This window comes from Ptychodera flava, chromosome 9 (assembly GCF_041260155.1).
Source record: "Ptychodera flava strain L36383 chromosome 9, AS_Pfla_20210202, whole genome shotgun sequence".
Taxonomy (NCBI): Eukaryota; Metazoa; Hemichordata; class Enteropneusta; family Ptychoderidae; genus Ptychodera; species Ptychodera flava.
The window spans coordinates 37,044,866-37,115,380 of NC_091936.1; the positions used below are offsets into that span (position 1 = coordinate 37,044,866).

Below are 70,515 nucleotides of genomic sequence, written 5' to 3' on the forward strand. Positions count from 1 at the left end.
TCCAAATAGAGGAAAAGCAGACATCGCAATTGAATTCTCAGTGCCAACAATTATTACCAAGGAACTGTTAGCCGATGTTTATTTCATGCTTCGATAGTATTTATACGTTTTCATATTTTTGCATTCTCTGCTTGTATTGTCGACAAAGCTGCTGGACAGCTTTAGGGAATTTACTCCATGATAGTGGCTGAAATATGACGACACAAAGGAAAGGACGTTGGATGACTCGGGATGAATTGTCGCTTGCCAGGTGGGAATGGGGCCAATTTTGTTTGTCGATGACTCTTGCACTGCCTAAGTACTCATGAAGTAAGGAATCTGCAGCAAAATATTCGGTTCAAAATGTAAGACTGACCATTGGACGGAAGATGAACAAACCGGCCATCTAGCATTCCATCCAACTTTTGACGCGTCTCAATTCTTTTCGTGAATTGAAGACTGTTACTAAATTCCATTGCCTCAACCGCACACCAATACTCGCAGTAAGGGAAACTTCTGAAATTAAGGAGATTTCGTAAGTCTGTGATGCATAAATTGGCACGAAGGTAGCGCCGCAGCCATCCAACAAACATACAAACAAACAAAACAACTACCAAAACCAGCCGCTCTCCGCAAACAAATTGTCTTGTTTGGAAGTGATGCATAAAACTGGCACGAAGGTAGCGCTGCAGCCGTCCAAAAAAACAAACAAACAAACAAACAAAACAACTAACAAATAAAACCAGCCGCTCTCCTCAAACAAACCGTCTTGTTTGGAAGTGATGCATAAAACTGGCACGAAGGTAGCGCTGTCGCCGCCCAACAAACAAACAAACAAAAACAACCAACAAAGCCAGCCGCTCTCAACAAACAAACAGTCTTGTTTGGAAGTTGTGAACTTCACAGGTTCTACATGTCTTGCGTAAACACACATATTAACCTGTGATATGTCATCACTTCAGTTAGTAACTTGAATAAAAAAGTCGAAATATTGTTAAACATATGTTTTTGAAACCAGTTCAGTCTCTCGATTTTCCACAAAATTCTTCCGATAACCAGTATAACTGTATCAGGGTTATAAATAGCTCTTACACCTCCTGTCATTGTATCTATTTTAATAAACATTAATGATATAAAAGGGTGGACCATTTGATATCCTGATTGGGGATCAACTTAAATAGTCCTTAATCTCTTGTTCGTGCATTAGTACTGGCTATATAAACTACTGTATTCGCGACGAACCATGTCCAAATTGTTCAGTTGGTTCAAAAGGGAAACAATCTTCATCTTATCGGAATCTTTATCTTATAAAGGCGCATTACATTGAAAATAATCTCAATGCGCTGTACACTAAAAAATGAACAATATAAGGATGCAACAAAAATTGTATTAGAAATAAAAGTAAAAACGAAAAGAAACAAAAGGAAAAGCTACATTTTAAAACTCATCATAGAAACTACGAAAATTACCAATAAAATGGCGTAGAAAGATAAATTTTTAGTTTACTTTTGAAACCATCCAATTTTTGAACCGCTTAAATGCGCTATAAGCGAGGTCCACATATTGAAAAAGCCCTATCAACGTAATAAGCTCTATTTCCAATTGGCTGATATAAATTAACAACACTGCCATGAGAGTGCACCGAACGTCACGGACTGTGAGCAGTTCACCTGAATACTTTGAAGCGAGAACATTGAGAATTTAAAATGATGATAAGAATTTCAAATTCAATCCTTTGCTTAACTGGAAACCAATATAATTTATAGAGACAAGGTGTTTCTCCTTCTAGTTTCTAAGCGAGCTGCAGAATTCTGAATTCTTTGAATTCGATGGGAAATTTCAGAACAGTAATGAAAGGTCGGAGGAGTAGAAAGAATGTGTCATGATCGGGGATAGTTAAAGCGGTTTGAACGATCTCTGCGATAAATCATATGACAATCACATGATTATCAATTATATGAGAGGGATGTGTTCTACTCTTGAATTGTTGATCACGTGACAGTTTGTGCAGTGGGACATGATGGTTGTTTGACATCTGTGACGTCCTATTCCGGGATACTAACCGGTCCTATTTGGGGATACTAACCGGACTGAACTGGTTCCGACTGGATTGAACCGACTACACCCGTACCACTAGTAAGATATACCGACAGTGCTCCTTAAGGGTCACATGGCCTCACCAACGCGATACCCTGTGACGTGTCAAGAAAATTACAAACTACATACTTAATGCCCAACATCGCCATGCAGTGTTCTGACAGGGTTTCGACCAAAACTCTGTAAGGGGATTATGCGTGAAAACTATTTTTACCCGTTGTAAATATGGCAAGCAATGTGAACTTTGGGTGAGTTTGAACCTAGAGGTCCGTGAAACTGAGATTTTAGAATTAATCAGGACACAAAGACTGGCTGGAACAATATTAAGGTTCATGATGGAAACATGCTGAAAATTTTAATGAATCGAGCTGCTGCATGAGCATGCGCCTGCTACCCTGAGTGAGCTAGAAGACGTAGACCTCAGCCGGCATATGTGCAACTGTGGCTAGCAATGATGCCACTCCTATTTGTTTCAGTTGGAAACCAAGGGCAGCAACAATTTCTACCCTATAATATTCCCGTTATCTACCAGAGGTGCTAGGTGGACTTGTCCAACCAACGGATGCAGTTTGAGTGCAAAAATAATGTACAAAATGTTTTCGGCTTAAACCTCTTTCAAGTACCACATACCAGATTACCATTAATCATATTTCCGCCACCTCATGCTTGAAAAATGCCATTCACAGACTAACACCGGACCCTAGATGCAATGATTGTAGCCTTGGTTGGCCGTGGGGCTTGGGCTTCTGTCGTACGGCTCGCGCCTTGCACAACCAAGGTGCGACCAGCACGACAGAAGCCCAAGCCCACGGCCAACCAAGGCTACAATTATTGCAGCTACACCGGACCCCAATATACAAGGTGACAGGTTGTCATGCTATCTGATTAAGGTATACAGTCACCGGTAATCTAAATATGCCCATATATGGTCAAAGGGGCGTTCCTTGGTATTCAAAATGTCCATGTGAGGGCGCTGTTTTTAAAAAGCGGCCACCCGCTTAAAATCTGTGATTGGTTAGATTTTCTCTTTCCATGGTAACTGTGGCAAAATTGGAATAGGTGACAGTATACCTTTAAGGTAAAGTGCGACGAATTCGGACGCGCACGCGCTTTAGAACGTTTCTGCGCAGATTTAACTCCAGCCTGCCGCAAATGGTTTATTTTGTAGCGCATGTATTTAACATCACCTGTCATAGTTGAAATTGCGCTTTTACCTAATTTTTTGACCCAGTCTCTTAGAAATACATGTGACCTATAACCTTGTCATATTTTGACCCCCTAGGAAGCTGGTTTTTATTTAATATGAGCGAAAAAATAACATTTCTCTCCATTTACATGGCGCATATTACCCATTCACCTGGAGATATTGTATAAAGTAGCGTGGTGACACCACTTTATTAAAAGTGTAAACTAAATTGTATTATGTCAGGATTTTATTCGCCAAGTTTGGTCAAAATGATACCATTCAAAGCGACAGGAAGAAAGTTCGAAAATTATGTAGTGATATAATTTCGATATCGTCATTTTGTAATCGATATTTGTGTTAAAATTTCTTTACAAACATCATGAAAACTATACATTCGATAGATATGGATCTTAAGTCTTGGTATTTATTAAAATTAACTCATTTGCTAAGCGTTTTATAATTGCTTTCTTTAGTTTAAGCGAATTATATCATTTTATTTATTTCTAACGACGCTATTTTAACGTCCCTTTCCATGGAAACGAGCGTGGTGACCCCCATTTTTTATTTCATTTTTGCACTTGCACAACTTCCAAGAATATTTGTGCAAAGTTTCAAGAAAATGACACCACAACCTAATTTTTACGTAATTCGTAGTACTTCACCTTAACTGACTCCATGTTGATAAAGAGCAGGTAGACAAAACAGACATTCAAGGGACAATTTTCCAGAAAAGACATATTAATCATACTGATTGTACGACTTTTATTTGATCCAACTCAATAATAACTAAACTTGCAAACAACACACAATGGCGATTAAGACAGTGCGAAAATAGAAATGTTAGTACCATGTTGCTATTATCTGAAAAACTTCACTGGATACAAATAGGTGATTTTAATAACATTTCAACTTCATTTTCACTCATGTGATACTTTTGGAGTGTTGTCGAAAATCTCCGAGAGTAAACCATTGTACAAATGCCACAATTTTTGCTCACGTGTTTACACAGTGAGCATATGTCGCAGGGATGTCTGTCTGTCTGTCTGTCTGTCTGTCTGTCTGTCTGTCTGTCTGTCTGTCCGTCTGTGTGTCTGTCTGTCTGTCTGTTGTCCGATATCTCAAAAACGGCTCATCAGATCAGAATCAAATCTGGTACATGTATTCAGTTAGCAAATGGCAAGAACTGATTAGTTTTTGAGGGGTGTGGCGTGCATATTTTTGCTCATTTGCATAATTAATGATTTTAGAAAAAAAAGGATATACATTAAAAACGACTACACACAATTTGATTTGCTACAAGTGTTGATCACACCAAGATATATCAGCAGTGGGAACCATTAAGGGGTGACATGAAAGATAAATGCTACTTTATTTTAATGAACTTTCCTAACTAGGGATATATGTCTGATTTTACTCGATCAAAATTAACCAAACTTGGTATGTATATTATAGATACTATGATTTAACATTATTGAAAGTTATTAAGCGTTTTAACTTCAGTCAATTCCTAATTTGCATATTTCATGAACTTTGTTAATTAGGGATATATATTTGAAATGACTGGACCAAAGTTGATGAAACTTGCTATATGTATTGAAGCCACTATGATACAACATTTTTGAAAATCATTAAGCATTTTTACTGCAGCCAATTCCGAATTTGCATATTAATGAACTTACCCAATTAGGGATATATATCTAAATTAACTTGAGTGTAGTTGTTGAAACTTGCTATATACATCAAAGATACTGTGATATAACATTATTGCATTATCGAAAGTCAAAAGACATTTTTACTTCATCCAAAACATAATTTGAATATAAATGAATTTTCATAATTAGGGATATTTATCTGAATTGACTTGATCAAACACTGGGCAAAATGCTTGATATACAACAATATATACACATATACTGATTCTGTACATGTGTCAAATACATTCAGTATACAGTACGTATGCTAATAAAATGCAAAACTACAGTGTACACTTAGTTTGCAAACATCTGCATTACGTATACTCATGATCTGCATAGAAATACGCTACGCATATCAACGTATTGGAATGATCAATATGCAAAGATATACGCTGCATATGCAATAAGTATTCAGTTCCATATACATCAATATACGTAAATATGCTAAGCGCATATCAAGCATTTTGTCTAGTGAAAATTGACGAAACTTGCTATGTACATTTAAGACACTATAATACAATATTATTGAAAGTCATTAAGCATTTCTCTTCAGCCAATTCCTAATTTGCATATTTAATGATCTTTCCTTATTACAGATATATATCTGAATTGACCCAACCAAAGTTCACAAAATTTGCTACACATATTGCAGATACCATGGTACAAAATTATTGACAATCATTAAGCATTTTTACTTGAGTCAATTCCTAATTTACATATTTAATGAACTTTGCTTATTAGGGATATATACCGGGATTTACTTGATCAAAGTTGGCAAAACATGCTACGTACATTGATGATTATACCAGGTACTAGGTTAAAAACAATATCGAAAGTCATTTACATTTTCATGTCAGCTAATTTATAATTTGCATATCTAATGAGCTTTCACAGCTCGGCATATATGGCTTGAAAGATTTAACCAACGGTAATTACACTTGCTATATAAAGTGGTGATACAATAAGAGCAGTCAAATAACTTTAATATTTTTATTTCAGCTAATTACATATCTGTATACTTCATAAACTTTGAGAATTAATCGGTGGTGGTTATTGTTCATTATGTTGATCATAATAATTTCAATGTAAGTTGCAAACATGTGGCAAAGGTTCAAATTTACACATAACTTCAACATATGATAGAACACGTGAGCATTTTCTGTTCATATCTGGTTCAATGTAATATTGTGTATTTGGGTAAGCTTATGTATGAACGATGATTAAACTATATTGCTACCGTTATTGGAAAGGGGTCTTCTTCGTAACAGCTGCCTGTCACTGCCATGAAATATGACATGGCTCGATGTCGTTTTCAATACATTTATTACTGGCTCTACAAAAGCTAAATACACAACTCAATTGACTGTCGACTAAATAGCAACGTGTCTCGTGTAGTCTTAGGTAAGTTATCTGTTACTATGAGGTTATCCCTGATATCACCTCTTGGTGGGGTCGTATTGCTGCGAGTGCGGTTGTGGGCCGCATCACACGAGTCGAAGACGAGTGTGATGCGGCCAACAACCGCACGAGCAGCAATACGACCCTACCAAGAGGTGATATCGAGGGATAACCTCTTTATCATATACCTTTGCCCACGTTATTGAATGAATAAATCTCGTATATTAAAATATGATACGTTTCAATGTGGTTTTTCTGGATGGACTACATTTGTTTGCATCATCTTGCTAAGGCGGATTGATATACTAGCGTCTGACGTAATCTATCAGCTGGCTCATTGCCAATTATTATACGGTTGAACAGATAAATGCTTGAACTCTGTCGTCAAACATGTAGGATATCTACCGAATCGGTACGGTACATGCAATGTTGTGTTTGGTGTTATTTTCCAGAACGCATTTACCATGAATACACGATATTTTTCAAAGTTGTGCTTTTGAATTTGCCGGTCCTCCGACATGTCCGATTTGCTTGTCGTCTGCGCGTCTGTGCTTATGCACAGACGGAACAGCTGGTCTCAGTGCACAGGCGCTCCTTAGTTGGGTAGTCTGCTAAGTAGATCGATTTTCGGATCGATCTATTGATCCTGTAGTCGATATGCCCGCCACTTAGGTTGCAGTGGCGGGCATATCGACTACGGGATCAATAGATCGATCCGAAAATCGATCTACTTAGCAGACTACCCAACTAAGGAGCGCCTGTGTCTGAGTGTCATCGATCTGTCAGTGCCCGTACGGTGTGATGCATCCTCTGCTCTTTAATTTGTTCAAATTGGTAGCACTAATAGCAGGTTAATCCGATATCGACACATGTGTTTTATTTAGTTTCCCTGCATTTCCCTATGCTCCAAAACCCTGCCACTTTTGGAGATCGGACATGATATTGTAGTTAAAGTCAAAATCATAGACGGGCACCATAGTTTGTTTTGATTAGGGCGCCAACATGTAAGTAGTCCGGTATGCAAATCAACAGGCCGTATCAGGCTTTGTTATGTAAATCAACAGGTCGTATCACTTTTTCATATGCAAATATTCAATTGAATGAAAGAAAGACGTGCTGATCATTCCTTTCATATGCAAATCAACAAGGCGTATCACTTTATTGACATGCAAATCAACATGATAAATCATGTCACTGAACTCAGTACAGACACAATACAGGGCATAGGTATATGATAATGATTAGCATTGTATTCATAGCAACTCTTATTAAGTCAAGACTTCTTTCGAGTTCTATTTGAACAGTGTTTGTCATCCAATTATTGTGGCCAGTATGTTGTTCTGTCTAGTTGTCAATAATTTTCTAATGTCGATTGTCGTCCTATTTGCACAAAATTCCTATTCAACTAAATAGGTTCGCCTAACAAGACTTAGGGGTGGACTATTCTAAGTCGAACAGTTGTCTGGAGATTATTCTGCCCTGCACAAGGCAATCCGGTTGCTACATTTATCTACCTAACAGTATTCATTATGGTATTTCACATGCTTCTTAACTGCTCTTCCACTCCAGGTTCTAATTACATCTCTTTGTTTTCCTGAGCTTCAGGCAACGGAGTATGATATTTTCAATTGTTTGTTGTTGTTCCACTGTGGGCGTTGACTTCTCCACTGTGGTTGGTTGTACTGGATCTGCTGACTCATAGTTGTCAAGCATAGATAGATCCCGGGTTTTCAACTCTGTTTTGTCTGGTAAGATATTTTCAACCGTTGGTTATTGTTGTTCCACTGAGGGCGTTGACGTCTCCACTGTGGTTGCTTTACTGGATCTGCTGACTCATAGCTGTCAAGCATAGATAGATCCCGGGTTTTCAACTCTGTTTTGTCTGGTAAGATATTTTCGACCGTTGGTTGTTGTTGTTCCACTGAGGGCGTTGAGTCTTCCATTGTGGTTGGTTTAACTGGATCTGCTGACTAATTGTTGTCAAGCATAGATAGATCCGGGGTCTTCAACACAAATAATAGGTGTCTTCGGTTTTTCTCAAAGTACCACTTTGCGTTTGTACAATGTGTAAGCGTGGTGCTGTATCAGCTTGCACTACTCTTGCTGGACTTTTTCCATCAATTTTCTCCATCCAATTTTACTTGGACATTGTCTCCAGGTAACAGCTTTAGTAGGCTTTTGGCTCCATGCCTCAGGTGCCGCCAACTGGTAGATTTCATCAGTTTCGCAAAATCATCATAAAACATGTTTTGAAGTCTGATATACCGATTTTACTTTTTTTGACCTTGACCTAAAATTTGACATTGAAATTAGAGCTGTTCGTAACTGCCCTTCCACTAGCATACACGGGAAAAATGCCCTCCCACTGAATTTTGACGCCCACTGCCCTCCAGTATCTATTGTCTGCCCGCTCCCCACTCCCCACAACAATTCAAGCTCCCCACTGCCCTCTCCCCACTACTGACATTCCCCATTGCCCACTTAATGTCCTGTAGGCAATCAAAGACAGCGCAAAACCTTGAAAGCAGCTAGTACTATACCTTAGAACATTGCGCCCCTCTAAGTTAGGCGCTTATATATCCCCACAGGTTTTATCAAGCACGACTTTCCCCTCCCTCTCCGTATTTTCGCTACCCACTGTCAAAAACTTTCTCCCCGCCCACTGAAAAAATGAGATTTCTTCCCCGCCCACACTAAATACTGACTTTTTTTCTCCCCGTCCGCTGATTAGTTTTGAAATTTGCCCGCCCGCTGAAAAATTGCGCACGAACACCTTTTTGCACGAACAGCTTAGCTGGCGGCACCTGATGCCTTTTGTTGAATTCTTGCTCGTATGCACCTTTTACCTTTTATCTGCAGCACTGACTAATTCTAAGTCGGGTTGTCTTGGCTTTAGTTTTGCTGCTATTGTGGGCAGTGTGGTACGAATTTGGAGTTCAATCATCAGTTGACAGAGACTCATGCCCGTTGCTGCTGTTAGAGTTGTTCGGTAGCTCATTAATACAAGAAATACGTCATCTTGCATTAGGATTTTCTTAGCGATGTACACCACTTTCCACCTCCCCATTGAATTGCAGGTTATGTGGAATAGGTGTGGTGAATCGAAATCCATACCCTCTGCCGAACTCTTCGAAATCTGCTGATGTAAACTGTGGACCATTGTTGGACATATTTCTTCTTGGATTCCCCACCTGGCAAACAGATTTTGCAGCTTTCCAATAACTTGTTCGCTGGTTGTACTTGTCATATGTATGATTTCTAAGTATCTGCTTTAATGTTCCATGACGACAATGTATTTCTTATTTTTGAGATCGCATAGATCGACAGCTATTTTTTGCCATGGTCTCTCTGGCAATGGTGTTGCCATCATGAATTGGCTCTTTTCGTTGTGTTGATTTTGTTTTCCATGTGGAATTTGCAATTAGCTATCTTCCTTTTGATATCGCTGGTGATGCCTGGCCACCATAATGCATGTATTGCTCGTTCATGGTATATTATCACACCTTGATGTCCCTCGTGGATTTTCTCCAGGACTTCCTCTCTCATTGTGGCTGGTATGACAATTCTGTCTTGATAAATGAGTTTGCCATCGTTCAATGACACCTGGTTTCTTACTAAGTAGTATTGTTGAATTTCGTCTGGCACTTCTCTTGCTCGTTTTGGCCATCCTAGACTGGTATATTCTAGTCCTAACCTCAGTTGTTCATCATTCATCGTTGCATTTCTGACTCCTTTCATCTAGTCTGGTGTTCCTGATTTGATTGCTTCCAGATAATCGACATGTTCTTGTATGTCTCCTTTCGTATAAGGATTTTCTATACACTGAATATGATTTCTTGACAGTGTGTCAACCACTACTAATTCTTTTCCAGGTACGTATACTGACTTCGAGTCGAATATCATCAAGCTTAGTAGTTAGCATTGGCATCTCAGTGGTGCCTTGTCGATGTTTTTGCTGTTGATCACTCGTACTGGTGGTTTGTGGTCAGTCTGTAGTGTGAATGGCTCTAGACCGGTGATGTATCGGGAGAATTTCTCACAGGCCCGAACAACCGCTAAACCTTTTCGATTTGTGCGTACCGCTGCTCTGCTTTCAATAAGTGTACGTAAAGCCTGCAACAGGCCTTTTGACACCAAAATGTTGTTGCAGCAAGACTGAACCTTGTCCGTTGCTGCTGGCATCTGCACTCACTATTGTTGGCTTGCCTGGGTCATGGAATGCAAGTATTGGCGAAGTAGATGCCAGTTGCTACATTTTCTGGAATACTTCAGCTTACTTTACGCTCCAGACCCATGCTAAATTTGTCTTCAGTAAGTCACTTATTGGCTGTATCACTGTTGACAAATTTGGTAGGAATTTTCCCAGATACTGAGTTTACAATACCGAGTAGTTGTTTTAGCACGTTTCTTATGTTGGCGGTTTCAACTATTGAATTGCCTTTCTTTTTCTGGATCCGCGCTGACCAAATCTGCGTTGATTATTCATCCAAAGAACTTGCTTTTCTTATCCTGCATTTACTCTGGTTTAATTTCAGTCCGGACTCTTCAATGACTTTTAGCGTACTATCAAAGTGGATGCCATGGTCCTGTCGTGCCATGTATATAAGAGAATTTGCCTGTATCTTACAAAGCGCTGCTTCCATTTTTGCCACTCTGGGCAAAGCTGAAGTTTTGAAGAGACTTGATGTTCGTTTGTGCTGTTATCTTGGTCTTTCTTTGCTCTGGGTGTTCAGTAGTTCACCGCTGCCACCATGTCATGAAATACGACGAGGCTCGATGTCGTGTTCAATACATGTGTCGCTGTCTCATTTAGTCTGATGTAAAGTAATCTGATACTGATAAAGATACTGATTAGCATTGTAGTCATAGCAACTCTTAGTATCTCAAGGCAGTCACCATTAATGTCGATCACATTTGTTCCAACTTCTGCCAAAGCGAGGCTGTGTTGTTTGGTCGTCCAGTACAGGAACAGCCATCGGAAGCTCGCCCTCGTCGTATGCCCAAACGCGTCCTAGTAAGCAACTGGGGACACTGGATCCTCGAACAGTGAATGTTGATGTTGTAAGTGTGATAAAGTAACTCCTCAATACTGTGTAGGCAATATAAATGCTAGTCATGAATGAATATATTGAACTTTATTTAAGGTAGTATGCGCCTCGAAAGTGAAAGACTTATAAATTTTGCTCAAACTTTCCTGAATGAAACTTTCAAACATTCTCCTACCAAATCAACAATAAAAATCGGGGGTCACCGTGCAAAGTTTGGAACTAGCGAAACAAATTACCCAACATTTTGCGATATTTGAAATTCAAAATGGCCGCCATCCCTGTGTTAACTCTATGGGGAAAATTAAATTTTGGATTTTCGAAAAACTAGGATGGTGAAAGTTTTTCCTTTCCCAAGATCTTTAAAATTACCCCGACAAGAGGTAGATCAGAAAAGACTTGTAGAATTTGAGTCTAACTATCTGTCCAAGAGGCGCGCTGATTACACTACCTGTTGAATCATTAACAGATTATTTCTGGGAAACAAAGGAACAACATATCATCACAGTCTGCTCGATCGGATGTGTCTATAAACGGTCCTGGCGGTGTTTTCTCCCGATTTTTGTACCTTGCAAGATGCCAATCAATAAAGCTGAGCTCTACAATGATACCAAATTGACAAAAAATAGTAGAAAAAATAAAAAAAACTCCGACATAAATATTTTCTGTAAACTTTACAAGCAACAACACTGGCGTTTTCAGATTTTTTTTTATTTTTTTATTTATTTATTTACCTTTTGAACAGTTTAAACAGCAAAAGCAAAGGCTGCAGAAAAAGCAGTGTCATTAAGTACAAAACACAAGCACACAAGAAAAACGCTAACGGAAAGAGTGTCCATCGTTAAACATAAATAAATTGTAAGTCTTTAAGAGCAGTGTTTCCCATATTCCAGAGAGCTTTTATGTATGTCTTGGTCCATTTTGAGACATTTTCTCCCAAGTTGTTGTCCATCTCCCACAACGTCTTGCTAAATCGTGAAAATGGGCTTCAAGTTTCCTGTCCTCGAGCCACGTGCAAATGTATGTTCAAGCGTCACCTATTATTTCTCTTAGAAGGAAAATGAATCTTTAACAATTTGTACATATTGCAGAATTAAAATCTATTACGATGTAAATTTATTACATTTTGAAACAGTGCTTAGGAGGGTCTATTAAATCGTACAAGACTATCAACCAAACATGAGATTGCACCCATTGTTTTCCTTTTATTCAACTTGGTATGACGAGCACAAAATTGATCCAATTAATATGATAAAAACAATTACATATTTAGCATTTTGATATAGCACTCGTGACCAGTGCCTATCTTGTATCTAGTCTGTCTTTTTATCATTTCAGCGCAATGCAACTTATCACAGAAAGACTTGCTTTTACTTTATGAACTGTTAACGAGTTGTTTATTCTGGGCGATATGATCATCAACGAAGCAGTCTATAGTAAACACCTATTACCTGGTCATGAGGGCTTTAGTGCCCGTCTATTACCCCGAGGAGCCGTGTGTTACCAGAAACACATTGCTATTCCCCGAGGCCGTAGGCCGAGGGGTATAGCGATGTGTTTCTGGTAACACACGGCCACGAGGGGTAATGAACGGGCGCTATAGCCCGATTTAAGACCAGGTTGTAGGTGTTTTTATAACACACCACACGCTCATGTTGTATCACGTTATAGTTTTTAATGTGTTTTGATATTTGCACCGCCACAATCCATTGTGACAAGTTTACTTGGTGATATTTCCACAGCGCTTACAGTTGTACGTGATACCACTTTCTTTCAAAAAATATCCTAAGCATACCTAGCAACAATCCTTGGTTGCACTTGAATCTTTTTCGTCGATGAGCTGTTCAAGTCCTACGCTGTTGGAATGTTGGAAAATGTTGGAAAATCTGTTTTAGAGAGAGGCTCGTCGCTCATCCCGGACGCACATAACGTTCTACACACCTGCCATTGTTGCAAAGTTGCAGACGACACTACGGTCACGTGACCGGGCACTTTTCCAAATTTGGTCTGAACTATTTCCCTAGGGAAATAGCTTTTCAAAAAATACCCTCTGACGTCACTTTTGTGGATTCAATGGGACTAGACGAATCTATTTTCATGTGACGTATTCTGGCGAATCGCGACACGGAATGACCTTGTTGTGTGTTATAACAATTCCTAATGCAGGAGATTAGGCATTACACTCGAGAAAAATGGGACCTTTTTCTTCGAGTGCTGAAAGGGAGAGTTGCGAGATAGAGGGATAAAGCAGTACAGCAATTTGATTTTGATTGTATCAAAAGGTTTAATGTTCGATATTTAGTTATCATACTTGATTAATCGAATAACTTTTCCTTTCCATTTCCCAGTATACGTACATGTAATATTTAGTTTAATAAATGATTGTCCATTAAACTTCTATCATTTTACACTATATCCGAGCGCGTTTTTCGTCGACAGATCCATACAGTACCATATAGTATCCTCCGATAACCTCTTCTAAACCTTCGAATAACAATGACACCCAACACAATAACTACAATCACCACTGCAACAAGTACGCCACCTGTAAAAGCTGGAAGATTTGAATCTTTAGCACGAAGAAGGAAGAATGAAATTTTACATGCTCACTGTAATCCATGTAACAAAGCTACAGAGTCATCTTATGGTTTATTTTCAAATTAAGCATTGACTACAACTGTGAAGAGGATCATACGTTTAATAGAAATACATAAAATGATACCCTTGTACGTAGCCTGCAAGAGAACGTGTCTTGAATTCTTAGTTATACTATTATGTTTACTACTAAAGGCCCACTAGCTGTAATTCTTGAAATTTGCTGACCTCAAAATACCTTCCTATTCTCTCCTGCTTTTCTCTGAATTCCACCCTCTGAAGGGATATTGGCTTTGACTGCATAAGGACACCATTCCTTTGTGAAACATTTGACAACTTCATTCAAATTTTACCGGGCATTTTTCGCTGCCATTTTCAAACATTTGATACTCTGTGCAGTTGTGTGAAGATTTCAGTGTAGATACACAAAGCAAATATCCACGGTTTTGCTTTTTCGCATGGCTTGCGACTTGATGTTTAGGCAAACATTTAATTGTGGTGTAATCTCTATCTTGTTCAAAATTGCATATGCAGTCCCAGCAGGTAGATAATAACATGTGTATACACACACTTAAATTAGCACATTCTCAGAAACATATTTTAGCTGGAAAGCAAAATTATAAAAACACTGCTAAAGATACATCTAGTGGGGCTTTAACAGATGTTTCTAAACTGTACGTGAAGAATTGCAGTTGCAATCCCTCAAATTACGAAACGAATCACGAGTTTGAATAGAAAAGCGTATCCAAGTCAGAAGAGGAAAGATTAGTAAACATAAAAACGCTGCTGGAGAAATGATACAACAGTCAACGATATGGTTTTCCCTTGTGTTAACGAGAAATTTCATCGCAAACATGTAATGAGCAATTTCATAGCAAACATTTGATGGTTACAACCAGATACAAAGGACTCGTGTTCTGAAATTTTCTGATCGCATTTGTGTCAAACGAAATCGTTCTTGTTCCGAAACTTACCATGATTGGAAGTATGCCGTAGATTAGATGCTTCAGGCGTGTGATGTGCCGGCAACTGCTTTACAGACGTTCCATCTCCAGCTATTCTGATTCCATCAATGAGAGAGAGAGAGAGAGAGAGAGAGAGAGAGAGAGAGAGACAGAGAGAGAGAGAGAGAGAGAGAGAGAGAGAGAGAGAGGGGGGGGAGAGCGGGAGGAGAGAGAGCAAAATCATTAATAATATTGTAGTGGGCATATTTATTTCCTCTCATTCAGAATATAGCATGATTCAACTTACCATCCAAGATGCCTGAATGCGTCGGCATTTGACATTTTTTCATTCTTTTAACGGCTTTCTCCTCTCGATGTCTTTCAATTTGATCTAGCGGCAAACCTGTCCTAAATCGAGATAAGGCTAATGCTATGTAAAGCTAAAGGTTAATCTGTTGTCAAGGAACCGATAATATATTCACAATTTATTCTTACTGATGTCAGATCAAGCATAACATTATGACCGTGGAGAAGAGATATAAAATACTAGTCTGTGTGACGACAAAGCCATGCTCCTTATCGGAAACGATGTGAATTTCCAGGCACATACAGCTATAGATTTTTGATCAATCACCCTATCTTGTGATAAATTCGTTCATAACGGTCATGACAGTGAAATCTTAAAAGCTGCTACGAAAGTTGCGATGTTTTTCAGCATGAAAGTCCTAACCTTGAGAATCGATGTCATCGTAGGTATATCCGAAGTGTTCCGATCTCTGGAAGAATTCGTCGTTGGTGTACACGGGGAAGAAGGGAACCATGTAGGAATAGCGGCTGTGTCCTGTCGGAGTGGACTTGCCAGGGAATTCGTCACGTGACACTCTATGCCTAATGATGATGTTGAATAAAAAATATTCCTTGGCACAAATTTTAGCTTAATACGTTATTATTTATTCCATTTGTAAGCTGTCCACAGCTGGTACTAATTAAGAAAATGGTACCAGTTCCAAATTATTCATTTAAACTGGTTATTTTGCATTACGAAGAAACATTTTTAAGGAAGAACAGTTGCGGACATTTGTATTTTGCCTTCAACACCAGGCAAATATCATTTATTTCAGATATAACCGAATGGAAATGATTTTTTCCGTCCTACGCTTAGTCTATAGTGTAGGCTGTACATGATAGAATAAGACTAACATTTGCAAAATTAGGTAATGTGTACTGAGAAATTTTTTAGGAACTGCAGTAACCTCACGGGATCTCATGACGCTGAGAAATGTCTTCACACAAAACACACGCTGTATGAGGTTACAAGATAATTGGGGCATATATCGTTAGCCATATTCATTAGCCACGTTAACATCTAAACTGTGTTGTGAACTTCAATGAAGGCTCACGATAGGCTAAAACACAACATCGCAATTGACGATAGCATGCTCAAGCTCACCCAACCTGAACACCGTGTGGTCTGTCTGATTATGTTGTTCTCCTGAATGAGTCGATTCCTCCTACCTTCGCAACCACTTGTCGAAGATTCTGTCGACGTTCGAATGATGGAGAAAAAATAACGGGTCGCTGGATGCAGTGGGCACACTACCTATCGTGCCATTCATATAGTCATGGACCAAGTTATGAAGCTGCGAAAAGCCATCGATGAACAAACCTGTGCCATTTTCTGAATCCGAAAAACCTTAGGAATAGCATATACAAAATAGGAGATAGTATATGCATTCCGATATTCAAGCTTAGAATCGTGATTTATGACATCAAAGTGAGTCAGTGAATCGACGGGTAGAGGCTTGTCAAAGCCAATGGTCTCTTCGATTCCCGAGAGAAAGTGCGAGAATTCATGGCATGCTTATCCTACATAAAAACGCCAATAAAAGTGCATGCACCTTTCTTATTTTTCCACAAAACACAGGTATGTTCTCTCATCTTCAAGAATGTTTCGAATGCTGCAATGGGATTCACTCAAAGTATTCTTGAGATATCGGTACCCTATCGGAACGTCGTTAGATTTTCTGACACTGTGGGCGTAATACATTGCTTCTCTCGTCGGTAATTTTTTCCTCTACATTGGCATCCCCCTCCAGGGCTACGTTCAACAAACGGTAATGTGGAGGCATCTCGGTCATTGCTGCAAAGTTCTCCCTCTTTGGTCAGCTCTTCGAAATCATGGCACAACAATCGCCAGTTGCTGAATGAACCCGTAAGCGTATGGCCGTTCTTATCGCTTTCTCCAACATAGTTATCATTACACACTGTGCAGTCAGGCTCCCCGGCCCAATCCCAGTAGGATATTAAGAAGTCTTCATCACCTGATATCTGAAGATGGCAGACATGCAGAGATAACGTGCACTACTGCCTTTAACAATACGTATTCAGATACATATATTTTCACCGTTTTTCAACCAAATACCCGTGGATAGACCCATTTGCCTTTGGCCAAGCTGTTGAGCCTGGAAAGGGTTAAGGTAATACTCGCCTGGAAACTGACAATTTCGAACACTCCCTCAAACTTTACTCTAGAAATCTGAAACTTTTCTTTTTCATGTATTTAAAAATGAAAGCTATGACTTAGAGTGCAAACTTTTGGATTAGAGGAACAGATAAGTTATATTTTACCGATACTTTGACATCCATGCCGGCTGCAATACTTCCTATCATGTTAGCTATGCCGGGAAAATTTAATTTTCAATGTTCACAAAAGGAATGCTGTTAAAACTTCATTTATTTTACGAGGTTCAAAACGAATTTATATCAGCAGTAGACACCTGGCAAGTGATGTCAAATTTTTTGTGTACCAAAATCTTTTTCCGAGGAGTGCCAGAAGCAGTAATTTTTTTCCAACATTTTAGTTTTTAAAGTCAGCTTAAGTTGCTTGTTCTACTACCTAAAGCATGTTGAGATTCACATCATCGGCTTGGCATTCCAGCCTATACACGTGTAAGCTGCATTCTTTATTGTTTAAATGTGAATTCTGGTCCGGACTAGAATTCAAATGTAATCATTTTCACTTAAAGATGCTGTAATAACAAGTTGAGTAGTAGGTGTTTCAACGTACTTCGAGGAATTGAACAAGAGCTTGCAATCGACAAACACAGCAGATATCTGCGGTGAAAAAAAATCATCAAAAGTTACAGCTATTTGTCATTTAAGCAAAAATCATTTCCGATCCATGAGGAAAATTTTATCAGAAATAACACATTAAAATTGATATGTCTTCTTGTTAGTCTGTCAGGGAATGTCTTGTAACCACAAACATTTCGGTGTGCTATACAAATCGTTCGACTCTTTTCTGAACTACATGACGTAAGGTCGCACATTCACAGATTGCCACAGCACACAATATCAAACGATATAAAGCTCAATATGTGGCCTCGAGCTGTGAAGATTTAATATCAGGGAAGGACACCGAGTGCAACGGTCACGAAATCAGCCGTTCTCAAATATAGTGTGATAAGATTCGGGCTATCATAACGGAAACTATTCAAAAATCCGGATCCCGTGGAAATGGTTATGAGGCAAAGAACTTCACGTTTATAGAAATGCAACTTTCAGTGTGACACGTTTTTCATTTCCCCGAAATTTAATCATAAAATTATGTTTGGAAAAGAAAGTAGATGATTAAAACATGGCATATGCCCGATTCAAACTTACTGCTCCTACGTGAACCGCCCCCCCCCCCTCCGAGTCCCCAAGACCAAAGTTTGAGGTGGCGAAAATTTGAAAGCGTCATGTTTTCCGCTTTCTTAAAGCCCAAACTCATTATTTTCACACCCTCTCATGTACTTTTTGGTTTCGCTCATTTAGATTTTGCTGAGTCATCTTAGTCCAAATTCGATTATTACAGGAGAAGAATAAAAATATTTGAAGCAGAGGTACACCTACCGATTATTCAAGCAAATACACGGATTATTTCTCATGCGACAAAGTGCTGTTGTACAACTATCGAAAGTGCAGCTGAAAGAAAAGTGAATTGTCTTACTGGTACTGTAACAGCGCTGGTCTGGTGATCTATGGCACTTATTGGGTGGTAATGGGTGAAACGTGCGATTTATGGCGTAACGTTGGATTTATGTCGTAATGTATGATTTATGTTGTCATGCAGGAATTATGTGTCGTGTACGATTTATGTCTATTGTCGCTTTCGAGCCGATGCTTAAAGGCCAATCAGCTCAGTCGTAGACCTAATTTTGACAAAGGCATTGTTTGACTCAATGCCAGCTCATCATCGACCGAAGGCCAGTTCGGTTTGTGGGAAGCATCGCTTGTATTCAAAGAAAGTTATGCTAACCAACTGTCGGAGGTACAGAGCTACAGAGTTGATCGTCAGTAGAAATGTACCATCGAAAATGACATTCTGTTCGCATGATAAGAAATAGACCGATACATTTATTAGGGAAATAGGTCGTCCTTTGCCAGGTTTATTGTGCAATAGTTTATTGGCTCGAACGATCGAGTAACTCATTTGCATAGCAAACGTGTGATAAAATGCCTTTCTTAAGGACTGATATCAACGCTGAAATGTTGCTGCCATGTCCGAAATATTTGTATGTGTGGATTTCACATATCGCGACGATTTACGCTAGTTAACGCACAAATACTTCAAAATCAATGAACATTTAGTTCATAAGGACTCCAAAGATTAGTAGCGACATTATTTTGACAAGGAAGCCAAATCAGTCAAATTTATCAGTATGGAAATTATTTGAAAAATGGCGATATTTTATAAACTATTATTGCAGAGAAAAGTGATGCAAGATTCCTGAACCTGCCACTGATAGCCAAAAGATGCGAATGTACACGTCAAATGAATTATGAAATGGTATTGCGCCGGTTAGTTCGGTCAAGGATATGTATATGAGGGACAAGATCTTCGGAAACATGCTTTACAGGACGTGAAAATGTGTGATTTATTTTTTGCTGTTTTTTTCTATAGACCAACGTTTCTCGAGGAGCATGTTAAATATGTTATGTCACCAATGTGCAATCAGGCTAGAAATTTAGGTTGTAACTCATACCTTTATTTTAAAGAAACTGCTGCGATACTATAACTAAACAGTTCCAATATTTTATATACAGAATGATTTATATTTCATATAAATATGAAAAAGCAATGATTTCAGTACAATTGAATCCCTTCTTTAAAATGTCCATGAAAATTATTCACTTGATATTCAACGCGCGTTACGATTATCATGCATGAATATAATAAATATCGAAATTGGAAATTCATTCGCACAGCAAGAGTGCAATAAATAGACCCTGAACTTACAGAAGCTTAAACAAAACTTTATCCAAGATAATATACTGATTTCTGTGACTGAATGAGCCAGTTGCAATTAGGAGTGCCTCAAACTGAGAATCGAAAACTCTTAAAGACCCCCTTGGAAGACTCGCCATGTTTCCCGTTATCATGAAACCTCGTTAATCGACTCAGTATATCGTATATCACTAACAACACATTTTGTGTGTACTTTAGAAGAAAATGTGTGTCATGAATATGAGAGTGAGTATAAATACTGATCCTAAATTCCCTGTATGTATATATATTCTTACACGCACTACACATACGTCTCAGTGCGATTTACATATTTTAAAAAAAGAAACAAACAAATACTAAAAACCAGCAACAGCAATAGGAGAAAACGAAAGCAAACAATGTCAAAATCTGTCAACACCTGTACCATTCTCGTACAATAAACAAAAGACGGTGATAAAAAATTTAAAAAAAATTAATTGATAAAAATAAAATAAAACAAAAGACGGTGATAAAAAAAACATTATGAAAGCAGCAGAATAAATTAAAAGTCCCAGTTAAAAAAAAATCCCAGTTAAAAAGTCCCAGTTAAAAACCATACAGAAGATGATCCTAAAAACTCAATCACAAATAGCACTGATTAAAAAGATGAGTTTTTAAAAGACGTTTAAAACAGTCAACAGATCTGGCGTTGCGAATCACTGGCGGCAGCGAATTCCACAGAGCAGGTGCACAAACAGAGAATGCTCTCTGCCCATATGCCTTATTAAAGGTCCCATGAGGTGGCACCGACTGCAAAGAGTCAGCTGATCTGAGATCTCTCACTGGGGTGTAAATTTCAAGCAAATCAATTAAATAAAGTGGTGCGAAGCGATGAATGGTTTTATAGGTAGTTAACAAAATTTTGAATTTGGTGCGAGCACCAACAGGCAGCCAGTGCAGATCAATAAGAACAGGTGTGTGGTGTGATCGAATTTCCGAGTCCGTGAGACGAGACGAGCCGCAGCATTTTGAAGTGATTGTAGGCGATCCAGCTGAGTCTTATTAACACCATACAGGAGACTATTACAATAATCAAGCTGAGACGTAATGAATGCATGAACCATCTTTTCCGTTGTAGGTTTGTCCAATAATGGGCGGATCTTGCCAATTCTAGATAGTGCGTAGAAACCTTTCCTGCAGACATGGCTAATATGATCAGAAGCAGAACCGTCGTTGTTGAGTTTAACACCAAGATTGCGAACTGAAGTGGACGGGGCAATATCAAACTCGCCTATCCTAAGGCTGGAAATTTTCACCGCATCTGATCTCAGGCGTGACGAAAACTGAATCACCTCTGTCTTATTATCGTAAGAATCAACATATTGGATCTCATCCACCTGCGAATTTCATCTACGCATATCTCAAGATATATATATATATATATATATATATATATATATATATATATGGACTATTTTATTTTGCATTATTAATCCTCGTTCTAAAATGGCATGGGTTGAAAGACTGACACTCAAAAAAGTGATTAAAACCATGATATGCAAAATTCAAATGCATTTTATTCAAAAAGCAAGAATTTAAAAGCCGAACAAAATAGTCATTTTGTTGTATAGAATTTAAAGAATATACAGTGCAAATTTCAGAAAATTTGACCAAGCCAGAGTGGACATGCTTTAGACAATATGTTAAATGCACACCACAACTTGTTAATACCACAGGGGCTCATAAGTGGTTATTGAAGTCAATATTACAGAGTTTTTCTTTCTTTTTAAATGTTACAAATAAACCACTGCAGCTGAAGAGCACAACATTTGTGTAGCTGTCTTTTGTGTAGCTTGTGCAGGGCAGGAAATAGGCATGGCTAGAGGTCACGGAACTAAAGGTCACATTTCTTTAATCACTTTATTGCATAACAACACACTTCGGAAAGTGCAGTATAGCAAGAACAAAACTAAACATTGTATAAAACATTGTTGTCTATGTCTTTACCTGCAGCTGCTTGGGGAAACATACGAGGACGCACTATACATGCATCTACAACCACTTATGAGTCCCTGTGGTTAATACTCAAGACAACATGATGTTAAGACAGTCATACGCAATACTTTCCATACACAATACTTCCCATTTTAGTTGTGCTTGGAAATTTGAATTTTCGATTTTCACAGAAGGAATGCCGTTAAAACTTAATTTATTACATGAGATTCAAAATGAGTGTATACTCCGCAGTATGCTTCGAGCAAGTGATGTCAAAGTTTGCGTGTAACAAAATCTTCTCAAAACAAAAATCTGCAGAGGAAAAAAATTATAAAAAGTTAAGACTACATCTCCTTTTAGCCGAAATCTTATCTTGTCCACTGCACGAGAAAAATGATATCAGAAATAGCGACGTCGACATTTACGGAACGATGTACTCTAGTCAGTTTGTCACGGCCATGTCTTGTCAACACAAAAAGTTCGGCGCACTATACAAATCGTTCAACTATGCTCACAAGTATATGACTTTCGGTCGCAGGTTTTCAGATCGCCCGGCACACAAGATCAATCTACACAAAGCTCAATATGCAGCAGAGCTGTGAAGATTTAATAGTTTAGGAGGACGTCGCGTGCAACGGTTACGAATCAGCAGTTCTTAAATACAGGGTGGTACGATTCAGGCCATAAACTATTCGAAAACCCGCATCCCAATGGAAATATTTATGAGGCAAAGAAGTTAGAGTTTGCAGAAATAAAGAGTAGAGACAACTTACCGTACAACATACTTTTTCATATCCCCTGTAATTTTGTGAATTACAACGCTATATTACTTACTTTACATATCTTAATTCTCGAAATGAAGCATAAAATCACGTTTTAAAAAGAAAATGGATATAAAATATAACATACATGCGTATATGGATGATTCAAACACACTGCTCTTTACCTGAACCCCTGTTCCCTCCCCAAGACGAAATTTTGACAGCGCTAGAATCTGAAAGCGTCCATATGTTTTCGGCTTTCCCTAAGTTCAAACTAATGATTTTAACACCCGCTCATGTATTTTGGAATTCACTTATTTAGTTTCTGCTGAGTCATCAGGAAAAAATCGATTATTAGAGGAAAAGAATAAAAATATATCGTTGCAGGGATATACTAACCAATGAGTGTAGCAAATATACATTAAAACGTTATTTTACATTATTTTTCTTTTTTAATCAAACTATAACGCCAAATGATTAAACAAAAACTAAGTGAGCGAAACCCAAAATACATGAGCGGGCGTTTTTTGAACAAACATTGATATCACGCACAATACTGCGTAATCGTCGCATATGGTACGAATTTGCGCAGGAAAAAAGGCTTGACCCTGTAACCCTTAACGCGACACGTTTCGTTTGTCATGACGTCACACATAAAATTACGGAATTTGCATTTTCACTTATCTCGGCGTTTTTAACAAGAGATAAGGGGGAGCCAATTTTTAGACGTCGAAGCCAGATTCTGGACAAAACCTATTTCTCATGGGACAAATTGCTCTCTTACAACTATCGAAAGTGCAGCTGAAAGAATAAGTGCGATTGTCTGGCTGGTGCTCTATCAAGGTACTTGGTGGGTGGTAATGGGTGAAACGTGCGATTTATGGTGTAATGTGGGATTTATTTCGTAATGTATGATTAATGTTGTCATGTAGGAATTATGTTGTCCTGTATGAATTTTGATGTCGCGTAGGATTTATGCATATTTTCGCTCTCGAGCCCGCTGCTTCAAACCAAATCAGCTCAGTCGTAATTGTAACAAAGGCATTGTTGGATATGATTGCCAGCTCCTATCACCAACTGAAGGCCAGTTTAGGTGTGTCCGAGGAGAGAATCGATTGTATTCAAAGATTGTTATGCCAAACAACCGTCATAACTACATAGATATTGTTGATCGTCGGTAGATAGAAATTTACTATCGTAAATGAAAATCTGTTCGCAAGATAAGAAATAGACTGATACGTGTATTGGAGAAATAGGTCGTCCTTTGCCCAATTTCTTTTTGCAATAGTTGTAACTCATTTTCATAGCTAACGTATAATTGAATGCTTTTCTCACGGAATGATATCATTGCTTGATTCTAGGAATAAAGTGTTGTTATTACCGCCGGAGTATATATATGTGCGTAGATTTCATATATCGCGACAATTTACACTGGTTAACGCCACAATACTTCGAAATAAAAGAATAGTAGTTTATTCGGGGATTGCTTAAACTATCCTCTTTTAAAGGGCCATTATTTGTAACTTTTGACCATTTTTTACCATGGAAAATTCCATGTTGGAGGCTCATATTTGTTGTAAAACGTTGTTTTACGAAGAAACAAACATGATTAGTGATGTTATAGCCACATAAAACTGCTAATTTTGTTCAAACGTGTTGCCCTTCCGAGCTCGTTTGTTGACGTCTGGCATGCTCAGCGTGCTGGGGAGAACAAAGATAATGTTGACGCCGCGATCACGCGATATTTACAAGTTCACGTTTATTGCGGGATCAAAACAACATTGTGTCGTGGATTGCCAGACATCTGGCTACGCAACGTGCTCGGACAATGGACTACGACGTAAGTACCGGGCATAAGTAATGAATATTTATTTTGAAATTGCTGTAAATGGCTCGCGCAGGTGCAGAAGAATGCCTATGTTGCAATCCGCGTGTCAACAGAGTTTGTATTTCTGTCCGGACAAAAATTGAAATTTTCGTTGTAAATCACATGTTATTTAGTTGTAGGGCATGTAATGTTTCCGAACAATATGCGATTCTATGTTATTTGACAGGCTATTCAACATGAGCCAGTGATCATTTCAATCAAAACTAACGGAAAAATCTCCAGAAGATACAGCTAATGGAACTTTAAAATTAGGACATCAAAGATTGGTAGCGACGTTGTTCTGAGTAGGAAGCCAATTCAGTCAAATTTATCAATACGGAAATTATTTGAAAAATGGCAATATTTCATGAACTACTACTGAAAGAAAAAGTGATTAAAGATTCCTGCATTTCCAGTAAAAGACTTTGAGCTCCTTGTTGTCTGTGCAATTGTCAATGATTAATGTCTCGTCAGCTGTCGTCTGGTGATTAATGCTATGGTAAAATTTAATAAAATATGCGTTTCCAGTAACATGTTAAAGTTAGAGTAGGTAGGTCAGAGGATATTCTAAATTTTCTTTTAGTTGATTAAGACCATTAAAATAAGGTAAAACTTAGAGAATTCACTTAATTTTTATGGAAAATGTGAAAAGAATGTCTACGGTCGGCATGATTTTCTACAGTTACGTAGGTTTGATTTACCGAAAACACCTCAATTTTTTTTATTTGGTCTAAGGGTCAAAATTAACCGAAATAAGTTCATTAACAATGGACGAAGCGGCAAATTAAACATTAATGTAAATGCATCTGTTGGGAAATCTGCCTAATTATAACTTCGCTCCATTTCCATTCATGAATTGACATACCTTTTGAAGCGCCCTTTCCCAGAACAGCATGTAAGCCCTATGCCAGGTGAGAAATGCCGGGCCTGCGTGTGCAAAATCGGCTTGAACAACGGACGGGATGTCTTTGTGTTGTGTTTTCCTCCCCTTCTCCAGATTCTGTCTCGCAGCGAAGTAGTGCATCCACACAAATTCATCGTACACGTTGATTTCGTTGAACTTGGGATTTCTTCCGTTGTCCATATCACTGTACAGTGGTGTTGGTATCATGTTGTCACTCACTGTGCCCTTAGCTTGGTGAAGATAACTTTGAAACTTGTCAACTTCGTCACTCGTCATTGTAAAAATATTACGTCGAGTTCTTGTCTTTCGTATGTCGCAGTCTGGGCCCGTCCAACCGAACTTACATGAGGAACAGTCGGCGCCGTCAAAATTACCTGCATATTAAAAGGAACGGATTGCGTCGTCACGACAGTTCCAAAAATACAATTACTTGATGCTCTCATTAAAAGTGTTTAAATATTGGTGACACATTTCTCCCGTACTCACCTAGGCAGCTACACACTCGTTGTACGAATTGGTGTGGCCACTGGAAACGATCTAAATCGCCGCCAAACCCTTTCACGGGGTCGGTTACGAGTGGTCGTAACTCGACACATCGACCCCTTCTCGGTCCGCCGCACTTTCCAGTCAATCCAAACGGCACAGGACAACATTCTTTGGAGGATAGACTCTCGGAAGTGGCGCAACTCTTCGGAAGAAACGCCTCATTTAATTGAATGAAGAAAATGGTAATAAATGCCAATAACGACGCATGTTTGTAGCTTGTAGCTCTGACTGCCATTGCGATTGCAGGAGTTATTAGGATGACCCCGTGAATTATACTGTTTTATGTACTATTACAAAATAAGACATGGTTCACAGGTCATCTTTGCATTCACGTGTGAAAATTTACTCAATTTTTTCTCCTGACAGAGCCAATTGTACCTTGCTCAACGTGTAAATAAGCGAGTATGTATGTATGTATGTATGTATGTATGTATGTATGTATGTATGTATGTATGTATGGTGCCACTCAAACCTTTACCCGCTTTTTCATAACCATTTAGTCAGGTATTGATAGATTGTGGAGTTCCATTGCCAACAACTAAATCTGGAAACGAATACTTGCTGACAATTACGTGTGCGTCTACTCGTTTTCCAGAAGCAATTCCTCTGAAAATTATCAGTGTACCGAAGATTGTGAAAGCACTTATCAAGTTTTTCACGTTTGTAGTTCTTCCTAAATCCATACAATCCGATCAGGGATCAAATTTTATGTCGGGTTTGTTTCAGCAGGTTATGCACCAGCTAAATATCAAGCAGTATAAATCAAGTGCATACCATGATGAATCCCAGGGGACTCTGGAACGTTTCACCAGACTTTGAAAAATATGATACGTACTTTTTGCCTTGAAACAAGCAAGGACTGGGGTGTATATAGTATGAAAAGGATTGGCCCCAGAACCGATCCCTGTGGTACACCGTACTTCATTTTCGAACAGGGAGATGTTAAGTTGCCAACTTTGACACCCTGATTGCGATCAGACAGATGTGATCGGAACCAGGACAGAACGATGCCAGTTATGCCGAGTCTTGATTGCAGTCTATGTAATAGAATGGCATGGTCAATCGTATTGAACGTAGCCGACAAATCCAACATGATGAGAATGACGTCCATTTTACCGCTTAGGGTACGCATGATTCATTATGGACCCGCAAAAGAGCTGTTTCGGTGCTGTGATTAGGACGGCATGCACTTTTGTGCTTTGTGTACAGATCAAACCTGGTAAGATGATATGTAGTTGTGCCACGATTCTTTCAAGCACATATGAAAGAAAATGTAAGATTTGAGACCGGTCTATTGCTCTTCAGCATGTTTTTGTCCAGGTCGGGATTTTTCAGGAGTGCCGAATCATGGGAGTCAACCTGTTGAACTACAAGTCCGTTTCTGAGCTTCGCTACCTTGGATTCGAAGTAGGTGAGAAACTCGGATGGCAAGTCCGTGGGAGGGATGTTGTTTTTCAATGCATTGGTGCATTTGCATTGGAAAGTTAACCAGCGATGTTAAATAGATTCTTAGAGTCCGCCTCTTGGATACGACGTCGATGGTATCTTGATTTCGCGTCATCACAGCGACTAAAGTCTTCAGATCGCACGCAGGTGAATATTTGTCGATATATCCCAAGCTGTGCATTTCGCCATTTCAATTCTAGACGTCGTAGATTTTTCCTGTGTAATAGGAGTTCCTCGGTGTACCAAGGTGCTCGGACTTTATTGATTGTCACTCATAGCTTTATTTTAAAGCAACTGCTGTGATATTATAAAGATAACAGTTCCAACATGTTACATACAGAATGATGTATATTTCTTATAAATATGAAAAAGCAATTATTTCAGTACAATTGTAATTATTGAATCCCTTCTTTAAAATGTCCATGAAAATTATTCACTTGATGTTCAACGCTCGTTACCATTGTCATGCATGAATATAATCAATAACGAAATTGGAAATTCATTCGTAAAGTAAGAGTACAATAAATGGCCCACAACTTGCAGAGGGTTAAACACAATTTTATCCAAGATTACATACTGATTTTTGTAACTGAATGAGCCTGTTCCGATTAGAAGCCCCTTGCAAGACTCACCTGTTTCCCATTAACATGAAACCTCGTTGATCGACTCAGTTTATCGTCTATCGCTAACAAATTAAGGTAGTATCGATGTGCAAAGTAGCCTTCATATATATATATATATATATATATATATATATATATATATATATATATATATATATATATTACAATTTCATCTCTACAACGTTGTTTCGTGAGTCTCATCAGGAGACTAAACTGGAATGAATCTACATGGGTTACACATCACTGGATACGCAGATGGTGGAATTTTAGTTGAGATTGACAGTTGTTACATGTTACATAAAAATATATTGCTGTTGTTATGAATATTCATTTCCAAGGAGAAGACTGCTTTACGTATTTGGATGTATTTGGAAGTTACTAGTTGTTGCATAATAACGCCTTGCTTCTGTGACGGCATGAAGACACAAGTTCATTTCTTTTGTTTAGCGTGGAACATTCTGGATGGCGACAAAGGTTGCACCGCTTGTTAGCACTGTCACATGGCTTGGCTTGGCTGAAACCTTCCATGAAATGGTGTGCGTGATGTTGTTTTCCTTTAGCGTCCCAATGTGTTTACTTAGTTTCTGGAGTTTCTGGAGCGTACATGTCGCAATGATGTAATGTGGTTTCTGCATCTCGTCTTGAAACGTACGTTTCGCAGGTGTTTTTGTCTGAGCGTGTGACTGTGGCTTGGTAGACGATGGATGCTTGAAGTCAGTTACCGTCGAGAGGTCATGTGTCTATTTGTCGGCAGTTGCATGTCTTGCTGTTGTTGGTCTCGGTGGCATTGTTGTTGCGATGTGGTCTCAAAATGCGTTCGTTGTGGTTGTCGGTGATATGTTTCGTGTTGTTCATTCTGCTGTAGCTAATCTTTATGGTGTTTCTGTTGAATATTTTTCTGAGCTTCTTGATTGTACATTCACTCCATTTTAGTCTCCTGACGAGTGAGTCTCACGAAACAACGTTGCAGAGATGAAATTGTAAAATCAATTCTCCAGCAACCCTTATATATCTTGCTCTACTTTTGTATTGAGCACTTTGTATCGGACAAGTCGAACCGCATACTTCGTATATATATATATATATATATATATTATATATATATATATATATATATATATATATATATATATATATATATATATATATATATATATATATATATATATACACGAAGTATGAGGTTCGACTTGTCCGATACAAAGTGCTCAATACAATGTAAAAACTGCAGAATTGGAAGATGATGGACATTTGCTGTGGAATGAAATGTTCCTTTGTGACACAGAAAGGGCAAGCACGGTAAGCACGGTTAGACGGTTAGATAAGGCCAAACTTACTGTGTCTTCCAGGAAATGTAGGAAATAATATTGTTGTTTGCTTTTGTAGTTCTGTCTCTAAACTTGAAACATTCCTGTTTTCAGATGAAATCGTTAAAATGAGTGTCAATATCCTGTCGTACACCAACGTATTAATGCATGTTAGGTCACTTATAATTTTCCTCATAATTACTCATAATAATTACTCATAACTAAGACGTACATTTGTAAGTGTTCGAATCGGTTGGAAAATACGCTACTAAAATGCTGCCAAGAAAAAGGCTAAAAATCAAACACTTTTTAAAACTTATGCGTTAGCGACGATGGTTTAATAAATCGGTTGAGATGATCGATCAAACGGGATAACTGCTCTGACTATTATAATTTTATTTTACTTCACATTTCGGCGAGCACAAAAAATAACTCAATATGATGAGTCGAAATCAAATGTTATGAACTTTGATGAAAGCAAGCCTGAACATTATTCCCATCCAACATTTACTATCATCCTGTAGCATTTCAAGGAATTGTAACTTGTCTTGAAAGACGTGCCTTTGTTTTTATGAACCGTTATTCAGTCTGCTAATCCTCCCCTTAAGCAATGTGCAGAAATAACTAATGCACGGAAACACTGTATGTCAGTCAACATACAGGTATATTGTTTTCTTTGCCTGCTAAACAGATAGAGTTTAAAAGCGTAATGTTTGACTTGGGCCGATATAGGCACACAGCTGAATCTTGTTTATATCAAAATGTTTAAAATTCTATATATTTTATCATATTTCATAAATTAAATAATTTTAATTTTTCACATAAACGCTTGTCCAATCAATGTTTATCCTTTTACACATGTGATCGCATTTTTCGTCGACTAATCTATGGATAACTTCATATCTTCTGATAACCCCTTCTCGGTCTTCGAAACACAATGGCGCCCACCACAACTGCTGCAATCACTACTACGAGAAGTACGCCGCCTACGACAGCCGGAGTATTTGAATCTGTTGCATGGAGAAGGAAGACATGAACAGTTTACATACTGTAATCCATTAAATAAAGCTGAAGAGTCACATTCTGCTTCACAAATAGATTAAGCATTGTGTACGACAGTGAAGAGAATTAGTGTTTGCGAAAATGTATCTGCACATATTTGTGATACATCATAAAATTATACCCTTGGAGGTAACCTCCTACGTCATGCCGATGAATGTGTATTGAATTTTTGCAGTTATAGTTATTTTGTTTACTAATAACTGATGTTCCTAAACTTTACATAAAGAACTTCAGTCGGAATCCCTCAAATTACGAAACAAGTGGCAGGTTTTAGTCGAAAAGAAATTGCATATCTGCAGAGAGGAAAGATTGGTAAAAACTAAAGAAAAGCTACCGGACAAACGATACAACAATCGACGACATGGTTTTTTGTTGTGTCTAGTGACAAATTTCACTGACAACATTTGACTCTACAAACGGATATACAATGCTTTCGTTCTGAATTTTGTGATTGCATTCGTATCAAACGTCGAACGAAATAGTTCTTGTAACGCGACTTACCATCGGACGTATGATGTAGCGTTGATGTGTCAGGCGTGAGATGCGTAGGCAACTGCTTGACAGACGTTCCATCTCCGGCTATTCCGATTCCGTCTAATTGCGAGAGAGAGAGAGAGAGAGAGAGAGAGAGAGAGAGAGAGAGAGAGGGAGAGAATGAGTGCGAGAGAGAAGTATATGACTTCAAAAAGGGCAAAGCTATTTACATAAACGGTAATATTGTAGTGGGCATATTTATTTCCTCTCATTCAGAATATAGCATGATTCAACTTACCATCCAAGATGCCTGAATGCGTCGGCATTTGACATTTTTTCATTCTTTTAACGGCTTTCTCCTCTCGGTGTCTTTCAATTGGATCCAGCGGCAAACCTGTCCGGAATCGAGATAAGGCAAATGCTTCGTCAAGTTGAAGGTTAATTTATAGTCAAGACACAGATGATGTCTCTGAATGTTATGCTTATTGATGTCATATTAAGGTACAACATGATAATGACCATGGTGAGGAGATACGAAAAACTAGTCTGTGTGACGACAAAGCCATACTCCTTGTTATCGAAAACGTTGTGAATTTCGAGACACATACAGCTAATAACGATTATTTACAACATTGTTTTTAGGTCAATGACCCTGTCTTGTGATGGATTTGTTCAGGATGGTCACGATGATGAAATTTCAGAAGCCGCTGCACAAGTTGCTAGCTTTTTCGGCTGCAGGGTTCTAACCTTGAGAATCGATGTCATCGTAAGTGTATCCGAAGTGTTCCGATCTCTGGAAGAACTCGTCGTTGGTGTACACGGGGAAAAAGGGAACCATGTAGGAATAGCGATTGTGTCCCATCGGAGTGGACTTGCTGGGAAATTCGTCACGTGCCACCCTGTGCCTAAAAATGATATTGAAAAAAATCATATTCCTTTACACAAATTTCCTGTTCAGATGTTACTATTTATACCTCTTGTATGCTATGCACTGGTGATATTCATTGAGGAAATGTAGTAGTTCCCAAACATTCATTGTAACTGGTTATTTTCATAACATGGTGAAACATTTTTTAAACTCACGCGGAAGTACACTTGCTGATATTTGGATTCTGTATTCACCTCAGACAACTATCAGTTATTTCAGATTTGATCTACCTGTAATGATTTTATCTGTCTTTCGCTCAGTCTATAGTATAGGCTGTCCCTTATAGAATAAGATTCACATTCGCAAAATTCCGGAAAATTAAAGTGTACAGAAATTGTTTTTAGGTACTGCAGTAACCTCACGGAATATCATGATGTTGATTAATAGAATCTCACACCCCCAAGGACCAGGAATATGAGAAAACGTCTTCACACTTTACATGCACCGTAGTCGTTTCTGGAATTATGGGGACATCTCGTAAGCCATAAGCAACATCATTATGTCAACTGTATTACGAACTTGCTCCTATATTACTATGGTATGTCTGATTATGTTGTTCTCCTAAATGAATCGATTATCCCTACCTTCGCAACCACTTTTCGAAGATTCTGTCGACGTTCGAGTGATGGAGTAAGAATAACGGGTCGTTGGATGCAGTCGGCACACTACCTATCGTGCCATTCATATAGCCATGGACCATGTTATGAAGCTGCGAAAAGCCATCGATGAACAAGCCTGTGCCATTTTCTGAATCCGAAAATCCTTTAGAATATACAAAATAGGAGATAGTACATGCACTCCGATAACCAAGATTAGAATCATGATTTATGACATCAAAGTGAGTCAATGAATTGATGGGCAGAGACTTGTCATAACCAATGGTCTCTTCGATTCCTGAGAGAGTGTGAGAATTCATGGCCTGCCATTGCACTTATCCTATATAAATGCAATATAAATATAAATATATATATATATATATATATATATATATATATATATATATATATATATATATAAACCTATATATAAACCTTTGTGTATAAACTTATATATATATAAACCTATATATATATATATATATATATATTATATATATATATATATATATACTATATAAATACGCACATAAAAGTGATTGCACCTTTCTTATTTTTCCACAAAATACGTTTTATTTTTGATCTCTCACCTTCAAGAATGTTTCGAAAACTGCAATGGGATTCACTCCAAGTGTTTTTCAGATATCGGTACCGGATCGGAACGTTGTCATATTTTCTGACGCTGAGGGCGTAATACATTGCGTCTCTTGTCGGTAATTTTTGTCGCTCTACATTGGCATCCCCTCCAGGGTTACGTTCAACAAACGGTAATGTGGAGGCATCTGGGTCGTTGCTGCAAAGTTGTCCCTCTTCGGTCAGCTCTTGGAAATCATGGCACAACACTCGCCAGTTGCTAAATGAACCCGTAAGAGTGTGGTCTTTCTTATCGCTTCCTCCAACATATTTATCGGTGCACACTGTGCAGTCACGTTCCCCGGCCCAATCCCAGTAGGGTATTGTGAAGTCCTCATCACCTGATATCTGAAGATTGCAGACATGCAGAGATAACATGTACTACTGCCTTTAACAGAATGTATTCAGATACATATATTTTCACCGCTTTTCAACCAAATCCCCGTAGACAGGCCCATTTGGATTTTTGCCGAGCTGTTGAGCCTGAAAGGGTTAAGGTAATACTCGCCTGGAAACTGACAGTTTCGAACATTCCCTCAAACTTTACTCTAGAAAATTTGAAACCTTTCTCTTTCATGAATAAAAGCTGTGACTCAGAGTGCAAACCTTGGGATTAGAGGAACAGATAACTTAAATTTTACCGATACTTTGACATCCATGTCGGCTGCAATACTTCCCATCACGTAAGTTAAGCCGGGGAAATTGAATTTTCTATTTTCACAAAAACACGATTTGAACTAATTTGGGATAATTGGATTTTCATATTTTTCAAATTTCTCAAAAGTGTTAGGTGCCGTATAGCTGAATGTTTCGATAGTATATTGGAAATTACTCACAGAAACAAGTGTGTAATGTAAAAAGAAAAGCAGATGAGATTATATTTGTAGCGGCATTACTTCATCATCCAATTATCCCAAGTTCCAATCGTAATCAAATGTTGTTAAAACTTCATTTATTACACGAGCTTCAAAATGAATTTATATCAGCAGTAGAGACTGGGCATGTGATGTCAAAGTTTGCGAGTACCAAAATCTTTTCCGAGGTGTGCCAGTAGTGGCAATTTTTTCCGTCAGTTTTTTTTTTTAAAGTCAGCTTAAGTTTTTTGGTCTAATCCTTGAAGCATGTTGAGATTCACATCATCAGCCTGCATTGTTGAAAATTGAATTCTGGTCCGGATTAGAATTCAAATGTAATCATTTTTACTTTAAAAGCTGTAATAACAAGGATTTCAACGTACTACGAGGAATTGAACAAGAGCTTGCAATTGACAAACACAGCAGATATCTGCGGTGAACAATCATCAAAAGTTACAGCCATTTGTCATTTAAGCAACAATCTTTTCCGGCCCATAAGGAAAATGATACAAGAAATAGCAACTTATCATTGATATGTCTTCTTGTTAGTCTGTCAAGGCCATGTCTTGTAACCACAAACATTTCGGTGCACTATTTTAATCGTACGACTCTTTTCACAACTAAGGTCGCAAGTTCACAGATTTCAGAACACACAATATCAATATGTGACTTCGAGCTGTGAAGATTTAATATCTTTGAAGGACACCGCGTGTAACTGTTACGAAATCAGCTGTTCTCAAATAGAGGGTAATAAGATTCAGACCATAATAACGGAAACTATTCGAAAATCCGGATCCCGTGGAAATGTTTATGAGGCAAATAGAAAGGTGAGACAACACAACTCTCAGTGTGACACGCTTTTTCATGTTTCCCTCATTTTTGTGTATTTAAACGCTTTTTTGCTATTTTTTCATCATATCTTAGCTCTCGAAATGAAGCATAAAATTAAGTTTGGAAAAGAAAGTAGATAATTAAAACATGGCATATGGCCGATTCGAACTCATTGCTTATTACCTGAAGCGACCCCCTTCGATTCCCAAGACGAAAGTTTGAAAGCCTAAACTAATAATTTCAACACTCGCTCATGTATTTTTGGTTTCGCTCCTTTAGATTTTGCTGAGTCTTCTTAGTCAAAATTCGATTATTAGAAAAAAAGAATCAAGATTTTTGGCAGCAGGGGTACACCTACCGATAATTCAAGTAAATATAACTTTAAAAAGTTATTTTACATTATTTTTCCTTTTTCACCAAACTGTAACCTTAAATCATTCAGCGAAATTCAAAACTAAATGAGCGAAACCCAAAAAACATGATTGGGTGTTTTTTAATGTTTAACAAACATTGATATCACGGACATATTGTGTAATCGTCGCATATGGTACGAATTAGCGCAGGACAAAGCTTGACCCTGTGACCCTAAACGCCACACGTTTCATTTGTCATGCAGGTGTTTTGCCCCTGAAGCATACTATGTCAGATATAGAATTACAGAGTTTGAATTTTTCGCTTATCTCGGCGTTGTAACAAGAGATAAGTTGCCAACTTCAAGAAGTAGCAGCCATTTTCTTGACAAACCTTATGTCTAATGCGACAAATTGCCCTCGTACAACTATCGAAAGTGCAGCTGAAAGAACAAGTGCGATTGTCTGGCTTTTATGATGCTGATGGTCTATAGCACTTGCTGGGTGGAAATGAGTGAAACGTTCGATTTATGGCGTAACGTGGGATTTATGTCGTAATGTATGATTTATGTTTTCATCATGTAGAAATTATGGTGTCGTGTACGATCTATGCCTATTGTCGCTCTCGAGCCCGCTGCTTCAAGGCCAATCAGCTAAGTCGTAATTGTGACAAAGGCATTGTTAGATACAGTGCCAGCTCATCATCGACCGAAGGCTAGTTTAGGTTTGTCCGAGGGAAGCATCGATTTTATTCAAAGAAAGTTATGCTAACCAACTGTCGAGCTGTGCAGAGCTACAGATGACATTCTGTTCTCAAGATAAGTTATAGAGTGAAACGTTTATTGAGGACATAGGTCGTCCTTTGCCCGATTTCTTTTGCAATAGTTGGCACCATTTTACAAGTGGTATAGCCACAACGCTTGAGTCTTAGACTAGCAATGAAGTGTCGCTATCGCCTTCAAGGTATATACATGTGTGGATTTCACATATCAAGACGGGTATGCTAGTTAACGCACCAATGGCAATAATTTACTAAAATCCAAATTACAGTAGTTTCGGCCAATTCTTAAAGTATTCTCTTTGGAAATTGGGACACCAAGATATGTTGAGACACTGTTTTGATGAGGAAGCCAAATCCGTCAAATATAAGTTTATCAACACCAAAATTATTTGAAAAAATGTCAATATTTTATGAAGTACTATAGAAAAGAAAAAGGGAAGTACTATTCAAAAGAAAAAGGGAAATTCAAAATTCCTGATATACCGGGGGTAAAAGAATTGAATTCGGCACCATGTTGTACGTGTACGATGAATTTGTGTTGTATGTGCAGTTGTCAATGATCAATATCTTGTCAGCTGTCACCTGATGTATGATGCAATGGCAAAAAAAAATAATCAGGTGCAAATAAACGCTGCAGCTATTCATCGAAAAAGCTATTCCGGGAGCAATTTTCTGAGGGCAGGGCAAATTTTAATTTTGCTTGGGCAGGGGACACAGATTTTAGTTTTGAGGGGGGCAGGGCAGATATCGGTTGATTGGTCTAGGGACCGGGATTGGGGGAAAAAAGAGGAGAGGGGAAGTTACTTGTAAAACGGGGAGAAAGGAAGTTGAGCCTATTTATTAAATTAAATATGGGGAAAATCGACAGGTTATTTTCATCACAGGGCAGGGTAGCTTCATGTCTGCAGGAGAATGAGAAAATGTAGAGGGGAATTTTTTTTCCAGGACAGGTAAAATCGACAAGTCTTTTTTTCGCCACGGGGCAGAGGAGTTCAAAAATTCACAATGGGGAGGGGAAACAGGCAAAAATATGTGGGGAGTGGGTAAAAATGAAGTTTGAGTGCGGGAAGGTAAGTCGAAAAATTTTCAGCTGGAGTGCAATTATGAAATCTAATTAATTACCCTCTGGACGTAAAATTAGTCAGTTCAAATAACTTTTCCTGTACAATATATCTTATCATAATAAGGACCTCTTCAAAAGTGCCTAAGCTTGTTCGTTGGCTGCACCTGAATAATGTGTGTTTCCGGAACATGCCTAAAAAATTAGGATAGGTAGGCCAGAGGATTTTTTAAATTTTTTTGAGGGGGGCTGAGACCCATAAAATAGGGTATAATTCAGGGAATTTACTTGTATTTTTGAAAAAAAATACGAAAAGAATGTCTAGAGTCGGCATGATTTGGTAAGGTTATGTAGGTTGGGTTTACCGAAAACAGTCATATTTTTTTTATTTGGCATAAGAATCAAATTGACCAAAATAGGATTATTATATTTCTAAATGGCGAAGAGGCTAATAAAATATTAATGTAAATATATCTGCTGGTATAAACCAGTCTAATTACGACTTTGGTCCCTTTCGATTCATGAATTCGTTTACCTTCTGAAGTGCCCTTTCCCACAACAGCAAGTAGGCTCTGTGCCAGGTGAGAAATGCCGGGCCTGCGTGTGCAAAATCGGCTTGAACTACGGACGGGACGTCTTTGTGTTTCGTTTTCCTCCTCTTCACCAGGTTCCGTCTCGCAGCGAAGTAGTGCATCCACACAAATTCATCGTACACGTTGATTTCGTTGAACTTGGGATTTCTTCCGTTGTCCATGTCATTGTACAGTGTTGTCGGTATCATGTAGTCGCTCACTGTATCTTTAGCTTGGTGAAGATAACTTTGAAACTTGTTAACTTCTTCCCTCGGCATTGTCAAAATATTACGTCGAGTTCTTGTCTTTGGTACGTCACAGTTTGGGCCTGTCCAACCGAACTTACATGAGGAACAGTCGGCGCCGTCAAAATTACCTGCATATTGAAGGAAAGATACGTCGTCACGACAGTTTGAAAAATGAAATTACTTGATAATCTCATTGAAAGCGTTTAAATATTGGTGACACATCTCCCGTACTCACCTAAGCAGTTACACGCTCGTTGCACGAATTGGGTTGGCCACTGGAAACGATCTAAATCGCCGCCAAACCCTTTCACGGGGTCTATTACGAGTGGTTGTAACTCGACACATCGACCCCTTCTCGGTCCGCCGCACTTCCCGGTCAATCCAAACGGCACAGGACAACATTCTTTGAAGGACAGACTCTCGGAAGAGGCGCAATTCTTCGGAAGAAACGCCTCATTTATTTGAATGAAGGAAATGGTTATAAATGCCAATAACGACGCATGTTTGTAGCTCGTAGCTCTGGCTGCCATAGCGAATTCCAGACCATTAGAAAATAAGACATGGTTCACAGGTCATCACTGCATTCACGTGTGAAAATTTACTTTAATTTTTCTCTTGACAGAGCCAATTGTACCTTGCTCAACGTTGAAATAAGCGTGTATGTATGTATGTATGTATGTATGTATGTATGTATGTATGTATGTATGTATGTATGTATGTATGTATGTATGTATGTATGTATGTTGTATGTATGTATGTATGTATGTATGTATGTATGTAATACATGTGTGTGTGTCTATCTATCTATCTATCTATCTATCTATCTATCTATCTATCTATCTATACTCTCTATAATTGTATCTATGTTTTTGTGTGCACATGCATGCCGTTACGGGGAATGCATGCACAAAAGGAGGATTGTGGCATTGGCATTAATTTTACAGCTGGAGCTTAGAGGACGTAACTTAATAAACGAAGCCACGGTCCAACTTGAATTCTCCAGTTTTAGAATCAACGTCATTGATTATCTTATAACAAAGCCCGTACCGCTCCATCTTGCTGACGTATACCGTAAAAATATCAGAAATGATAAGGATCGACAGAGGTGTGTCTATTGTCAACAGTTTTGGAACGTTCCCGAACCACAAACTGGCTGCCGCTGTACACCTACGAGGCCATGTTGCCGACATCATCAATTGGGTCACCGGGCATCGGTTATCAGGGAGTCTACATGTCAATATTTAACCTTTTTCGTTTGCTAAAGGTTCCTGCAGTGCTGACTGCAGTAGGTCAGCTATAAAAATAACTCGGTGGCACTCTGGTTGTTTTGCTTGTAATGATGTGTATTGCGCTGAAGTTGTACCGCGCACATTGCTCTGCAGTTAGAACTTCATCAGGGACATCGTCTGAAGAACGGAAACGATTTACAAATCAAGAAGTGGCGAGAACTTACAATGCTAGGTGATACATAGCCAAAAGATTTAAATGTACACTTCATAGGATGTTGAAATGGTATTGCGCCGGAAAAAGTTTGGTCAAGCATATGTAAATGAGAGACAAGATCTTCGGAAACATGCCTTGCAGGACATGAAAAGGTGTGATTGATTTTTGGTGTTTTTTCCCCTACAGACCAAGGTTTCTCGAGGAGCATGTTAAGTACCGTATGTCAACCGTGTACAATCGGGAATTTCTAGAAAATGTAGGTTGTAACTGATACCTTTATTTTATAATGTAATACCTTTATTTAAAGCTTTCTTTTAGAGCAACTGCTGTGATATTATAAAGATAACAGTTCCAATATTTTACATACAGAATGATGTATATTTCTTATAAATATGGAAAAGCAATTATTTCAGTATAATTGTAATTATTGAATCCCTTCTTTAAAATGTCCATGAAAATTATTCAACGTGCTTTACCATTGCCATGCATGAATATAATCAATAACGAAATTGAAAATTCATTCGTAAAGCAAGATTACAATAAATATACCCTGAACTTACAGAGGGTTAAAAAATTTTTCATCCAAGATAATATATCGATTGTTAATGACTTTGAGCCAATTGCGATATAGTACATATTATATATATATATATATATATATATATATATATATATATATATATATATATATATATATATATATAATATCAATGTTTGCTGTATGAGTTGCATGTATGATAATATTTCCATAACATTATTACAACCCGAATACAAATTTAAAATCTCCGTTTCTTTAAAAGCTTAATTACTTTTTTTTAAAGTAGATTCTGCTGCATGTACCGACCTTTGAAATGATACATTTTCTAGCAATTTTCTACCAGTGAAGGTGGTTACCATTATGTCGACGTCACTCGGTGTGTCGATATATTATATTATGTTGCGTGTGCACTGACTCCGATATTTGGCGGAAATACTGCATAGCATCATTTGTTCCAAACGAAAACGTTCATACATATCATGACCCAAATCATGAAATGACAACATGGCAGCACTGAAGACTGGCTGTTGAGAGTCGACAATTGAAAGGGATCGATGCCCCCACTTTGCAAAGCCTAAGAAAAATACAAGTCGAAGCTTGTATCTCGATAGTACGTTGATGAAAATCTTCACGGCGTGGGCATTTGACATTTTTCCATTCCATTGACGGATGTCACTTCTCGCTCTCGTTCGATAGGATCTAGAGGAAGACCTGTGAAATTCCGAAGATCAAGTTTTACTTCCACGTTAGATCACGCATTAATCTGAATATATAACCGTTTCAAATTCATTTTACACTGTAAATACCGAGACAATTCATACAACAGTGCTCGAGATGTAGAACTTGATACACATGTATACAAGTAGTTGCCTCTCCAGAGGGCGCCGTCGCTCTGGAAAGCCAAAGGTCACAGACGGCGCCCTCTGGAGAGGCAATACAAGTAGCACATACGCACGCACATGTTAGCGTCTACACGAACAGCAAAAATACGCGTGATCGAAAATTTCTACCTTGAGAATCGATGTCATTGTAGGTATATCCGAAGTGTTCCGATCTCTGGAAGAACTCGTCGTTGGTGTACACGGGGAAGAAGGGAACCATGTAGGAATAGCGATTGTGTCCCGTCGGAGTGGACTTGCCCGGAAATTCGTCACGTGACACGTCGTACCTGAAAAAGTTTGAAATATTCCAATTATATACATCACCAGTTTTTTTCTGTTTTCTGGTAGCTATTCTCGAAATAGTATGCAGTAGTTGTTTGCTAATTCGGAACACTAGTAGAATTCGCTGAGTCTTGAATGACGTGCTGAACATTTAAACCTAGAACGTTTTCGGAAGTAAAATTTTGCTGGTCTTTGCAAAGGAGGAAATAAAGAAACAACAACAACAACAACTGTATGCAAACACAGGCCAAAGAGGTTTAGGACAGCTATACATATACCCGAGTTTGAGGGCTGAACATCTTCCATTGACACACTTGAGTTATTTTCCGAATATGATGACAACGTGTATTAAAACTTGTCGAAACTTTTCGGGAAGGCGACGTTTCGTTCGAGACGACACTTTCCTTAGCCTTACAGTCCCCGTCTTTTTGGTTGTATTAAAATTCTACTCTACTGTTTCCACATGTTAGTTGTTTATACCATTACTACTGTAACCCCGATAGCGATGGCAGCTCCACGTCGGGATGTGGTACTACTTCGGTTTTTGTTGTCTGACTCTACTTTCTGATAGACATTTCTCTTCCCTTGCGGGAAATCTAACAATCCCTCCCTCAGTCTCTGTGACCTAACATCACTCCATCCTGTCTACCTTGTCTATATGTGTGTATCTTGATTTCACAGCCCTCTTGCATCCATGCCTCGTCCTCTATTCGATATTCTAGGCCCGTTACTCTATTCTCCTCCTCGTTCCAGGTTTTCGACACTGAAGTGCCTTTTTTCTTGCAAAACTAAACTTACCGTCTCAGCCACTTCTCGAAGATTCTGTCGGTATTCGCATGGTGAAGGAAGAAGATGGGGTCGCTGGCGGCAACTGCTAAAGAGCTCATGGTGCCATTCAGGTATAGATGGACCCCATTGTGCAACTGATGCACCAGGTCCATGTATAAACCAGTCTTGTTTTCCGAATCAGCGAAACCTTCATAGAAATAAGCCATGTAAATATTGACTTTATGGTTGGTTGTATCTGTTGATCATAATTTCATGTGTGGACAGTTAGAGATACTTTATCTCCCTGTGCTAAAACCACTGATATGCTAAAAAGAATGTATATTCAAAGAAATATTTACTAAACGATAGGAGGAGAACAGCGACCTCCATGGTACCGATTTCAGTCAGAAATCACAACATTGTGAGAGAAAGAAAGAGAGACAGAGACAGAGAGACAGAGACAGAGAGACCCAAACCTTCTAAAATGTTTCTGAAACTACAATGGGATGTCTTCCAAGAGTTGTTCAGGTGATGGAAGTCGTCGGGAACACTGTCGTAATTTCGAACACTGAGGGCGAAGTATACGGCTTCCTTGCTCGGCAGCCTCTTGTTTTGCTGTTTCCAACGCTCGTCACCACCAGGGTTACGTGTTATTGGCGGCGAGGCATAACTATTTATCATGTTGCCACATAGTTGTCCGCTTTTAGTCAGTTCTTCATGTCCATGACATAAAACTCGCCAGTCACTGAACGAGCCGGTTACTGTATGGTTGTTTGTCCCGTTACTTCCACCAAGATATTCGTCATTGCATACGGTGCAGTTTGGTTCCCCTGCGCTGTCCCAGTACGGTATCGTAAGATCCTTATCCTTGGATACCTGATAACGAATAATAATTAAGCGACTAAAGAAAAAGAAAACTTAATCCTGGTCGATATGTGCCACGGTAAGTTATAATGCTTAAACGCCAACTACCATAATTTTGCGATGTCTAAAAGACCGCGTGGATTCACAAATGTATGCCGTTCTTCAAGAAATAATCTTACAAACTATAGAGTATTGAAGTAATCCTGTATGACGTTTTCATAATTTTGTGTATAGAGATGTAGAGTACCACAACAGTCCTCTCTGTCCTGAGCTACAGATGCATGACAGGAGCTGCCTAGAATGACTGCTTTAGATGTGTGACGTTTTCTCTTTCTGTTGCATACACATCTACTGCCACAGCACAAAGTATAGAGTCGAGTCGGTACATCCTCCTGAAAATTAACCATTGATTCAGTGTCTTTCGTTTCAGTAGCAAAGGAGAGTTCACACACAGAAAACGAGGCGACATGGGATGCTCATATTCGAAAGACCACCTGCTTACTTTTTGAAGCGCTCTCTCGAACAGTAGCAGATAAGCTCTGTGCCACGTGGGAAATGATGGTCCTTCGTGTGCAAAGTCAGCGAATACAAACGATTGGTGGTCGTCTGTATCATTTCCTTCGGTCTCCACCAGATTTTCTCGTGAGACATAGTAGTGGTACCAAGCGAATTCGTCGTATACATTGATTTCATTGAAGTGCTGGTCTTTTCCCTTGTCCGTATCACTGGACAGTGTTGTCGGTATCATGTAATCACTACCTGTGTCCTTGGCTTGGTGGAAATAACCAATAAACTCGTCAATTTCTTCCCTTGTCATTGTCAAAATATTACGCCGAGTTCTCGTTTTTGGTACGTCGCAGTTTGGACCAGTCCAACCGAACTTACAAAATGTGCAGATGAAGCCATCAAAGTTCCCTAAAATCAAGACATATATATACATATACATCTCAACCATTTCACAAGAGACTTAATGGTCACCGTTCAAATATCAGAACAAACAAAGTCGACAGATCACCGTATGTCGTTCCACACTTTAGGATACCCGGACATACCATCTTAGACAATGCTCTTTCAGCTACAATTCTCTGCCTTGTTCGTGGCAATGATCCAGAAACTACAAAACACCTGGAAAGTCTTTGGATCTCAAGAGCTGGGACAATGTATCCAAACGGACTTAATGACTATGAACCATCAGGCATCCAAAATTAGCGTTGTCATGTGACTTTTATGATTTGCTATGCAGACATGCGCATTACACCATGCTTTGTTCTGGTTTTATTATCATCAGTGCTTGAAAAAGGTGTGCTAGTCATACCGAAACGTCGCCGTCAATCAAATGTTGGGATTGGAAATAAGGTAGACTCTGAACATCTCATCAGTTCGTAAGTCACTACAAGTATATATATATATATATATATATAATATATATATATATATATATATATATATATATATATATATATATATATATATATATATATATATATATATATATTTATCACATGAACTGGCCCGAATTCCCACCTGTGTGACGTAGAACAGGACGGATAAGAAATCCGAATTACCCCTGTTGTACGTCATCAACCGGAACTTTTTTCTTGCATGGTACCGTTCATACATGCGGGTCGCGACGTGAACATGGACCGATTTGTCGTGATCGATGCCGTGCTCTCATGACACTTTTTCAAAAAATGTGACCCGATAAATGCCCACATGGAAATATAGAAGGCATGTCCAGCGAAATTTCGAGTCGCTTAAACTATAGCTGTTCCCGAGAATCGAATGGGGATACCGCCGATCCAGTCGAGTCGCCTCGTAAGGCTCAATGTGGACGTCGTACCTGGCGATCCCGGTTGGCGATAAACCTGAAATCTTCACCTCAACGGAAGTTCAACTGAATAAATGAGTACAGTATAATCTTCGGGAAAACGACATACAGGCACAAGCATAAAGTCATTCGACTAACAACGATAAATTTCCTTCATCATACAAACAATTCCGTAAATTCTTGCTCGGAATCAAACCTGTAGCGCGGCGTAAGGCTGTATTTATAGCGCTAGCGAAGACATCAACCGTTGAGCTGTGTATATGCATTGCAGCGCTGTGGAATCCGATGTACTTCTAAAGTTGCCTCAGACAACACTCAAAACAGAGTTTCCGTCAAGTAAAATTAGGATGTATCTACGGGTGAGATATATGTCACTGCAAACATCAAAGTCAAACATTGACGATCGGGATTAACGAGTTGACACCGGCATGGCAGAGACCGGCGCGGTGACGGCAGCGTTGTGGGCATAAACATGCAATGAGGTACACTCTAAGCTTATGTGTCATCGAACAGAATCTTTCGCGCTCGCTACGGTCGTAAACTTGTGTGATATTTTGAAAAGCCACGGAATCTCTGAGAATGAGAATTACTGTTTCGATCGTGTCGTTGCATTTATTTCATAAATCTATTTGTAAATATTCTGAATAACTCTGAATACTATGGCTATCCGTCGCTAGCACGATGAAAGTTATGGCCACCATACCGATGGCCGACTTGCCTTGGCATCGGTACAGCGCGAGACAATGATTGACAGGTTCACGTGACAGAATCCGTATGTCTGGTTGGTGGAGATACCATTTAATGTAGCAAATTTCAGCTTGATGGGATTTATGAATGAAAGTATCTCCTGGGTGACGGACCGCTTTACTCTTTAAATGAAAGTAATCCGCATAAGTAAAACACAAATCGCGACGAAATTCGTGCAATTTGTTACGATAATTTTGATCCATTCACGTCAAAAGAAAAATAAGAAGACTGTTCATGTGATAAATATATAATCCCTGTATTTTCTCTGTTTGACGTCATCGTATACTCGTGTTTTTCGCGGAGCCGCACAACTTCTCGCCTTCGGCTCGAAGTTGTACGGCTCCGCAAAAAACACTCGTATACGATGACGTCAAACAGAGAAAAATACCATGGGATTATATATAAATATATATATATATATATATATATATATATATATATATATATATATATATATATATATTATATATATATGTATGTATATATATATGAGTCAACATACAAGATACTTAAAACTTTAAAACTTTAAAACAATCACAGGGAGTTACTTTTTATTTAATCGAGACGCTTAAATGTGTAATTGTGAAGGAAAGCATTATTCGGGAATCACGACATAGTATATTAACTTATTCTTCATCAAATCAATCGATCAATCAGATAATTGTGTATCATATTGCAAATTTAGAAAAGAATGTTTTCTTGTGTGGCGTTTGAATAGGCCAGCGAAAAATTTCTGTCATCAACGGATTGTGAAATGTTATCGTTCCGCTTAGCGTACAACTCAAGAGGCAGAAAACAGCGAACTTGTAAACAACCTTTGATCTTCAACAGCGATCAAAAGTTGATTAAAACAACTTGGTTTCTCAGGCCAAAAAAGCATCATATTTAGCTCTGTCATCGCCGGCATCGCCCCGAGACATGCGCGCAATGTCATTTCTCTTAACTTCTACATCGCGTTCATCGAAATCTTCTCTGTTATGGTCCAAACAAATAGCTAATATTTGACCTAAATGAGTCATAATATAGTATCGATATGCTTAATGTGTGAATCTTGCTTCCCAAAGGTATTTGTAAACTGAAAAAAGTAAACAATGATCTTTTGGTAACCTCATACCAAGGTGAATAAGGACGAGAAACAACCTCAGTTTCGGCCTTGTGTTATAACTATGCCATTTTCCGGGCTGCAAGGCAAAACCGATGTCATTTGAAGGTCATTTGGCAAGAAAGAAAGTGTGGCCCTGGGACTGTTGCACTTTTGGGCTAGTGGGAATCATGCCAGAGAAGATAAGCATCATTTGATATACCGAAGGACGTACAAAACCTAACTTTATCCTTAACATTCCGGTAGATATCGTTATCATTCCGGTAGATATATGTGCACGTGATTGGGAAGCGTTGAAAATGTTTATAACGGAACCGTGTTCAAAGTCAGAAGTTAAATTATGTTGACTTGAGTATAATCACAGGCGGCCCAGACGTATCGCGTTTTTCTCACTGTGTGGTCAACACAACTAAACACTGTTTAGTCAACACTGATTTCTCTGTCAGTTCCTCTCCTTTTCTTCATGCTCTGGATGGCTGATATGATCGGAGGAAATAAAATAAACGATTATATAACCCAACCACAAGGACGTTTATCTCTCATACACACATCTTGTAATTAATTAGTCAACAAAACTAATTATACTAATCCGTGGACTTATCAGGGATATTATGGGATGAAAATGAAAAATTTACTTTTCCTATCTTTCGCAATATTGATCAACCCTATAAAATCCCTGATAAGTCCACGGATTAGCATAATTAGTCCTTGTAATGGGGTGTAAAATAAAAAAGTTAAGAGGCTAGATAATTACTATTTTATTTACTCCGATCAGTCACAGCATGAAGAAAAGGAGGAATCGATAGAGAAAACAGTGAGAAAACTCAATACGTTTGGGCCGCCTGTAGTTTAATCAGCTTTCGAAGGTTCACATTCAAAATAGCCCAGATTCACCTTGTACAAGTTTGCCGCAAATCCACTAAGGCTTAGCTGAACTGATCCAAGCACACTCCACCAAATACAAAATCTCTTTTTATAAAGGTAGTATGCACATCGAAAGTAACAGATTTAACCTTTGCTCAAGCTTTTCTCCATGAAACTTTCAACGATTCTCTTTCTAAATCAAGAATAAAAAACTTGGACCACCGTGCAAAATCAAAACAATTCGCCGATATTTGAAATTCAAAATGGCCGCCATCCCTGTGGAGGGACAGTGATTCAAAATAAAAGACTGCTACACGCAAACAACGATTATGGGAAATCGGCCGTGATTAATTACTGCCGAAAAAACGACACAGATATTGTGCAGTACCGTAAAATTCACCCCAAGAACACGAACATGCCGTTATCTGTACAATGTTGCATTCGTATAGCTAGATTCTTGGCTAGATAGCTAGATCCCCGGATTTTTATTCTTCATCATTTTGAAAAAGAATTGTTGAAAGATTCCTAGGGGAAAGTTTGAGCAAAATTTTATGTTTTTCATTTTCGTGGTGCATACTATCTTGACGCAACATGAAGGTGCATAATACACTGAAATTCGACCTTCCTGCAATACTCTGTAGGTTGAGAAGTTGTTTTACATGTACATGTAATTGATATGAGAAGCCGATTATACCAAGCCAACACATCTTTGGTAAGAGAATTGTAGAAGTTTCATTGAGGAAAGTTCGAGCAAAGGGTTAAAGTCTTTCACATTCGAAGTGCATATTAGTGTAAGACGTAAGAGCAAAGAAATTGTCTGATATGACTGTAGCTTTGTGGTACTTAAATTGTAATTTTTGCCGTTTGAGTTGTGCCATATCATGTCACTACAGGCTCTGAAGATACTCTGTTATTGTAAGGCGCTCTTTTGAAGGGAATTATTACAAACCGGACCCCTGAAACTATGTTAAATTATTGAATAAATATTAAATCGAAGTCCCACTTTATTCATAATCAGAGTGTCTTTAGCGTATTTAGGCTAAGTTTCAAAAGAATTATCCAACTTCTTAAATGATTGCGCTCCATTTTACAATATTAAAATGCAAATTCATGTTTTATGAAAAATGAAGACACATAATGATAATCCGTAAGACCTTCAAATACCAGTGCTTTGCTATCGACTGAGAGTATGACAGCTTCATAGCCTCCTATTGTAAGCCGCTATTAGTGCTCTGTCACCTGCAGACACCACTTTGAACGTTTCAGACTTACATGTCATGCAATCGTTGATACGGATGTAAATATTTAAAACGATAACTACACGAGATCAGTGAGCAACGATCAGTCGCTCATGTTACATTGTTAAAAAATCTGAGGACGTAGGTGATCATATACTTGTAATTATTCTCGGTGAGTAAAATTCAAAAAGTAGTTTGAACTCGGTTGTCTAACCGTACATTGTGGTCCTACCAGTCCTGTTGATTTTGACGGCACCACTGTCAAATTGTTGCCGACATCTCACTGCCGTGTATCGTTCAGTGATAATTTACACCAAAGGGTTTCTGAATTCAAACAATTAAAATTGTATTCTTTCTTTGTTGTTGGGCGTAGATGTAAGTAAATGCAGTAATATCACATTCCCACACAGCGTTTTACCGATGATTGCTGGGATCACAGTGTTTGTTGTTATCAGCTTATGTCATCGTTTGGGGACATTCGCCTTGTATTTTAATGCTATTTTCCCTCTACATTTTACTACAGAGAAAACATCTTCGTCACATTTTTGTGTGCATATGTGTTCCTCAATGAGACTTGTGTCGAGCTGGTTCTGGAGTGAGTTCGATTTGGGGCCGCAGTCTTGCGACTATATATATAGGAGAGGAGAATGGCATTGTTCGCTGTACACTTACCCAGGCATTTGCAAGTTCGGTTGAAGAAGGTCATCGGCCAGTTGAAACGATCGACATCCCCACTGAAGCCCTCGATATTATCGACGACTGGTGGTCGTAAGTCGACGCAGAGGCCTCGTCCAGACCCGCCGCATTTCTCGGTTGATCCCGGCGGAACAGGGCAGCACTCCTTGGATGTTAGGTTGTCGATAGAAGTGCAAACCTTCGGGACAAAGGCGTAATTCCCCACAACGAAGAAACTGATGATAGGAACGAACGATAACATATTGTGTTTTTGTATCCTGTTTTAGCGAGGCGGTAAATCAGTCTCCGTGAATGGCAGAAGTTTGTAAATATGTATACCAGTATTGCATGACAAGGTAAGATATTGGTGTTGATGTTTTAAATATGCGATCTCTACTAATTTTCAGTCTGTACCTAGACAGTCCGGAATGGGGAAAATATTTTTGTCGTAACTGGAGTGATCCATTTTCCATACAGGGGTTAACACATCCTTTTTGCAGGGGCTGCCATAATTCTTCAGTTTGATTTTACATTGATTGCTAACACAAAAAGTATCATAATATTTTTGTACAACCAATGTAGCAAGTTGCGTTACATCTTTTGGATGATATCGTTCAGACTGGTTGCTGAAATTAGCATGTTTGTGACGTGGACATTTTTTTTTCATTTTGTCATGGTAACTATCATGAATATGTTTGTGGTTTGAGGTTACATGGTGTGAGGTGTTACAAGACAGAGAGGAAACTGTATTTTGTAGTTGGAATACCGTTGACAGTCAAAATTATATAAGAAAGAAAAACTTCTGAGGCATTGTTAATGATTCTTTTAACAATTATATTCTTACGACTTGAAAATGCACAGTCAGCTATCACTAGTTTTCAATTATACAATAGGGCCCTCGAGCTCGCACACAGCAAGATGAAGTATTTCAATTCAATCACTAATGCACTCTTTAAAATCGGTAATAATATATTTTTGATATTCCGTTTTTGATAATCTTTTAAATGTCTCCTCACATCTACGTTACCTTCCCATTCGTAATTGCATTGACAGCGCAAGGGTATTTCTGCAACTTCACCGATACGTACAGTGCGCAGGTACAGTAACCCGCGACACATGTCGCGACGGCTGCTTAGAACAATGTTGTATTTTGTATTCCAGTGCGAACTTAGATGTTCTTTATTCACTCCCAAATGTTTGTGTCATCGATCAAACTTTGTCACCCGGAAATGTTGATCAAGGAAATGCAACAATAAAGACCGGGGCGTGATAGGTTCTAAGCACTAGAGTAACAGTGGTGACGAGCAAGTCGATCATTGGAAAAAATCGACAGAGACAATAACCGCCCTTGGTGAAACCTACCTCTGTAGGAAATTCTCTCTATTGGTGGACTAGTATACAGATTGTGTGGTCCTCTACAGTTTTGTCAGCTGTATTCCATCCATCTACCAATGAAAGAGTTGCTACTACCAGTTTATTTGGGATATCCAATTTTTAAAGCGCCATACCCACCAGATTTGTTTCGTATAGAGTAAGGGCTTAACCCATACCGGTATCATTGTTTTTCTCTCTGGGTGAAGTCCCACTGAGATCTACTCTGTACATTCACACTAATTTCAATCACAGGTTTCTGTGTGACCAGCATTTCCAAGAGTAACCCCATCTTCTCCATCATCGATTTCAGGAATTGGTCTGTCAGAAGAACGCTATCGATGTCATCGATTTTCTCAGCGGATTCCCAATGAGAATTACGTCGTTCTTTGCGCGCAGTTTTGCTAATTTCACTCTTACTCCATATATCTCCCTGAAAGGAGTTAAACTACCAGTCTAATTGCAATATTTATTGATCACAGCTGCATACCTACAAGTCTTGTTTTGTATGGAGTAATGTACCGGTATTGTTGATTTTCTCTTGGCAGATCCCATTTGTGAATTTCTTTTGTCCTTTGCAGTTGTTTTACACTATATTCATCGCAAATGAAATGGATTTACAGTATCGGTTTATTTTCAATATTCGTTGTTCGGAGCTTCCTACCAACCAGAGTCGTCCATGGAGTGACCCACTGCTAGCGTTGATTTTTATCTCGGTGAACACATACAGCCTGTAGCATACCAAAATTTAATCCATTCATTTGACCTGGAATGTCTGATAACATAGTCATGTTTTGCGCCCCTTTGTATCAAGGTTGTTCCATCTTTGTGAAACCCTTGGTCATCTGCTAAATAATGTATATTTAACAAAACACCGTTCCTAAATTTTTGAATCGATACCTCATTATTTAGCAGTACCATGTGGCGCCATTCATACATATAAAAAATAAGCGGGTGTGCACTCAGCCCTCTTAAAAATATTCTAAGAACTATAGTTTGTGCCGGTAGTATTAATAATTCATATTTTGTGTCTTTTGTAATGCATGAGGATTATTATTCTGTCCTTACGTATTTTGTGTGGCAATGTCGTATTGTTTCTCAGAAGCCTCTCAACATAAATCTATCCGCCTTCTGCTTTACTTTCGGGTCATACGAGCATTAACCTATGTGCAATTACCATCAATTGTCTTTGTGCATATATACAAGTTAGAAAGGAGTGTGAATTTCACACAGTATTGATGCAATTATACATAGAATGATTGCACCGAATGAAGGTCCGAAATTTTCAAAGATTGTTCATTTTTTTATCACAGGGCTTCCATTAGTGAAATGTTTGTGCTGTTACGAAATAATCTCTGTATCTATAGAGCAATATGACGGGTTTGTTTTGCGAGGAGTGTATTCTTAGTGATATCCGTTTTGAGTGCCAAGATTTATAACTTCTGTTATATTCCTTTCAGTAAAAACGCACTTGGTTTGTTTATTTGTCTAATGTCTATTTTAAGTATGTTTTAACTGTATTATGAAGCAACGATTTTGGGACTGGACGGAAATTACAGGGGGCTGGTGTTTTCAAAATGACACTGCGCGAAAAATAATGACCCCCTCAAATTAGTGACCCTTCCCAATCATGCGCAAAAATCAATGACCTTCCCCCTGCGTGTCACAGTCCATATCAATAATGTCTTCATTGATAAAATTCTATACTGCTGCAAAATTTCGGAACTTCGAGAATACGATGGGGCAAAAAAATCGGAAATAAGGTCTGGCAGTGTCAAATGACTACTACTGAAAATAAGTTGTAGAGTGTTGTCTTATAGGGAAAACATGTCTCTTGTCTGTAACAGTTAGGTTTCGTTTATTTTTATGAATTTTTAAATCATTTTTCTGGTAGTGTATATTGAGAGTCATGTATGGATCAAGTTCTTGTTGAGATTTAGGATTCAATTCATCGTACCTTGTGCCCACTCGTTGCTCACTACACTCACATACTCCAGTTTCTTTTACTTTTCCACTGGCTTGGAACTATAATTTGTACATTTCGGTCAGGCCTATTACTAGGCCAACGTCTAACGACATGTGAACATATATTTTACTTGCAACTGTCGTCTTGTATATTATACGAACTTTATACGTGTTTTTTTTCTAGATATCATTACGGAGATATTCACACATATTTCCATCGTAAGCGTTGAGACGGTTTTCAGCCATAAAATCACATGTCAAAAGCAAACATTGGAGAGATTGTTTTTCATAATCACTATTATCCTTCATAGGGATAGATACTATAGCTAGCTGGAGGCACCGTGGAAAAACATTTTATTTCATATCCAAAGATTCGATGTTAAAGACCTTGAGGCGGAAGTTACCGACAACTTCAACGTCCTGTATTTTACCATTACAGTTTAGACCGTACATCGTGTCTAATAACAAGGTCTCTGGTGACGTCACTTAATCGGCTGCAGCCTGCAAAAAAGAGCAGTGTGTCAAATTTTAGCCATGAAACATTATTTAAATATGTAGGAGCGCAGACGCACAATTATATAATTTGAAATTCGAGGTCTAGACATATTCGAGATTCCGAACCTCCTCACATTACGGAAAACAAAACAAAAAGCTTCTGAAATGTAGAAATGTACAGAAAAAGATGTATCCTGGAGGCATTCATACATAGATAGTATGACAGTATTTTCTTTAAGAAAATACATTGAAATTTGACCTTCCTGCGACACACTGTGTGTTGTCGCGAGTAGTTCAATTGTTTTACTGTAATTTTCATGAGCAGCCGATTATATTCGGCTACCACAACGGGGATGTAATTAAGTAACATTGTAGTTCATCAAAGGAGGCATCTAGTCTCAATGAGATAAAGGCGGGAAAATTATTCCGCAACTAACAAAATCAAGACAACTTCAAAAATTGTCAGAGTTCCACTGTTGATTTTTCAGAGTGCTTTACACTGAATAAAAGGAACGAAGGTTGTGTGTCATTCATCATCTCAGGTATCTTCGGTTGACTGTATACAATTGCATGTTCATCACACACGTCTTCTTCTAACGTACGCACAGTGCTGATAAGCCAGACATTAAAGTTACTGACTGGTTTGAAAACATGAAAGTCTCTCTAGTCCCGGGAAAGACAGCAGTCAATTGCCTTTCCGTTTAAGGTGGAGCTGCATGTTGCCAACACAGCTTTTTTCAAAGTAATATTTCTCATCAAAGATGACAAGGAAACCCCCTCATACTATGTATTTTCAAAAGGCAGAGACTCTAAAGCTTAATATGGTAGCAGTAGTTTGCTCGAAGGACGAAGTCGGTGTATATTTGGGGTAAAAAACTCAATTTTGGTATTAATGATAAAAACAAATTTAAGTCAAAAACTTGACCCCAAGAGTTTATATAGAAAAAACTATTATTTTATTTTGCATTATCTATCCTCATGCTAAAATGGCAACGGTTCAAAGACCAACACTCAAAAGAGTGATCGAAATTATGATTAGCAAAATTAAATTGAATCTTATTCAAAATGTAAGAACCTAATTTCTGCAAAAAATTATCGTGTTGTTATATAGTATTTAAAGAACATAATGTGAAAATTTCAGAAAATTTTACCCAACCAGAGCGGAGTTAAATTCTTTGGAAATTTTGAAACTGGCAGGAAAAAGAAGACAGAAAATCGGGTGATTTGCATACATTTGCATAAATTAGCACTTCTCTATCACACAAATTACGACTGCTTGACAAGCTTAAGGGTAAACCCAACCAATATTTTAATCTTGGGTTAACAAACTAACTCTAATTGAATGAATATTTGCAAAAAGGTGATTTTTGAGCAAAATACGCTGTGTTGGGTGCAGCGCCCCCTTAATCGAAAGAAGTCATTAATTGGCACCATGTGTTCTGGCAAAAGCGATCTGTTTCTGTCAAGACCGAACCCCTTGGTATGATTTTTCTTAGAAATTAGAGATAGTCTTTCCTGAGCGACTGGTAAGTTTCTTCGGCCTTGGAGCGGGGTGGCGGATAGGGGTCACCATGGTTGTCAAATTTTAGCCGTGCTACATCATGTAAATCTGCAGGGGCAGAGGTGGCGCGCAATTACATAGTTTGAAATTCGAGGTCTTGAAATATTCAAGATCCAAAAACTTCTCACATTACGGAAAACAAAACAAAAATCCTGAGATGAAGAAATGTACAGAAAAACATGTCTCCTGGAGGCGTTCATACTGCATGGGTAGTATGACAATACTTTCTTATATAAGAAAATACACAATGTCAAAGTATCAAAGGGTCTCGATCGATTTTGCCGCAGAAGGAGAGAAAATGCGCAATTACTATGCAATTCTTCTTAACCAAACTAAAGTAGGATATCGTTGTATTGTTTCTGTCGGATAGAAAACGTTTTTGGGTTGATACCCCCCCCCCAAAAAAAAAAAAACAAAAACAAAAAAACTTAAAGAATTAACATTTTTGTCAGACATCGATCATTTGACGTTGTCCCTTACAGAGAAGAGTTCGGTCCTTTCACATATAGCAAAATAGTACGGCCCTCTGTGAAAGGACTGTAAAAATGTATATATACATCGTGTGATACTCTTCTGAGTCTGGTGTGATGCAGGATTTTGAAGGGGCAAGCCCATTGGAAGTGGTGGCCGTACTATCACAGGAACACGTTAAGCGATTGCAGTGTTGTGTTTCAGTAGAAGTAAATTGTTTTCCACAGTAGTTTGGGTCTACACACAAACTTTGTTCTTTTTTTAATTCATCATAGAGCACAGGAGAAACTCAACCGTAAGTTGCAAAACTCTGACGATTTCTTGAAGTTGTCTGTGCTTGGTGTCAGTTACTGAATCACTGCCCGACGTTATGTCATTGAGATTGGATGTCTTCTTTGATATAAACAACATCAATTACATCCCTGATGTGTTAGTGTGGTATAAAGCGAGGACTGGACAAAATGCCTGGGCCTCTTGTACGGCATAAGCCTGTATTGTTTACCTAATTTTTTTATCGTTGGAAGTATGAACACAGGGAATCCAGGCTCCTAGTTATTAATTTTCATACAAAATAAGAGATAATAATACTTTTCATTTTTTTATTGAAATCAATAACTAGGAGCCTTGATACCCTGGGGTATGAACAGTAAAGAGGAGAATACCAACCTGACAGGGCCATGGCTAAGCTAAGCTCATCTCTCAGAATTTTAAGAACAGATTTCACCCCTTCCTCTCCCTGATAAATGGACAAAAGGAACATGGCATATTTAAGAATGTATTTACTTATGACTCTTTTGTGAATAAGCTGTGGTAATAACGTCCTTGAGAAATCCGCTAGACTGTCATTTTGAAGTAACTAAGATCAATGCTGCCTTGTATTGCATTGGATATGACTGTCAAAAAATTACTTGGCTTGTCGGTCGACGTGCTTGTTCACAAACGCATTCAAAAGTCCATCTTTGTCAGAGGGATGGATGCATAATTCATAAGTATGATTCCGTCGTTTCGATGAGACAGTGAACCAGTTTAGAGATAAGGTAGATTCGATGTCAAGTGAAAATTGAAATGCAGTTTTTCGATCATGAAATTGCAAGGATCAGTGATTTGAAAACTCTTCTGTTCTGTTGCTGGTGATGACGGAAGCGACAAACTACCGAAGGAAAAGGTTTAATTTGCAATGGCGTGGCATAATTTATGTATCAAATATTGAATATAACTTACATTGCAAGCTAAGCCAAAAATGACAGGTCTGCCAACGAACACCGCTCTTGCACCCAACGCCAATGCCTTTAAAACGTCAGTGCCTGTTCTCACGCCACCATCGACGTACACTTCTAGCTTGTTCCCAACTGCATCGACGATGTCCGATAGAACGTCGATCTGTCAAAATATGAGATAAAAACTGGTTAATTAACATATTGTGATTCATCCCAACCCATCTTTTCAAGACTTCCAGAAAAAAATAATCGTACTAGAACAGTTTTAGGATATCAGAACTCTGAAGTTCAAAAATCAGGAATTAATATGCCACGAGTTATTTTGTCTTGGTCAATTTAACACATATCTAATATTACTAAAGTGTAATCTGTATACGACAGTAGGTCAAAACCGTACCTCAATGAATGTAAATTTAATCCACAAACTTGAAAATTACCTGTCGAATAACTCAAATCACAAAGAATATGTATTGGGTCCGTTCAATATTGACCTGGGCCAGAATAATGTAATTATTCGTGTGCTTGAAATTGTTACTATAATTTGTGTTTCATCTTACCGTAGCAGGTACACAGTCTAATTGCCTGCCACCGTGATTCGACACCAAAATTCCCTGTACGCCATGTTCGGCTGCAAGTAGAGCGTCCTCTACCGTCAGGATACCTTTCAGAACGATCGGTAACTTTGTCACAGTTTTCAACCATGCTATGTCCTTCCAAGTGGCGCCGTTGTAGCCCTGCGCAAGTTCTTTCACTTCCATTGGTGGTACGTCATTGAGACTCCAATTCACGTCCTTCTCCTCGGTAATCGAAAACGTTTAAGAAATTCATATTAGAAACCGCTCGTCATGAAGTTCTTCACAATTTGTTTGAAAAGAGCTTGAAAGTAGGAAAATGCATAAATGTTCCATTGTATGTTTTTCTATCGTATGGAGATGATATTGCCTATCGGAATACAATGTGTACTATTGACTCGGCCGTTTTATCTTTCGTGGAGACGAGATTCGTCATAGATGTCTAAATATACCATCTTTATGAAGCCGAGGTAAAAATAAATTTCCAGCGAACTAGCTTTCTATAAATATTCACGAGATGCATGTACGAAACATTTAAATTATGAAGAGCGTCACATATGCTAGCACTGTTGTCTCCAAAGGAACACGTCGGGTCTGTGTGTATTTACGGCTGATACAGCTATAGTTGTTACCGTATTCTGCATTGTTTGACGTGACCCTAATAATTCCGGCGAACACTTTCGTCTTTCGATGAGCTGGAAAAATGTATTGGCTTGAATTCTACGGATAAGAAACCAAGTTACAACTCTGCCTATAATTTATAAAGTTTGGAGAACACGGTAACTTTTCTAGCGAAGATGCCAAAATGGTTGTGAGTTTTATTGAGGGTATTCGAAATTCAATTTTATTGGAGCAGTACCTTGTTTACATACTTGTCAAAGGTTCCATAATGAAACGTCTTAAATACTAGGCCGCCTGTGGTTCGTCGTAGACTCCTCTTGAAACCGATTTCTGGAATGTCCACCGAGACAACTATTGCCTTGAAGCCCGCCACCTCCGCCCGTCTCACCATATCTTTCATCACTTCACGAAGACGCCAGATATATATGTTTTGCCACTTGGGTGAGTATGGCCGTGCAGCAGCGACGTCCTCGATCGATTTCAATGATACTGAACTTACCGCCATCAGTGTGTTCATATCTGCTGCCGCTAAAAACAGGAAAACAACAAATGGTGTATGCGTGTGATATTCGAGAATTACAAAGAAAATGTGACACTAAACAATCTAATGGCTTTAAATCTTGAACGAAGAAAAACTGTCTGCTATGACAATTTGCCATAATTGTAGTCGCACATGTTTGTGACTCGTATTAGGGAGTCGCCATTGTTTACGGCCGGGGGGTCGGAGGAATTTCATCGGAAACTCTAAAATTTCGAGTAACCCCCTGCCAACCACGATAAATTTGAGTAACCCCCTCTCTAACACAGAAATTTTGACTGACCCCCAACTTAGAAAAGTTAAATATCAATACATGTATTTGTATAATTTACAAAAGTACAGCAAAAGAGTAAAGACCATTCAAATCCTGGTGCACCCTGCTAGATTATCATCGGTTATCTCATGACGGTTGAAAAAGGTGAAACCAACAAAGTGAAATTCAAAATCACAACAAATACAGAAATAAAAGCTCAAGCTCTAACCAGTATCCAACCATATAGTATTGTTAAATTTGGCTGGGCATCATGACAGGGTTTTCACTAGGACATCTGACGGGGCAGAATTGAAAGTACATGGGGAGAATATGCGAGAGGCTGAGGGGGAAACTGTCAGATGGGGATATCCCCTTGCCTGTGTGGAAAAAATTGAGAAATTGATATGTACAATGATGCAGTCTGGTTCGATCTGAGAGGTGTTTTCAATGTGTATTTTTCCTAAGTAAAACTTTTAGAACACTCCAGGGGGAGAGCACGAGAGGGAGGTTCACCCCTCTCACATCGAAATTTTGAGAAATTGATTTGTGAAATGGTGCTATCTGAGAGGTGTTTCAATTCATTTTGCACAGATAATTGAGTAACCCCCTTCTTTCTCTTCACATTTTGAGCAACTCCTTGTAGCTTTCAATTTTTTGAGTGAGCCCCCACTTACATGCCTCCGACCCCCAGGCTGCAAATAATGACTACTCACTTATTTCGATATTGCTTCAGACGAGTAACAAAAATAAGGTCAGAGGTTATCTAATCTGATCACGCTATGCCTGACACTCGACCGCCTAATTTATGATCATGAAAGATATTTTTGAGAATTGTAGAGATGCCTACTGCCAGAAATGTAATGACGTCAGCCCAAGCCAGAATCGGACGAGGAATATCTGAGGACACGGTGAGATCTGTTTTCTCAAACGACTAACAAGCGAGCTCAACTTAGTAATTCTTATTAAACGAACAAGGGCGGAGTAGCAACAGTGGGCCCGGTAGAAAATTATTGTAAATTTTCAAAAACTTGGGGTGTCTATCAGGGTAACTTTGCAACACCAATGTTAATCATAAGGTGACACGAACCCCTCAACGACATTTGGCAACTACTACTTTCTGGTCTCAGTTACCCAATACCTGACAATCGTCGTACAGAAAACGGTGGCTAAAGCTAATTCACTCACGCATGCACTAAGGCGTGGTGCCCGTGGTTTTACAAATTTTTAGCAAGGATTTTTGGGGGAAATATTTAACTGAAACTTCTTGTTGTTTACCTTTGCAAGTCGCCACTTCTCCATCCGGGTGAGCAAGTCCGTGTAAAGCTGTCGGTGATATGCAAATTGGTGCATCTAACTTCTCGCCGAGGACTGTCGTTGACATGTCCCGGACTGAGACATCTCTCAGAATCCTTGGCTTTAAACGATATCTGTGAAAATCAAGAGAGCAGACGGGAAATGTCATGAAGGACTATCAAAGTGGTACAAACACGGCTCTAAAACCCAAAGGACCAACAAAACATCAGTAAAATTAAGTTATACGATGTAGAATCATATTTTTTGTTAACAACTTCTCCCTGTTAACAGTAAGGTGATGAGAGCATGGTGTTTGACCTCAGACATAGTAACACATTGTATTGGGGATCAAGAGTGACACATACATTAAAGATGTAGATATTTTTGAGTTTTGGCCTGGTATCTTTCTTATGCGACTCTATAAAGTTTACACATACTGGTGTTCTATAAAATAATATTTCATTTCACCATTTACGAAGAAAACGACGACAATAAAAATAATTAAAACGATCCAAAATGTTAAAAATATTACATGCTAAATGATAGGGGTAAAACAAGGGAGATAGTTCTAACAGAATTAATGTAGTCCCTGGCCATAGAGAGTTGAAATACGATTAATTCATAAACCTGAACGTAAATAGAAGAAAATAAAGTGTACGGCTAAGAAAGGACAAATACACAAAAACACAACAATAAAACATATACTGTCAAAATTGTTTATGTTAACATACCTCGTGGAGTAAGAGATGATGCAAAGGAGGCACTTATGTATCGTGGGCAACAAGAAAGTTTTACAAAGTGGTGTAAACCATTATGATATTTTAATACTTTACGTTCGATAAAACAAATACATATTTACGGTTCTCCCTAGTGTGCAGTCAAATTTGTGAACAGTGGTTCATCAAGGGATCAAGAGAAAAGTGATCAGTTTAGGGAGGTGGCCCTTTATATATGGTGGGTGTGACACCAACGCAGACTGTTTTCCGAGAGGTGAATTTAGGAAAAAACAGTAATAATACTATAATTCAAAATCATAAATGCCTGAGAATCATAGCACTTGCCTTGATTCCTGAAACAGTTGTGATACAGCTATAAAAAAAGGTCAAAATAAAGGAATTTCTTGCTTTTTGATAGGGGTCATTCGGAGTCAAGTATGCTAACCATTATAGACAGGTTACGCATGTGGCCCTTGACCAAGAGAGGGGGCTGTTCTGAGGGGGCCTTGAACAAGTAAAATATTACGGGAATGCCACAAGGTGACCAGTATAAAGAGGTGTTTTTATTGCAGGGGTCGCCATTTTTCACGCAAGATTTTTGAAGGTCATGAAATTTTGCTCATGCAAACTTTTCTCTGTATTTAACATAAGACAATTCGTAGTCTTATTTTGAAAGATGCTTTGAATATCCATTACCCACAAAAAAGCATCGCTAATTTTAATTAAATTTACTATGTACTTTAAAGTGAGATTGAAAGTACCGGTACATATGTGTACACGAACGTTAATTTGGAATTTCGCCCAGCACTGTCAGTTCACTGTCCCTGGGAATATATGGAGCAAATTATTACAACGGTAAAAAAAGGTGTACATAAATTAAATTATATATATATATATATATATATATATATATATATATATATATATATATATATATATATATATATATATATATATATATATATATATATATATATATAAATTATAATATATATATACATACATATATATATATATATATATATATATATATATATATATATGTAGTAATGTTTCTTTAATGTCTTTTGTTACGCTGATGACATAATGTTAGCTACTCTAATCAGTACAGGTCTTAAATATGATTAATACTGCACAGAGATATATTACAAACCATGGTTTACGCTTGAATCCAAAGAAAACAGATTGCGTTATTTTTGGGGGGTGGTGTAATCTTACTCCTCGTCCACTTTGGTCTCTGGATGGAGTAAGACTTGCTGAACGTGAAAGTGTGAATTACCTAGGTGTTACTTTGTCATCTCTTGATACCAATGTACATATTTTGAATAGAATTAATGAATGCAGAAAGGCATTTTATGGTTTTCAAGGTGCCGGCTTCCATAATGGTAATAGTAAATATGATATGCTTGCCTATGTATGGAATGCTGCCATTCGGCCTGTTCTGACATACGGTATTAACTGTGTACATGTTTCCAAATCTTCTCTGAGTGAGGTTGAAAAGACTCACGCTAAGTTCCTCAAAGCTGGTTTTGGTATTCACAAATTTTGTAGAAGCACTCAGTTTCTGAAAGCACTCAATGTTATGACTATTGAAAAATCATTAGAGATAAGTTCTCTTGAACTACTGAAATCACTCTTCGCTGACAATTCACGTGCTCGTTGTTTTTATTTGCATCTTTTGAACATGAATCTTTGTGGTAATCTGAACGGTCACACGGATTTACTCTCTCGTGTAATACGATTTGTGCAAACCTAATGTTTCTTTCTTTCGATACATCTTTGATAAACATTATTCAAATTCTGTATTAAAAAGTATGAAGACTTTTCCTACACCGGATGGATTAACGGACAGTGTACGTCATCTTTTATTGACAAGAGATGTACATAATAGGCACATTCTCAACATGTTGCTGATGCCGTTTTAGCTTTGTTCTGCGTTTGTTTTGTTGTATTTTATCTTGTTATTTTGGTATATTATGTATTTTTTCTCTTCTTTTTGAAGGCTAAATAAATAAATAAATAATAATAATAATAATAATAATAATAATAATAATAATAATATATTTTACACATATTTTAAACAGTCATTCTGTGTTTTAATGAAATTGTTGACATGTCAGTTGTAAGATAGGAATTTCAAAGTGTCAATCTTAAAGTTTGAATACAGTACATTTGAATGAGCTGTGAATGTGTTTCACACTTTCTATGCTTAACCAGATGTCTTGAACTGTTGTACAGAAATGAATGTCAATCATTAATATCAAAGAGGAAAAAGCAGTAAATCAAAAAACTTTGATTGGCGTTAATACTTGCCAGCCATCCGATTAAATCTCCTGAGGAGCCATAGAGAGGTATTTTAGCCAAATCTGATGTGTGCAGTGTCTGAGAGGACCTTTTCTTTTAACATTGAAACCATAAAAACACAGCTAATAATGAGAAAAACTGCCTTTTTAACCGTTATTTTGGTCATAAAAAATATCTTTCTACAGAAAACTGAGACACAAAGGAAAATAGTTGCGTCAATGAGAACGAAAGATATCTTGTCATTTTTCTATCTCTAAATTAAGTCACTGTATCAATTTTGAAATATTTGTGCTTGTGGCTTTCTCACAGTGAATTCTCATAGAGAAAACAGAAAAGTATCAGGAATTGTCATGCTTTTCATATGAACTGCAGATTTCATAATGGTACACTTTCAGTTAGCAAACATCAAGATATCTCTGATTTATTAAAGTATGGCGCCCGAAGGGCGCGCCGAAAAATACGAAACATCCTGATATCTCTGATATACGTCTTGTATATTAAAGTCATGCACTGGAAGGACGTGCTGAAAAATGTCTGTATATTAAAGTAATGTGCTCAAAGAGCACGCTGAAAAATATTAAACATACAGATATCTCTGATATATGTATGCCTGATATGTTAAAGTCGCGTGTGCTGAAAAATATATCTGATTAATAAACTTACGCGCCGGAAGGGCGCGCCGAAAAATGCAACTGAATGATGAAATTTTTGGCTGACACGATACATTTTAGGCAATGATGAGCTGTGTCAAAATTCAAAAACACACTGACCCCCCATGGGCATTTCAAAAACATGGTGACCCCCCCCCCCTATCACCAAATTCTAAAAAAGGGTGACCTCCCCGCATGAATCCACCGCCCCCCAGGCCGAAGAAACTGACCAGTCCCTAAATGTAAACTGCTGTTTATGTTACTGGCAGAGACCACTACAAGTTATCATTGGTACAGATTTGCATCAGTGACATGTAGGTAGAATTGTGAACTGCATGTTAAAATTGCGAAATTTGATGCAGGACGGACAATAGGCAAAAATTTGCTGTCACAGTGAGGGGGAAATGTGTTGACATACCCATGTTCTCCACTCCCCAAAGAAATCAAAAGGGTCTCCTCTAAGTGACGTAATCGGACGGCTGAAAAACCATGGCACTCGACAAAATGAGGGTGTCATGTGGCCAACTGGTGACAGGCTGTTTGCATGTGGCCAACAAGTCAGCAGGCTGGGTAGCTTTCGGTCTCATACGTTGTAATGTTTAGTGTACATTAGTATTAACGTAAGAAGGGGCCCTTTCTGCGTATGCCATATTGCACACCAGAGGCGTGTGCTTTGGGTGAGGTAGGTTTACTGCAATTACCGCATGCTCGTGATACATACATCTGCGACGATACCCCACGAGGACGAACATGACGTGTCAAATGCTCCGTGTTCAGTGGGCTATATAGAGATCCTATTCTGGCCTGAAAGCATTATTTACTACTAGCTATTTAACACATCTGAGGAAGATTCATCACCACGTATAGATAGGAACTTCGGTAGTTGTTCCCGACCCTGCCGTACATACATCGCTGCTGCATTCCTATCGATTGTGTTATTGATAGGCATGCAGCAGCGATCACGCGGCGGCCGTTATGTACCGAACCACTCGTAACTGTGTCTCGTCGCAGTCGCGCGATCACACGATACGTGTTACATGTTGGGCAATGCATTCATACCTACGGTATGCATTCCTGTTCTCCCTCAACGTTTGTTCTTCGTCAGCTCCTGAGCCGTAGAACGCCCATGCTTGCAGAGGCAGCGATGCCTTGGCCTTTTCTTCATAATCATCGACACAAACTAACTGCTCCGTGCCCGCCATGTTCACCAGGGGTCGACGGTGTGTCAACAGAATTTGTAATGTGTACGGAGGTCTGTGCTCACGTGGTTCATACTCTGTAATTGTTGTGCAGTGACGAATCGATATCATTGAAAGCGGGGGGGGGGGGACTGGTCCACCCGATCTATAATTCCCGTTGAAGACCCCTCTTTATTTCTGTGTCACATGCCGTAAGACAACATGTTCTCCTTTAGTCTTTAGTGACTGATCGGTTTCTTCGGCCGGGGGGGGGGGGCGGTGGATTCATGGGGGGGGGGTGTCACCCTGTTTTTGACTTTGGTGGTAGGGGGGGTCACCATGTTTTTGAAATGCCCAATAGGGGGGTCAGTGTGGTTTTAATTTCGACTTGGCTTATACTTGTGTAAAATGCATTGTGCCAGCCAAAGTTTCATCATTCAGCTGCATTTTTCGGCGCGCCCTTCGGGCGCATAACTTTAATAATAATAAGACATTTTTCAGAGCCCCGCCCTAGTGCAAAACTTTAATATGATACATATATATATATATATATATATATATAATATATATATATATATATATATATATATATATATATATATAATATATATATATATATATATATATCATATATATGACATACTTGTATGTTTAAAAATTTTTGGCGCGCCCTTTGGGCGCATTTCTTTAAATATCAAACAATATATTTCAGCATGCCTTCAGCTACATGACTTTCATATATCAGATATGTATACATATTAGAGATATCTGGGTGTTTAATATTTTTTGCGCGCCCTTCGGGCGCAGTAAATTAATATATCAGAGATATTATGTCAGATATATCTTGATGTCTGTAAATTGAAAGTCTGCTTTGCAAAGTGTATTGATCATTATGAAATCTGCAGTTCATATGAAAAGCATGACAAGTTCCTGATACTTTTCTGTTTCGTCTATGAGAATTCAGTGTTAGAAAGCAACATGCACTAATATTTCACAATCACATTTTTCTTACAACAGTTCTGGACATCTGGTTATGCATAAAAAGAGTGGAGTACATTCACAGCTCATTCAAAATACTGTATTCAAACTTTAGAAATTGACACTGTTAAGTTCCTACCTTACAACTGACATGACAACAATTTCATTAATTAATTGACTGAATGTTTAAATTAAATATATATATATATATATATATATATTATATATATATATATATATATATATATATATATATGTATATACACTGAATTATTCAATTTTTAGACCACCTTTTGTTTTAACTTTGACGCCGGGGGGGGGGGGTCAGCCTGTTTTTGAAAGTTGGAATAGGGGGGTCAGCCACTTTTTGACGTCGGCAAAAAGTAATCCACCGCCCTCCCAGCCCCCGGCCAAAGAAAATGACCTTTAGTCTTTATACAGTTATTTAGCTTGTGTTTCCTCACACGCCCACCAGGTAGCGTCCTAGAATTCTGCAAGAAATAACCTAGGTAAAGTCTTGAATTTACCTTCCTTTCTCTACACACCGTGCTCCATTAGCTGTGGATCCATAGCTATTGTGTTTCAGATGGAACTCCTGTTTTTACGGGCTGATTTTGACTTTGACGACCTTCAACGCCTCCACCGCAGCTATGGGAATCTTATTGACAAGCATCCAAATCTGCCAGTACGAAGCCTATGCGCACTGAATTTTGTTCGACAGTATTTCGAAAAGTTCGCATTCAATTACAAATTGCCAACACTCATCGACAGCTTGGTTATTAAGGACTTACTACGACCAGAAATCTGCAAAAAAACCAAAACACCATCTTTTTTCTAGCCTTTCCCGACATGACTATCCGGATACCATTATTTTTCTAGCGTAAAACTATTGGATCGAAGACTCAGTGCAGCACTTCACTATAGTCACGTGAGTGGTGACCTCTCAACTTGAACACAAACTGAGATGATGACCGGCATCATCTTCGCTTGCCAAGGTCTCTTGTCAGGGCAGCCGGATGCTCCCCGAAATCAGTTAGTAATGAGGTAGTTAGTGCGAAGTAACGGACCCGTGCGAGCGGAAGATGGGCCCGCATCCGTGCTCCGTGAACGACCCAGGATCCTAGGGCTGAACGTTTGCAATGTCGTCGGCAGTCTTTTATTTTCAGTAACGTGAGACTCGCAATGTCCATAATACGAACGGTGGTCATCGATACCGCGATGAATCACTCAGTTTGTATTTACAAGTTTAGAGGTCACCAGTCACGTGATTGTAATGACCTGCTGGAAAACTTTTCGAAATATCGTCGAACAATTTTGCCGAATTGTGCTCTATATGCCTATGTGCTCCATATGCCTTATGAATAATAAGCCCGTCTCAGTTTTAGAATGTAGTGTGCTACCTCCGTGGTTACACTGACCCGTTATTTTAAACCGATTGGGGTGCCGGCGATTTTTTATTATTTTTGACCAAATTTCTGAAACGACCCTCCCCTTGTCACCAAGCCAAAGTAACTCCAATCCCCTGAAACCTCGCCGAAGATGACACCCGCCCATGCACAAAATACGTAAATCTGTCACAGTGGTCAGATATCCATGGTTTGGTTAGCTATGTGAATACTTACATTGAATCCAGAGTCATCTTGAAAATACGTAAGCTGATGTCTAGCAAAGTCAAGCACTTCATATTCATATTAAAAGAAAACGATTATTGCTTTTACTGTTCGCATAATCATGGTCCCACTGCTGCTCAAAAGATGATTAATCAGAAAGAATGTGTGTTGGGAAACTCTTCTCCAAGGTTAGATTCGTTTGTACTTTCAGTTGGTGCTATGTTCTAGCCTTTATGCCAAATGTCCATAAATTTCATGCAACCTCATCATTACATATTATTTTGATATTAGGCAAAATCGGTATGTGTTCCTTTGCAAAATGCTCGTATAAATGGTTATTTTTCACATCGTAAAATCAATGTGTAGGGAACAGAAGTACAGTTAAAACTACCCAGTGATATAGCTCAGGGAGCTCTGAATCAATTAAAGAGCGATGTAGCATGTAAGTAGCTTTGAAGTGTAATTTGTCACCACCTTTATTCAATATACATGTATGATTTCCGATTGATGTTTAACAAATCATATGGATACACCTGCAATGTATGCTGATATGCCCAAACATTGCATTCAGTACTTCGCAGGTTGTCCACTTTTTTGTCACTGTAGGACTGCAGATTAGTCGTAAAACTGTCTCGATAAATTTAACCGCATTTATTGCACAACAGGGACGCTTATTGCGTAAACTAACTAAACAAAGGTAATAAGTTTTAACACGAGAATTGGACTATAAAGTAATTACCTGGTGAATTTATTATCAAAACAATACATAACAGAATTTAGGAAGTTTTTTTCTGTGAAGATTTTACTTTAAATGGTAATTTATAAACCGTGCTATACTTGAATAAAACATTGAAAGCCTTACTTGCGTGACATTTCGGTTTTCTGAATAAATTACACTGTGTCTTGAACTTGTTGGTCAACTGATACCCCAATCTCATAGTGTTGAGCCGAAATTGTGGTACATGAACTTATAAAATAAAAGATCGAGGAAATGTCTTCATAAGTTTATTCCGTGGTCAGCGAAGTTACTTACAGTTTCAGAATGATGCGTAACAGAATTCGTAAGTTTGACTTATAAAGTGATTAAGTAGCTTCACTGGATTACTATTGATTTTGACACTTTTGGGCCATTCTTGATATGAATAGTATGCTAGAAGGGCACGCTTACCCATTGCGGACACATGGTACCACCACGTATTACTTATATTCGTGATTCAAGATGGTCCTACCTGAAATTGTAGTTTCTGTGTTTATGCGACCTGGTAATTTTATTACCTTGTATGATTTTGGTTATTGGGTTTGTGTTGACGTCATATGAAATCAGAATTCGGAAGCCTGAGACCTGTCAAGTATAGGGAAGAAATTGCTCGAAGTAAATAGTTAGTGCAAATTACGCAATTGCCCCCCAAAACACATTGTGCAGTCACTAAATCAGGAACAACAAAAAGTGGAGTAAACGTTTTCAGGCAAGTAATTCTTGGTCAGAAAAATATATGTAATGCCACCAATAATAATCATAAAAATAATGCGAATAAATTTGCAAACACATTTTGAAAATGAACCAGTAAGTGTTATAAGCTGTGGCAAGAAGAGTTGAACTGTAAAAGGAAACGAATGAAATGTAAAGTATTCGAGATTTATTTTGAACTTTGAAGTTATATTAGAAATTAAAATATGACATCAAAACAGTCAACATAAAGATTTGAAGTTTGAATATATCTACTTTGCTATTTTTTTCTATTCATCTTTAATCGCCTTTTATTTGTGTTTGTATTGCCATATTATGTCCGCGAATTATCCATAGCTACAGTATGTACGTATTCCTTTCACTCCAGTTGGCATGCGATTTCCATTTCTGTTTGATGAATGTGTAGTAATATTCGGTAGATCTGTACGCAAAGTCTTATAACAGGCACGGATAGCTCCTTTCAGTATTAGGCGGTCATATAATGCACTTATGTAATATACTCATATATTAGATGCTTTTGACATTGTTGTTTGAATACGGGAAAATGAGCTTGCCATCATCTTCTTGTGTGTTTTCAACGTTACCCAACTTGTAATGGTAATTTTGAAAATGCCCCCTCCCTTCCGACAGGCTCTTTCAAAAAATGACCCCACCCTCATCACAAACATCACAAACACCCCGCTGTTGAAAATGGCTGGTCCCTTAATAAGGCCGAATACTGACGGCTCAGTGGAACCAGCTGACATTGCCTCCATAGCATGAAATCTATAATATGATGATATTCATTGATTGCCTACCGTGTATTAGACCATGTATTTGGATTGAATTTGTGTGTGTGTAAAACATGATCGACATTCGCCTCAGTGAACGTCTAGATTGTCTTCAAAACTTGGTGCTAATTACAGTACATTGGGTTAGTTTACATATATAATGTAGGACAATTAGTGTTCGTGATCATTAGGTTTGGTTTAAAGGTATACACAATAAATAAAAATAATCAAATACTAACCATTTGATATTGCTCAACGCAAGTTAGCGTGTTAACATTTAAATGATAATATAAAATGACAGACGTTTATTACATAACAAACTATAGCGTGAAGTTTCTAAAGTGTCGCTTTGGATTGCTGTTTTTTCCGAGTTTTCTCCTTTCGGCCAGCTGTCTGTGGCTATTGCTTCAAAGTATGTAGTTTTATTATTTTATAAGCTTTCCCAAGTCTCCTAAATCATGGCAAATGGTCCACTCCCGTCGCACGATAATGATTTGTTGTGTCGACATATGACACCCTCACCTGAGTGTGTCACGTGAGGTCATTGATGTGTCAATCCCACTGACAGGAATGACAGGGGCAAAGCTTGGATCGTACGTAGTCACTCGGGACTGTGGACAGAGGGCACACTTTAATCATTTACCTTAAGTAGATAAAACTCACCCTGCTTTGAGGATTTGAAACTTTATTCATATGTTCATCACTTGGTGGCGCTCTTCATGATTCTCCAATGTTGCTGATATATGGGAATTCCGTACCAGAGGTGAATCATTGAGTGTACACATAGGCTTAAGACCCTTATTTACAGCCGTGCACTCAAATGCCATTTGCACTGGGGCCTAGACATAATTTACACTGGTGGGGGTGGCTGTTGAGATTCAAAATCTGGTTGCACGGAAAATGATGACCCTCCCCGAAACTTTTGCATTAGAAAAAGTGACTTTCACTAAAGTTATGCATGCAAAATCATGACCCTCCCCGTCTCAATTTTAATACAAGCACATATGAAAGTTATAATCATTATTTCCTGACAATTGTTAATAATTAAAAACTTACATTGTACGGTACTGTGAAACCGCAGTGAGCTTAAACCAGCTGAGAATATGAAATTACATTATCAACTTTTCCGCAACACGGAAAAAAAGAATAAGCTTATGACACGAAGTGGTGCAATGCCACTATGCATGCAGTGGTCATATTGAGGGGGTCAGGAGGGGGATGTCCCCCTCT

At 38.4% G+C, this 70,515-nt stretch overlaps 4 protein-coding genes across 5 annotated transcripts; all 4 read right to left on the bottom strand.

Annotated features, from left to right (window-relative positions):
• Window positions 1–15,663: 15,663 nt before the first annotated feature.
• LOC139141305 (tyrosinase-like) lies at window positions 15,664–25,989 on the bottom strand. The gene is made up of 4 exons (XM_070710930.1): window positions 25,675–25,989; window positions 17,017–17,266; window positions 16,454–16,631; window positions 15,664–15,826 (listed from the first exon to the last, which is right to left on the bottom strand). Exons 1-4 carry the CDS (start codon window positions 25,987–25,989, stop codon window positions 15,664–15,666), a joined length of 906 nt encoding a protein of 301 aa, XP_070567031.1.
• A 3,957-nt stretch (window positions 25,990–29,946) lies between these two features.
• On the bottom strand, window positions 29,947–38,796 carry LOC139140869 (tyrosinase-like). The gene is made up of 8 exons (XM_070710338.1): window positions 38,260–38,796; window positions 37,740–38,152; window positions 33,286–33,676; window positions 32,684–32,861; window positions 31,919–32,076; window positions 31,470–31,565; window positions 31,199–31,291; window positions 29,947–30,645 (listed from the first exon to the last, which is right to left on the bottom strand). Exons 1-8 carry the CDS (start codon window positions 38,552–38,554, stop codon window positions 30,533–30,535), a joined length of 1,737 nt encoding a protein of 578 aa, XP_070566439.1. The 5' UTR covers window positions 38,555–38,796; the 3' UTR covers window positions 29,947–30,532.
• Window positions 38,797–40,185: 1,389 nt separating this feature from the next.
• Window positions 40,186–49,662, bottom strand: LOC139140870 (tyrosinase-like). Its single transcript, XM_070710339.1, has 6 exons — window positions 49,252–49,662; window positions 43,303–43,715; window positions 42,413–42,812; window positions 41,967–42,144; window positions 41,016–41,173; window positions 40,186–40,716 (listed from the first exon to the last, which is right to left on the bottom strand). Exons 1-6 carry the CDS (start codon window positions 49,514–49,516, stop codon window positions 40,634–40,636), a joined length of 1,497 nt encoding a protein of 498 aa, XP_070566440.1. The 5' UTR covers window positions 49,517–49,662; the 3' UTR covers window positions 40,186–40,633.
• A 3,071-nt stretch (window positions 49,663–52,733) lies between these two features.
• Window positions 52,734–64,497, bottom strand: LOC139140871 (uncharacterized). 2 transcript variants are annotated; one of them, XM_070710340.1, is made up of 7 exons: window positions 64,341–64,497; window positions 59,594–59,745; window positions 57,766–58,055; window positions 56,892–57,131; window positions 56,339–56,497; window positions 55,784–55,853; window positions 52,734–53,091 (listed from the first exon to the last, which is right to left on the bottom strand). In XM_070710340.1, the coding sequence occupies exons 1-7, from the start codon at window positions 64,481–64,483 to the stop codon at window positions 53,024–53,026; spliced, it is 1,122 nt and encodes a 373-aa protein (XP_070566441.1). In that variant the 5' UTR covers window positions 64,484–64,497; the 3' UTR covers window positions 52,734–53,023. The 2 variants fall into 2 exon arrangements, with proteins under 2 accessions (XP_070566441.1, XP_070566442.1); XM_070710341.1 differs by having other exon boundaries at window positions 64,345–64,470.
• Between the last annotated feature and the right edge of the window lie 6,018 nt (window positions 64,498–70,515).

What these genes read in the sequence shown, in the direction of transcription:
- LOC139141305 (XM_070710930.1), bottom strand. Translation starts at nt 25,989, where the DNA reads ATGACGAGTGACGAAGTTGACAAGTTTCAAAGTTATCTTCACCAAGCT. An exon ending in GGGAAAGGGCGCTTCAAAAG is followed by an intron (nt 17,267 to 25,674) that starts GTATGTCAATTC and finishes TGCCATCTTCAG; the next exon opens with ATATCAGGTGATGAAGACTT. An exon ending in TTCGACAAGTGGTTGCGAAG is followed by an intron (nt 15,827 to 16,453) that starts GTAGGAGGAATC and finishes CATCATCATTAG; the next exon opens with GCATAGAGTGTCACGTGACG.
- LOC139140869 (XM_070710338.1), bottom strand. Translation starts at nt 38,554, where the DNA reads ATGGCAGCCAGAGCTACGAGCTACAAACATGCGTCGTTATTGGCATTT. An exon ending in TTTTCGAAACATTCTTGAAG is followed by an intron (nt 32,862 to 33,285) that starts GTGAGAGATCAA and finishes TATATTCTAAAG; the next exon opens with GATTTTCGGATTCAGAAAAT. An exon ending in GCATTCAGGCATCTTGGATG is followed by an intron (nt 31,292 to 31,469) that starts GTAAGTTGAATC and finishes TCTCGCAATTAG; the next exon opens with ACGGAATCGGAATAGCCGGA.
- LOC139140870 (XM_070710339.1), bottom strand. Translation starts at nt 49,516, where the DNA reads ATGTTATCGTTCGTTCCTATCATCAGTTTCTTCGTTGTGGGGAATTAC. An exon ending in CCGAACTTGCAAATGCCTGG is followed by an intron (nt 43,716 to 49,251) that starts GTAAGTGTACAG and finishes TCTTGATTTTAG; the next exon opens with GGAACTTTGATGGCTTCATC. An exon ending in CAATGACATCGATTCTCAAG is followed by an intron (nt 40,717 to 41,015) that starts GTAGAAATTTTC and finishes GGAATTTCACAG; the next exon opens with GTCTTCCTCTAGATCCTATC.
- LOC139140871 (XM_070710340.1), bottom strand. Translation starts at nt 64,483, where the DNA reads ATGGCGGGCACGGAGCAGTTAGTTTGTGTCGATGATTATGAAGAAAAG. An exon ending in TTGACAAGTATGTAAACAAG is followed by an intron (nt 57,132 to 57,765) that starts GTACTGCTCCAA and finishes TCGATTACCGAG; the next exon opens with GAGAAGGACGTGAATTGGAG. An exon ending in TTTTTGGCTTAGCTTGCAAT is followed by an intron (nt 55,854 to 56,338) that starts GTAAGTTATATT and finishes TCCATTTATCAG; the next exon opens with GGAGAGGAAGGGGTGAAATC.